We start from the raw sequence: 72,089 nt of genomic DNA on the forward strand, positions 1-72,089 counted from the left end.
AGTAAAAGGTGTGGCGACACCACCTCCATGCTGCCCACAGCAGTAGCACAGGGCGCTCCTAGGGGTGGAGAATCCCATCCCCGGCTGCCACCCAGCAGCTGCAGGCTGCTGTCTCTGCTGGAAATGGTGTCAGATGAAGACAGATTGGGGAGTATCATCTCTTACCCACCCACCCGCCAGTGGTATAAGCACAAACAGAGCAGGGAGCCCCTTCTTCTGTGTCTTCGGCAAAGACAGCAGGGGGGCCTGCCCACCAGCTGCACCAGCAAATCTAGCATTTTCTATCCAGCTGTAGAAGATGACCCAGACTCAGCCACATCAGTCCTGGTGTCTCTTTGTCTTTTACTCATGGGCTAAAGATGACCTAGCCTCGGGGTCTTCTAAATCCCCACTCCAGTGGCAGAAAGCAACATAAATGCTTTCATCCCCTGGTGGCACCAACAGAGATCCAGCAGGAGCTTTCAGCATCAGGAGAACCAGAGAGCAGGCCCAAGGAAGCTATCTATCCCGTGGGCTTGGCCCCACCAACATCCACCTAGAAGCGCGGGGAGGCCCAGAGAATACCTTCTATTCCTGTCGGCAGCACCTTTAGGGTTTGAGGAGAATTCCCACCAGCACTGAGCAGCTGGACCCAAAATGTCACACACCGTATGATTTCATTCATGTGACATCATCAGAGTAAGTAAATCCAGAGACGGAACACAGATAGGTGGTGACCAGAGGCTGGGAGGTGGGGAGAAAATAAAGAGGAACTCTTTGATGGGTAAAGGCTTTACTGTTGGGCCCATGGACATTTTTCGGGCCTAGATACAGCTGATGGGTGCACAGAATTGTGAATGCACTAAATACCCCTGAGCTGTTTTTACATTATGTGAGTTTCACCTCAATAAGGAAAATAAAACACTTCACATTAGAAAAATCACAAAAAGGGGCGCCTGGGTGGCGCAGTCGGTTAAGCGTCCGACTTCAGCCAGGTCACGATCTCGCGGTCCGTGAGTTCGAGCCCCGCATCGGGCTCTGGGCTGTTGGCTCGGAGCCTGGAGCCTGTTTCCGATTCTGTGTCTCCCTCTCTCTCTGCCCCTCCCCCGTTCATGCTCTGTCTCTCTCTGTCCCAAAAATAAATTAAAAAAAAACGTTGAAAAAAGAAAAAAAAAAGAAAAATCACAAAAAAACCTCAAACAGCCCAGTTTAGAAAGGGGAAAAATATGAGCAAAACTTTTAACAAAGAGGATCTGTAGATCGCAAGTAAACAAACACATGAAGAGATGCTCAACATTGTTAGCCATTAGGGAGATGTGAATTACAACCAAAGTGATATATCGGTGCACACCCATCAGAATGGCTAAAATGGAAATAGTGATAGTAAAAAATGCTGATGAGGACGAGCTTCATACATTGCTGTGGGAATGTGGAAAAGAGTATATAGCCTCTTTGGAAAAGAGCTAAGCAGTTTCTTATAAAAAAACTACACGTACACTTATCATACAACTCAGTAATGGCACCCGTGGGCATCTGTCCCAGACAAATGAAAACCTGTCCACATAAAAACCGATATGCAATGGTTTATAGCAGCTTTACTCATAGCAGCCTTTGGAGAGGAGCTGCCTAAGAGAGCTGCCTGGCCCGAATCAGTCTGTGATATAAGATAAATATTTATTTGTGCTTCACGGCTGGGCCTCCCCCCTCACTTCTCCCTTGGTGTTCCCTTCGCAGTGGACAAATCCATGGCTGCTCCCTTGTTCATGTCTCACTTTCTGTCTGGTTTGCTTTTCCTTGACAAGGAGAGAAGACTCAAACTATCCCACGCCTGCCTGTCTTGGAATAGGGTCTTCTGTATGCTTCTCTGTGTTTTCCTATTTTTTTCCGGTATTAATACACCTTACTATTTATTTTTAATGCCTGCATGACAAATATTTATAATAGAAATACCCATGGTGGGAAGGAAGATGAAAATAGCAGAGAAGGAAAGTGTTGTCTTCTAAATGTCAGCTTATAGCTCTCTCCTTGTGCTAGACTATTACTTCAATAATGGCAATGAACCATCAGGTGAAGCTCCCCTCCACACTGTCGTAGACTGGGCCTGTGGCTGCTCTGTCCGATAGAATACTAGTTCTCTAGAGGTGGCACTTATTTGGTCTGGTAGCTTCTGCTCCCTCTTCTTGGAACACTTTCCTTGGAATCCAGCCTCCGTGCCATGAGACAGCTCAAGCAGCCACTCTGAGAACCAAGGAACCAAGGAACTGAGCTGATGGCCCCTGACGAGCAACTGGCCGAGGTGTTCCAGTGCCTCAGCTGACAGCTGATGCCACCCGGAAGAGAAAGGCCAACCCATTCAATGGGAAGAGATAAACAAATGGTCTTTTAAGCCGCTAAGTTGATTTGTGACCCAATAATACATAACTGGACACACTCTTCCCTAAAGCCTTCCCTGGTCTTTACCACTGGCAGTAATCCCTTCCTCCTGTGACCGTCATCGCACATTACTGTAACCGCTGGTCCATTTCTCACGTACCGCTGTGTTACAGTTATCTGTTTATATGCCCACTTAAGTCACAAAATAGGAGCTGCCTGGAGCAGGACCTGTGTCAGATTAGATACCGGAGGCATTACAGGACAGTGGCTAAGAGTTTAGGCTTTGAGGATGAGCTAGGTCAAACTTGGATTCTACCATTTACCAGCTGTGCAACCTTGGGCAAATCTTTTCACTTCTCTGTACATCCGATTCTTCTTCTGTAAAAGAGTTATTGCAAGGATGAAGTGAGTCGGTGTATGGGAAGCACTTAGGTCAGTGCCTGGCGTATAATAAACACTCAGTATATATTAGTGTCATCATAATTTTCCCTATCATCCGGCTCGGCATCTGATCTATTGTAAGGACTCAATAAATCCTGAATGAATAAATAAATAATGGGTGGGAAGGTGGGTGCGGCAGATTCAGGATGCCCGAAAATTCTCTAACGCTCCTCCTTCTGAGAGGGAGCTTTCTGCCCTAGCCTTTGAATTTGTGCTAGCCCATGACCGCTTTGACCAACTGAATATAGTGTAAGTGACACACACCAGCCCTGGGAGCCCTAATCCACCGTGTGAGGAATCCATTTACACCGTGGGAGAGGGAGAGGGTCCCCGCTGGACTCACCCTTCCATCTGACGCCTCCAAGGCACCAGACATGTGAGTAAAGACGTTTGAGGCTTTTCAGACAGCCCAGCCATCAGTCGGTGACGACCAGGGGAATCCGGTCCATCCACACCATGTGAGGTAACATTGTCAGCTAAGCTCTGACCAAATTCTGACTTACGACATCGTGTAATGTTACAAAGTGGTTGTTAATCTTAAGCCCAAGTTTTGGGAAAGCTTGTTATGGAACAGTGGGTCTTGTTGGGTTACTTGCTTCCTTCTTCAGTACCCTCAAGGAGCCTGCTGTGAGGAAGTCCCATCAGGGCAAGGAGCAGAGCGATGAGGGTGTGCTCATGTCTTCCTCCAGGGGACACCAGCAATGTTAGATGATGACCATCACATCGTTCCACAGCTCAGGGACTACTGATAAAAAGCAAGTCACTAGAAAGGGACAGTAGAGCCTGTGACCAGTCCATCCACGGGCGCTACGGAAATCCCTTGCCCCTGGTGTCCAGGCCACTTTCTCTCCAGACAAGCCTGCAGGGCACCCCCACCACAGCCATCATGACCTGTAGGACATGAAGCCAACAGTCCTCAGGCCTGGCTGTGTCTGTAGCCCCTGACCTGCTCTCTCTGTCTTCCCTGGAGCTGGTCACCCCACGAATCACGCTTCCTAGGCTGTGGACTCCGAAGGACCCTCTTCCCAGAGGTCAGGTGTGTTCTCACTCCATCACTGTGCTTCCTGGAGGACTGGACTTGGGGAAGGGGACAGAGGGGGATGAGGACACTGGCTAACGGAGACTGACCAGGGCGCTTAAATCGGTCACAGTTCCCGCGGAGCCACCTCTGATGGCCGAGTCTCTTGCTTCACTCAGACAGGCTCTCGGATCTTATTTTATAGAATCCTGTGGTCTGAAATACTCAATAAATCTCCACAGGGCTTTCAGAGTCCTGCTCTGTGTTTCATTCGCACGTCCTGACAGTTCCCGTTCAAGTGAGGAGCTCTGTGTAGAGGCTGGCTGCGGCCTGGCCAGTCCCCCTGAGCTCCAAGGGATAAATCTGTCAGTAGCCTGGCAGGACAGTGCCCCTTTCCCAAGCTTTGAGATGTGTGCACAGGGCTACGGCCTGGGAGGCTCGAAAGTCTGGGAATGTTTAACGACACCAACGTTTTCCAAAAGCATGAGAAGAGAAGCCTGCTCCAGGCTTCTCCCTTGCATCTTTAAGATAAACACTGGTTGCGGTGATCATGGTAGGGCCAATCTACATTTTCTTGGCTCTCATTCAAAGTCTGGTCTTCTATACCAGCAGGCCCAAGACAAAAGGCCTCACTTGAGACATCATTAGACTGGACCTTGGAGCTGGCATCGAGCTGGGGCCCAGGATGCAGGTGTAGGATGAGAAGGGAAGAGGCCACCACTGATGAAACTCCTACTATGTGCTGCCTTCCCTGGTGACACACCTACTCACTGGTTCATCATACTTGGCGGCTGAGTCCCGTTGAAGTGCCTGAGGCACAACACGTGCCGACTTTCTCCTTGGGCACGGGGGTCCCAAGATGAGAAGATGCTGTACCCCTGCACCTGTATGTGTAGGGTTTGGGAGGATGGGCCCAGTGGAGGAGAGCTAGATGCACACAGACAGGCTAGAGGTGGGAAGCACTCCTCACCAGAGTCCCTAGTACCCTAGAGCATCTGGAAGTTGTTCTGAGACAGACAGTGCATTTATCTTCTCTACTGCCTCTCCTGATGACCAGGACAAGCCACATGGAACCCCTGGTGAGCTTTAAATAAAGCATGCTCTGACTTGCTCTTTGTCTTTCCTCCCAACCCCTGCCCTCAGCTAGAAATCATGAACACATTGATGTGAAGGACTAATCTGTGCCAGCACAGGAATGACTAATACTCTCCCTTGGATGATCTTAAATAATATAAAATGATATTCAGAGATCCAGTCACTTGTTATCAAATAAATCTACTTCTAAAGGTAGAACGTCAGACACTGTAGCAGACGGGCCATATGAAGATACGCCGAAATGCCAATGGTTTGAACAGGTAGCTTCCCATTCGAAGTTTAAATTGGCCCCCTTCTCCCTCCCTTACACAAGCTCACGCATATTCTCTACGTCCTTATTTTCCTGGGTGCCAGATTCCTCCAGTTAGGCTCTATTGCAGATTCTCCCATGGACATATCGACCTTACATCTGCTTTTGACCTTGTCTTCTCAGTGCCTGCTCTCTCTTCTCAGCTACAGCATGATGCCAGAGCCGTCAGCCTGGGTTCCACTTCCCAGCTGTGTGACCCGGGACACCTTGTGTAAACTCTCTGTTCCTCAGGTTCCCCATTTGTAAAATGAGTTTGATGATGGCTTGCCTCTTAGGTTTCTCGTAAAGGTAGAATGAGATACTGGTAAAGCATGTTGAGTGACGCCTGCCACATGGGATGGGGAAGCATGCGGCTGATGTTGGCTGTTGCTGACCTGAGGTCCAGCAATGTACGGATTAGGTGATCTTGAAGATGTGTTTTCATCTGGAGCCACAGTCATGGGCTCAGAAAGACGCAGATGATCATCCAGTGGTGCTTCCAGCTGCTGGAGCAGCGTCCCCCAAACTACCCTGTGGAATATCCCTGAACCCTGGAACGTTTGTCTTCCAGCATGTTGTACAACATGTGGGCATACCTGCCTTGAAAGGTGTTAGGTTAACAAGCCAATGTAGGAGAGAGTGCATTCTAACTTCTTCTCGAGAAAAGTCGGCAGGCAAGACACATGCTTCACTTGGTTTAGGCTAGTATTTCTAACATTTAATTTCCCTAGAATGTTCTCCGAGAAGCAACTGGTACTATCATATAGAACATCAGTTGTGTTAAAAGCAGAGATTGACAAACACAACGTTGGGGCGCCCAGATGGCTCAGGCAGTTAAGCGTCCAACTCTTGATTTGGGCTCAGGTCATGATCTCATGGTTTGTGAGCTCGAGCCCCACATTGGGCTATGCACTGAGCCTGCTTGGGATTCTCTCTCTCTCTCTTTCTCTCTGCTCCTCTCCCTCTCTCTGTCTCTGTCTCTCTCTCGCTCTCTCAAAATAAATAAATAAGTAAACTTTTTAAAAAAGAGAAAAAGTAAAACAATGTTAGGACCTTTCTTTCACATGGCTATCCAACTTACACTTGAAGATTTTCAGGGCCGTGGGACCCCCAGGATGCCATCCACAGAAGGACAATTCTTCATGTTAAGCTGCAGTCTCCTCCCCCTGGTGATGCTAAATCTTCACAAAGATCCCCACCAAAGATGCTCTCTCTCCCTTCTACCGTCATGTAGTTGTCACACCCTGACCCGAAACAAGACTATAAATAGACTTTCAGCATCTTGCCCTTGGATCTCCAATTGCAGGCGTGGTTTATTAGTTGGTTGGTGCAGTTTGTTGATTTGTCACTCAGAACTCACTGGACATGATTTTTAGCCTCCTTTACCTTTCCGGTCACTCTCCTCACAGCACGTTCCAATTTATCTAGGTCCCCCAAGTGTGAGATTTGAACTATCGTCTTCTCTGTCCTAAACACCATAATTTTGTTAATCCAATTTTGAGAACACAGCTGCCCCTGAAACACCAGTGCCACAGCTGGTAGAACACATAATATGGTCAAACTGAGCTCTCTACGGTCACATAAACCCCAAGTGACAGGGAAGGTTGCTACGCTGGCCCTTCCCCAACTCTTGGTTTTTGTATAAATGGGCATGCCACCAGTCCATGGCTTTGGGTTAAGTTCCACTTTCATCTCCAATGTGTAGTGTAACTAACTGACCAAATCAGAAAAATGAAACCAAAGAATTGCATAAATCTGCTCCCACTTGTGGATAAAATAGAGACGTAAATATACACACATACACATATGCATTGCCATCTTTGTATGTGCACATACATAAAAATTTTTGGAAGGATACACACGAAACTATTAATAATTGCTGCCTCAAGCAAAATGATTAGAGGATCTGGAACGAGATGTCGAATGCCTTTAATATTGTTTGAGTATTACCATGCATAGCTATTTCTTCTTTGGTAAAAAAGGAACTAACTGGGTAGAAATACTCCGTTTCCCCAGAGTCAACCCATCAATCTTGCCTATAAACTGCTTCTTTCCCACAAACAAACTTGATGAACTTGACTTCTCAACCTTCATCCGACATATTTTTTATGTTTAAAATGGAAGACATGGGTGCCTGGGTGGCTCAGTCAGTTGAGTGTCTGGCTCTTGATTTTAGCTCAAGTCATGATCTCAGAGTCATGGGATCAAGCCCCATGCCAGGTTCTGTGCTGAGCTCACAACCTGCTTAAGATTCTCTTTGTCTCTCTCTGTCTCTCTCTCTCTCTCTCTCCCTTTACAGGACCTGCGTTAGAATATCCTTCTAGCTTGGTTTCTCCTAAGAGCTCTTTCATACAGACTACACTCTGTGTCTTTCTCTTGATAAAGACTCCTCTCTTCAAGACTGAAAACTGCAGCAAGAATTCAGGATGGAAGTGAGAGTGTGAATGTCACGTACATGCAGATGGCTGGGGGAGGTCTCAAGCGTGCACCGCAGAGAAACATGCCTTCTCCATATGTCCTGTGCTGACTGCACACAGAACCTCACGGAGACGGTGATGTACTGAGCAGACTACTTTATTTTCTGAGGTCACTCGGGATCTGTTCAGTCCGGGAAAGCTTAAAGAACGACTCCAACCAGAGGTCCCTTGGGTTGGAAAACGTCCTCTGTTACTTGCCCAAGCAGAGCCGACGGACGCTATGGTCACGAGGGAGGAGCATTCGAGAAGGGGTCCTAATGATGTTTCCCACAGACCCTGCGGTGGGGATGCTGGGGTGCAGCTCTCAGGGGTACGTGAGATGGCTGAGCAAGGCCAGGGCAGAGTGGAGCTTACAACGTCAAGCTTTCCTCTCCACCTTGTCCACACGTTCCCACACTGCCCCGGATCCTGTAATATATTCATCCTCCTATGCTCAGCGAGTGGCATTGAGCCCAATGGCCCCATGTCCATGAGCACTGAGGGAATCAGTGTGTGTTCTCTTCTGTGGATCACTCTATATTCTCTCTGCCTTGGAGATGATCCACAACTAGCTCCCAAATCCAGCCCCATTAGGCTCATCCATTCCACAGCTTCGATGTAATAATCTCCAAGGGAACTCCCCGGAGATAGGCTTGCTATGCATTCACTCCTAATTACCCTCCGCATCACAGGACATATTATCCAGGGTAACATGAAATCCTGCACTGGAAACACTCATCACTTGGACAAAATTTACACAAAATATTGCTCTCACTGTGGTGTTATTTGAAAGTGGAGGGCGACTTGCTAGAATTTAGTGAGAGGAAAGCTATATATAACTCGTTTGGATGGAGTTAACCTCTGTATGGACTTCCTTGGGGACCCGCTGCGTTTATCACACACCGAAACTATTAATGCCACGGCAGATTGCTGTAATATAACGCACACGTGCTGTCATCATCTTGCAATAAGGCAAAACCAAGACATTCACTTGGGCCCTTCATTTTGACAGTTCCAGCTCAGTGCCCCTGAACTTGCCGTGCAAATCCACATATTATTTCTTGACTTTGATTCACATTTGCAGCTACATGAGTCCAAACATCCATGAGAAAACTGAAAAGCTCCATTAAAAATCTTGCCTTTTAAATATCCAGATGTTTAACTTTGCCTAGCAAAGACATCTAGAATATTTCCTGCCTCGTTTCTCAGTGTTTAACCTGTGTTTGGAAGTCCATAGACCTTTTTAAGACATCTGGCCAAAACTCAGGCCTGAGGCTTAAACTTGAAAATGGCCGATAAACAACTCCAAGGCATGTGGAGTTGCTCCTTCCTTTCCCAGGCCACTCAGAGCATTTGCCACGAGCCCAGTAACAAACGGGACACAGCTGTCTGGACGGGTGGAGCCATCCAGGGACATGGAGGTCAGGCTCACCGTGAGGTCTCGGCAACAACCTGTCTGCCGCGTATTGAGTATTGTGTGGCAAAGTCTTGCTCTCGGATGGTTTTTAATGTCAATCCTGTGTCTCACAAAGAGAAGGACATGTCAGAAGATTCCAGGAGGTCAGAGCTGGCCAGCTGGTCAGTCTAACACCAACAATAAAAATGCAAGTGCTGCTTTCAAATTCTGTTTCTGTGATGGGAACTCCTTCCCCAGGAAGTCCCCAAGGGAGTCCCCTAGGAATCCCTTTCCTACAAGGTCTTATCCATCCAAGCCTTAGTCGCCCCATCTGTAAAATGGGGAGACATTTTCCTAGGATTTTTTAGGAATTCTGTATGACCACTTACGTAAGGGGCTCAGCCTTGCACATGGTAAGCCCTCAATAAATACACCATCGACATTCTGTATGGGCCCACACAGACCAAAGATTTCAAAGTCAGACTGGGTCTCTGGCTCGAGCAAGTTAGGAGCTCACCACATAGGACAGTTAGATCAAATGAGTTAGTCACGTAAAGCACCTTGAGTAATGCTCGGCACCTAGAAAATGATTGATAAATGTTAGCCATCGGACTTGTTGTCCTCTCCAGGGAAGCCCCGCTCTCTCTCCTTTGCCATGGCCCCCCAAAAAAGATGTTAGTCTCACATACTGAGCACTTCGGAGATGACATCATTTGGCTGTTTCTCGTTTCTTGGGTGTGGTTTTTCACTTTGGGGAAACCTTACCCTTTGTCTTTCCAGTAAGTGCCCCCATATATGTGAAGGACTGTTTGAGTGGTGATGGACTATTACCTGGGGCCATACATCCTTTGAGACCCCCCCCTCCCCTGCCCCACACGCCCTCAGGGCTGAAGTGGACTCCCACTGTGAACAACCAGCCCAGACCAGGAGGATTTACAGCCCCCACCCCCCACCACCGGGGCCACTGGGGGAAGCCAGGGAGCTCAAGGCAGCTGCAGGAGGGTAAGGGGAAAGCAGGTTCGGGGCAGGTTCTGGGTTTGTTGCCCCCTCTCTCCTCTCTGGCCTGATGCCCAGGGCAAACCTGCTTCACTGTGGAGGGACCGTTCTGAGGCTCTGTTCTCACTGCCCAGAAGGGCTGACGGGTGAGAAGTTGCCCTCAGAGTGCCTGTAAACTGTGAACGCACCTGATCTGTCCCCCAGCCTTTTGATTCCTGTCTCTCCGTTTTGGGGGTAGTAAGTGATTTACTGGTTAAGATAGAAACAATTTCCGGGGCGCCTGGGTGGCTCAGTCGGTTGAACATCCGACTTCGGCTCAGGTCACGATCTCACGGTTTGTGGGTTCGAGCCCCGTATGGGACTCTGTGCTGACAGCTCAGAGCCTGGAGCCCGCTTCAGATTCTGCATCTCCCTCTCTCTCTGCCCTTCCACCTCTCACGCTCTCTCTCTCCAAAACAAATAAACATTAAAAAAAATATTAAAAAAAAAAAGAAGAAACGATTTCCTGAGTTAGGGAAAACAGCCTTAATGGCTTTCACTAATTGACATATGATTACATATCCACGTGGCATCCGGGTCACCTTGCCTTGCTCTGCAACTGGTCAGGACTCAGGGAACAGAGGCCCATGAGGAGCCAGCCAACTACCAGCTCAGAGGAGGCCGTGTGCCCACAGGAGCAGAAGACGCTGGTGGGTCACTGGGGCGATGCCCTAATTTCACTCGACAAATCCCTCTTCCTTCCCCTTCAAGAGGGGGAAGGAGAGCCCATGCCTCCTGCTCCCTCCAATAGGGACCACTTCTTACCTTGCCTCAGGGAGGCCCTGCGGGTTCCTGGGACATCTGCACCTTCAAGGAACCGCCTCAGCCAGACTCCGAGCTTCCTGGGTGGATCCTAGACATCCATCACTTTCTAATCGCTGGCTTTCTCCTGCATAACCCCGATCTTTTAGATCGAAAAGAAGAAATTAAAAAGATAAGCAACTCTAGAAGCTCTGAAGGGCTCATTTCAGTGGAGGGCCAGCGGGACAGAGTTGCCAGGAGGCAGCTAAGAAGGCACGGAGTCCCTGGGGTGGGGGTGGGGTGGCTGTGTGGCCCCAGCTGGGTGATGCCCAGGGCCCTCCATCATCCCCAGCGGCCGCGGAGGCGGGAGGGTCCAGCCAATATCGACCGTACCACCTCCCCCCCCCCCCCGCTCTCTTTCCCTCTCTCCCCTGATCCCAGTTTTGCATCAGTGTCTAACCACCCCCACCCCACCCCACGTCCCAGGGGCAGCATTTCTCTCTCACTTCCAGCGCCTACTACCCAGACCAGACCTCATCACCTCCTCCGCATCGGTGACAGCGGCCTTTGGTTACCTCTCTGCGTGTTCTCAGCGGGTCCTCCCTAATTAAGGCCAAACACCTGAGTTGACTGAGCCCCAAGATCCCACTGGGTGGCGGTGTCTCTGTCCATCCCCACACGCAGCCTCATCACCTGCTACCCTGACCACCAGCCCCACGCTTCCTGCTTCACTCATGCTGCCTCCATTCTCACGTCACCACCCACAGAATCCCTTCCCTCCCCTGGGCCTGCCCATATGCCACCTCCTCCGTGAAGCCTACCTCACCTCCCCGCCGAGTGTGTGTCCTCCCTCCGTTAGCCTATCAGGCTCACTCTGTGGCTCACAGATCCGGTTCTAGTCTGTCTAGTGATGATTTTGGACACCTATCCACTCTGCCACACAGCACGCTTTCTAGGGCGGCTGACTGAAAGGCACCCGTGGGTGGAACGTGAAACGTTAGTTCTCCCGTGGGATTTGGGATACTGAGGAGAGATCACGATAGAAACAACCACAGCCGGCGGCACTACCAGGTGTCAGGCCCAAGTCAGCCACTTGGCCGTGACCGTGGCCTGAGATCCTGTACGGGCATCTCCGTGGACACACACGTGTATACACACGGTCACCAATTGACTCAAGTGGGCCAAGAAGGCAACCGAGTCCCCGGAGGAGACCCATGCCACGTGGAAGAATGGCTACCCCTGGGGCCGGGGAGCCAGGTCCACAAACTATTGGTGGACTTGGGCCAGCAGACCCTGTGGTTCTACCAACAGCCCCAGGCTTGCCTCAACTGGGCCCTGTGCTCGGCTGTATGGGGGCTCTGAGGGCCACGTGGCCTTAGCCTGGGATGCTGTCTGGCCACTGTCTGTCAGTCTGTTATGTGTCTTTACTGGGGATGCGCAGCCTTATTCATTAGAAAGCTATTTGGAGTTATATTGGGGAGGGGGGTGCAGAAGAAAACCAAAAAGAACCATATTTCCATAGGATGCCACTTCTCATCAAGTAGCTTACCCCAAAAGTCCTGCCCAAATCTTTGCTAATGCAAAAGCCTACAGCTCATCAAGGTCATGGAAACCCTGAACTTCCTCTTGGTCCCGGACAACAGCAGGGGATGGTAAGCGTCTTGTCCAGCTATGGTTTCCCCTACACCTAGGCCATGGATGTCACGATTTTTGGTTAAATGAGCCTAGAGCTGGTGACAGCTTCCAGACATCTTGTGACAGATAACTCTGAAGAAAGCGAGTCCTTCGCCCAGGTTTCTGTGGTCCTTACACCGACCCTGTCTTTCTTTCTGATGGACAATATCCTCTGCTCTTCTCTTGCTTACATCCAGATCAGAGAGATAAATCTCCAGTCTTGTTTCGCTGGTCCTGGTCTGGTCAGCGCTGACCTTACAGGAAGTTCACGTGGAGGGCTGACCCTCCTCAAGGAGAGGAAGCAAAGAGGGCCAGAGCGAGAAGCCAGAGGGCATGTCTGATGGACAAGCCTGGGAGGAGAATCTGGGGGAGGTGGGATGGAGCCTTGGAGATCTCCAGAAAATAACTAGAAAACAGTCTGTGGCATCCCATCCTCCTCTTCCTCTTATTCCCTTTTTGCTTTTCCTGGAAAGAGCACTTAGCTGTCAGTTCCCTCTCGTTCTCCTCACTGCCTCCCTGACTTCTTCAAGAGTCATCCCCAGGCGCGCCTTCTCCAGACAGCCTTCTCTGAGTTTGCCTTATCTGTATCAGGGCTTCTCCGCCATGGAGTGTCGGTGATGCTGTTCAGTGGTTATCAGCTCCCAGTTCCCTTGCCCAGGGGACTGTGAGCCCGCCGATGCCGGTCATCTCTGTGTCTTCAGTGCCCAGAGCTCTGCCTGGCTCAAGTGAGCCTCTGCAAAAGGCTAACCATAGTACATCCCGCTCCAGCTGTCTGTCTCCAATTCCCTTTCACCCCTCTAGCACCATTGCCCTAGCTCACACTCATATCATCTCCTGTCCAGGCAGCTCCCGTGGTCATCCACTCCCCCCAACTCTTCTCTCCTCCTCCAGCCAGCCAGTTCATGCTCACCTGTCATCAAAGGGGCATCTCAAAAGAAGCAGAAAGACCTGGATTCAAATCCCAGCCCTACCACTCTCTAGCCGTGTGACCTCGATTAAGTATTTGAATATTTCTAAAACTCACGTCCCCTGTGTCCATAGTGATGCTAAGACATTTTCGATGACAAAAGCAGGACCATGTGTTAGAAGACACCAGGTATTGAGTCCTCCTCTCCATCACATGGAAAGTTAAATAAGACAGTAAGACCCGCTCTCCTGTCTCAGAAAGAAGCAGAACAGAGCAACCCAGAGCCGCATGCACCTGGTTTCTCCTCTGCTAGATGGCAGGTGTTTCAGGGACAGAAACACTACAACTTTCCTTTCCCAGAGACCCACCACAGTCCATGGCTTATAGGAGTCATGGGGTTGGCATTTATAGATTAACCACAGGGGGTCTCTTTTGTGTTTTGGATCAACCCGCATCATGCCTCTTCTTTGTGTGGCTTTCCCTTCTGATTACCACCTTCAGTACACCCTCCAGCCCCTACTCCTGGCACAGAGACACTGCCTCATGGGGATCAGAGATCAGGGAGAGGTGCCCCAGCAGCCAGCCCTCTGCTAGCACACAGCAGGAGCTCACTGAGGGCTGTGGAGACGCTTTCACATGCATCCTTAACTGAGCAGCTGCTGTGATGAGGGAGGTTCTCTAAGAGGTTAACTGTTAGGGGGGACCCATGAGCATGTGGGGCAAAGGTGGAAGACTAGAAGGAGAAGTGCAAAGAAGCAGAAAATTGGGTGAGGAAACGCCATGGTGAAGGAAACACAATGGGGGGCAACCCTGGGGGAGTGTAAAAGAAGGACAAGTTAGAAGATTCTCGAGGGTTAGGAACGGTCTCCCATCTGAGCCCCGGAAGCTGAGGGGAAGAAGAAAGAGATGGGAGCACGTGGCCCATGCAGAACTAAACCAAGCTAAGGCTCAGCCTCTAAGCAGGACTTCCTGCTCTGCTGGGCTTTGTCCTCGGCCTCTCTCCCAGGTCCCAGGGAAAGACTCCTCCATTGCTTCCCCTCTAAGCTAGCTGTGGACTCAGAGGCCAGACACTGGTAAGTAATTACCTAACCCTAAGCTTACCTTGGTCCCTGCTATATGGGAGACATTGTCCTAAGTCCTTTACAAGGCCTTTGAGGCAGAGCCGATCAGTGTCCCCATCTCACAGGTGAGGTCACACTGTGAGTGAAAGTCCCAATATCCATCTGAGGTGGGCGGATTCCAGAATTATGAGTTTATCTCTGCACTATACTGACCTCCCCAAGTCTGGAAGCCTCCCCTGTGTCCTGGTCCCCATTCTCACCCTTGACCCATTGATTTGTCTGGGACTTCAGTTTGCCACTTCCAGAGCAGAACTGACTCAGACCCACTAATAAAATCCTTCCCAAAAGGGACAGGAGATCAGGTCACATCTAACCCCCACCTCTGCCTCTCATGGGCTGTGTGGCCACCCAACACTCAGGGTTTGGACTCCAGGATCCCAAAGAGTACAGGTGGGTAATCATGCTCTCTTTCCAAGTTCTTTGGAGGGAAGGGATGCTCAGGAACATCATTCTGCTTCATTGAAAATCTAGGCCTGACTCCTAAAGCCAGAGGAATATCAACCTTGGGGGTAGCTCGCCTAAAACTGGGCACCCTAAGAAAGCAAGATGGAAGGTGGAATGGAAATCGGCGACTGAATTTTCCCCAAGTTTGGCCCCATTTCTAGGCAGCAACTTTATCCCCCAGCTTTGCAGGGGATCCCTGGGCCCTAAAACCCCCATGGTCAAATGACAGTTGCTAGGTGTGGGGGTGCCTCTCTGGACAGTATGGGGCCCACGGGGGACCCATGCAGAGGCACATGGGACTGAGTTCAGAGTAAATGGAAGTAGGAAGCATGACCTACAACCTTCTTTTTTTTCCTGGAATAATACATTTGAAATATATTTTATTTTGTCCTTTTCATCAAAACCTCTTGACTTCCTCATCTTTCTAATTATTACTCTCTGGATTATTCCCCTACCATTTCCACCTTTCCTTGGTCTTGGTTGTTGTTGTTGTTGTTTTTAATATAAAATTTTACTGAGGTAGCTATATGTTCACAGGCAGTCGTAAGAAATAATACAGAGAGATCCCACATAGTGTTAATATGATTTCCCCCGGTGGTGGCATAAACTATAAACTATATAATATATATTATATAATATATATATTATATATAATATATATAAACTATAAACTATAGCATAATATCATAAACATGATATTGACATTGATCCAATCCCCTAATCTCATTCATATCTCACTAGCTTTTACTTTTACTCATTTGTGTGTGTGTAGTTTCACACAATTTCATCACATGTATACGTTTGTGTATTCACGACCAGAGTCAAAATACAGAACAGTTCCATCTGTTCTGGATCCAGTGTAGCCCTTTTATGACCACATCTACCTCCCTCCTCCATCCCCTGTCTCTAACTCCAGGTGACCACCAATCTATTCTCCACCCCTATAATCTCATCTTTGTGAGCATGTTATAGAAATGTGATCATACAGTATGCAGTTTTTGAGGATTGGCTGTTTTCATTCAGCATAATTCTCTTGAGACCCATCCAAGCCATTGCATGTGTCAATAGTTGTTTCCTTCTTGTTGCTGAGTAATATATTCACGGTATGGATAAACCATGGTTTGTTTAACCATTCATCCATTGAAGGGTATCTGGGCTCCTTCCAGTTTTTGACTATTATGAATAAAGCTGCTTTGCACATTTGGATATGGGTTTTTACATGCACATAAGTTTCCATTTCTCTGGAATAAATGCCCAAGAATGCAATTGCTGGGTTGTACGTTAGTTGTATGGTTAATTGGATATGAAACTGCCAAAGTGCCTATAACATTTTACATTTCTTTTTTTTTTTTTTTTAATTTTTTTTTCAACGTTTTTTATTTATTTTTGGGACAGAGAGAGACAGAGCATGAACGGGGGAGGGGCAGAGAGAGAGGGAGACACAGACTCGGAAACAGGCTCCAGGCTCCGAGCCATCAGCCCAGAGCCCGACGCGGGGCTCGAACTCACGGACCGCGAAGTCGGACACTTAAGTGAAGTCGGACACTTAACCGACTGCGCCACCCAGGCGCCCCAACATTTTACATTTCTACAAGTAATGTAAGAGTGATGCAATTTCCCCACAGCCTCTCCAGCATGTGGTGTTATCACCATCACTATTTTTAATTTTCACCATTCTGATAAATATGTAATGATTATCTCACCGTGGGTTTTAATTTCTATTTCCCTAATAACCAATAATGTTGAACATATTTTTATGTGTTAATCTGTCACCCGTATATACTCTTCAGTGAAATGTCTCTTCATATCCTTTGCCCATTTTCTAATTAGATTGTGGGGTTTTTACTGGTAGGTTTTGAGAGCTTTCTACATTCTAGATATTAGCTCTTTATAAGATATGTGGTTTGCAAACATTTTTTTCTCCAATATGTAGCTTGTCTTTTCATCTACACAGAGAAAAAGATTTTGTTTTGGATGTGGTTCAGCGTGTAGTTTTCTTCTATTATGAGTCATGCATCTGGTGTCAAATGTAAGAACTATTCCTCTATTCTTAGATCCTGAAGATTTTCTCCTCTGTTTCATTTTGTTTCAAAAGTTTTTTGTTTTTTTTTTTAATTTTTTTTTTTCAACGTTTTTTATTTATTTTTGGGACAGAGAGAGACAGAGCATGAACGGGGGAGGGGCAGAGAGAGAGGGAGACATAGAATCGGAAACAGGCTCCAGGCTCCGAGCCATCAGCCCAGAGCCTGATGCGGGGCTCGAACTCACGGACCGCGAGATCGTGACCTGGCTGAAGTCGGATGCTTAACCGACTGCGCCACCCAGGCGCCCCTGTTTCAAAAGTTTTATATAAGTTTTCATTTAACTGAGATTCATTTCGAGCTAATTTTTGTATAAAATGTGAGGGTTAGCTCCAGGTTCGTCTTGCGGTTTTGTTCATTTGGATTTATCTATTTCTCCTTTCAGCTTTATCAGTTTTGCTTTATGTATTTTGAGGCTCCGTTGTTTGGTATGTACATATTTAGTTTTGTTATGTCTTTCTGGTAGATTGCTATTTTTATTGCCTTGTAACCTTCCTATTTATCTCTAATACTTTTCTTGGTGCTGAAGTCTACTTTACCAGATATTAATATACTCATTCTTTTTTATTAATATTTGCATGGCATATTTTCCTATCATTTTACTCTCATTCTACCTAAGGCAGTCATTGCAATTTAAGTCCATTTCTGGAAACAGCATTTACTTGGGTTATTATTTTATTCACTCTCCCAATCTCTCTCATGGATTGATGTGTTGATACCATTGATATTCAAAGTAAGTATTGACAAATTAGCACTTAAGTCCTCCATCATTTTATTATTTATTTTCTTTTTGTTTCTTATGGTCTGGATGTTTCTGTTAGAATGAGACTTACAGGGGAGCCTGGGAGGCTCAGTCAGTTGAGCCTCTGACTTCGGCTCAGGTCATGATCTCAGCTCAAGTCATGATCTCACAGTTTGTGAGTTTGAGCCCAGCATTGGTCAGCTCAGAGCCTGGAGCCTGCTTCAGATTCTGTGTCTCCCTCTCTCTCTGCACCTCCCTCACGTGTGTTCTCTCTCTCAAATAAACATTAAAAAAATAGAGTAAGACTTACATTTAAATTAGTGGTCTTTGAGTAAGACAATTGCCCTCCATAATGTGGGTTGGCCTAATCCAGTCAGGTGAAGGCCTTAATAGAACAAAAATCTGACCTCTCCAAGCAAGAGGGAAGTCTGCAGAAGGCCTTCAGACTTGAACTGCAACTTTGGCTCTTCGGTATCTCCAGCCTGCCAGCTTACCCTGCAGATTTTGAACTTGAATAGATGTATTGCCTCTGTTTATCATCCATCACTTGATACTTGTTTAAACTGTATTTTTTTTTTCTAATTTATCATGCGATTCCTTTTTGACCTATTGATTATTTAAGAATATGTTGGTTGGGGCGCCTGGGTGGCTCAGTCGGTTGAGCGTCCAACTTCAGCTCAGGTCACGATCTCATGGTTCGTGAGTTCGAGCCCCGCGTCAGGCTCTGGGCTGATGGCTCAGAGCCTGGAGCCTGCTTCCGATTCTGTGTCTCCCTCTCTCTCTGCCCCTCCCCCATTCGTGCTCTGTCTCTCTCTGTCTCAAAAATAAATAAACATTAAAAAAAATAAAATAAAAAAATGTTGGTTAATTTAGACAAACTTGGGGATTTCTCTATTTTTGTTCTGTTATTGATTTCTAATTTCATTCCTTTGAGGTGGAGAAAATAATATGTATAATTGCAAGTCTTTTAAGTTTATAGACTTATTTTGTGGGCTGGCATATGGAAAATAGTTCATGTGCATTTATATGTTGTATAGTAATTTTTTTCAAGGTGCATTTATTTGGTTTATGGTATTATTCAAGTGTTGTATTTTGTTGTTGAACTTCTGCCCAGCTGTTCTATTCTTTACTGATGTTGGGGTATTGAAGTCTCCAACTATTATTGTTGAATTATCTATTTCTGTCTTCAGTTCTGTCAGATTTTGCCTCACATATTTTGAGTCTTAGCTGTTACATGCATATATGTTTATAATCATTATTTTTCCAGATGGATTAGCTCTGATATGATTATAAAGTCTTTCTTTGTATCTAGTAATGATTTTTTTCTTAAATTTCTCTTTTGTATGCTCTTTGCATGGTATATCTTTTTCTATTCTTTATTTGTGTCTTTGAATATGTAATGTGTCTCTTTTAGACAGCACATAGTTGGATAGTTTTTAATACATTCTTCCAATCTCTTTTGATTGGAGTATTTAATTCATTTATAAATAATATAGTTACTTATAAGGTGGGATTTATGTTTGCTATTTTGCCATTTGTTGTATATGTGTCCCATGTCTTTAGATGTTGTTTCTCTGTTGCTTGATTTCTCCCTCTTTGTGGTGTTAAATAGACAGTTTCTACTGCAGCATTTTAATTCCTTTGTTGTTTCTTTTACTGGAACTTTTGCAAGTTATTTTCTCATTGCCCTGGGGATTGCAAGTAGCATTTTAACGGTGTATCAAAACTTGGCTCCACTATTACTTCATTCCCTTTCTTATCCTTGATACTATTATTTTCATAAAAATTATATTTTGTATGTTTATATGATATAAGTTTATACATATGTTTTATATGTTTAAATATGAAATTATATTTTATATGTGTATGGTATAGTTTAATAGTTATTTTAATGCAATATTTTAAGAGAGACAAATACAAAAAGATTTACAAACAAAAATGTTTATATTGTCTTTCATAATGCATAATTATTTTTATTGCTGCTTGTGTGTGTGTGTGTGTGTGTGTGTGTGTGTATTTGAATGACTGTCTAGTGTCCTTTCATTTTAACCTGAAGAACTCTGGTTAGTATTTTTTTTTTTCAGCAAGTCTACTAGCAACCAATTGTCTTGGTTTTTGGAAATATCTGGAAATGCCTTAACTTCTCTTTCATTCTTGAAAGAGAGTTTAGCTGGATAAAGAATTTTTGATTGATAGGCTTTTTCTTTCAACACTTTGAAGATGTCATCCCATGATTTTCTGACCTCTTGTTTCTAATGAGAAGCCAGATGTTAATATTATTGACTTTTCCTTGTACTGGATGAGCTGCTTCTCTTTTACCGTTTTCAATATTTTCTCTTTATCTTTGAATTTCATTAATTTGACTATGATATGTCTATGGTGGATATTTTTGAGTTTGTTCTATTTGTAGATTCATCTATGTGTAGATTCATGTTTTTAATCAAATTTGAGAAGTTTTCAGATATTTTATTAAGTACTTTTTCTGTCTCTTTCTTTTCGCATCTCTGTTTGGCACTCGCATTACGCATACATTGGTATGTTTACTGGTGTCCCACGGACCTCTGACGTTCTATTCATTTTTCTTCATTATTTATTTTTTCTGCTCCTCAGACTGGGTAATCTTTATTGACCAACTTAATTTTATTGATTCTTTGTTCTTTATTGATTCAGATAGGTTCTTGGGTTCCTCAGGTGACTTTTCACTTCAACTCCAAAATTTCTATGTAGATCTTTTTTGACAGTCTCTTTATTGACAGTCTTTATTTAGTGAGGCATAATTGCCATGCTTTTATTTTAATTCTTTATACATGTCTTCTTTTAGTTATTTGAACATATTTATAATAACTGATATAAATTCTTTGCATAGTAAGTATAAAACCTATGCCCTCTCAAGGACATTTTCCATTGCCAGCTTTTTCTCTTCTTTTCTGTGTATGTAGCATACTTTCTTGCTTCTTGGTATGTCTCATATTTTTTTTTGTTGTAACACGGACTGGTGACTTCTCCTTTCCTCAGCTTTTCCTGTGCATGCATGCAGGCTTTTAGATCTCCAGGAAGATGTCAGAGCTTTTCAAAATTCCCTATGGTAGCCTAGTTCTCCGGGATTTCTTTTTAAATTCCCTATCAGGGTCTAGTTTTCCTTAAATGAAATCACAGCCTCAAGTAGCTGAGAAGTTGCCAGCAGTTTGGTATTGGTTCAATACTGTCCTGGGAGTAGGTTTCCTTTTTGTCTTCCCCATATCTCACCCCCAGTTGAGCTTAGATGAGCTCTGAATCAAATCAAATAGCCACCACATTCTGTAAATAGAGATTTACCAGGGAGCTAAAAGTTCTGACAAAATATTGACTGTTCACTGGAAGACTACTCCTTCTCTGTCTCTCTTGAGGACTTTTCCTCCCCAGCCCATCTGCTAGCAGTAGGTGTGCCTTTCGTCCTGTCCTAAAATAACTTTTCATCTCACTGGGCCTAGTCTCTCTGAATGCACTCATCCATTCATGGATCATGTATGATCCATGACTCTGAAATATAAATCTCCCTCCCAAGACCCTGAGGGTTTAAGCTCTCTCAGTTGAAAAGTTTCTCTTAAACATTCCTCCAGCAACAACAAAAAAATATTTTAAGAACTGAACATGAGTTTTATGAGCAAGAGTTTTATGAACTCTTCCTTGCCCTGATTCCTGAAATGGCTCATCCTCCTATTTCTTACATCAGTGACAGGAATCTCTTTACAAGGCCATCCAAACAGAATCTCCCTGTGTTTTGTCCTCCCACATCTCTGCCATTTCACATCCACATAGTTAAGGTTCCAAGCAATGCTGTCCCTACATTCTGTCCCATGCTTCCTTCCCCTCTATCCACACTCTCATTCTCCCAGACTAGGCCATTTGCCTCAATTTCCCAGGCTGGGATAGAGACACCCCTGTCTCATACTCCTGTGGTACTCTGTAATTAACCCATCCAGAGCTCTCACCACTCTGAATTCTGGTTATCCTTTGCTGATCTATCTTCCACCCCAGCACATAATCTCCAGGAAAAGATGAGGTGTCCTTTGTCCTTTCTCCCTTGGATATGGAGCTTGGTAGACACTCAAAACTATATGTTGAATAAGTGAATATTTGTATCAGTGACTGAAACTAATGACACTCAGTCAAATTGTAAGTTTGGGTTATGGGGGGTGGGGGGCAAGGGGAGGAATGGATGCTAGTTAACAAAAACAATGAGTGATACTGAAAATACTTCTGATATTAATCAGATGTTCACTCCTGAGGTGTTTCACCAAATGCTTGTGAAAGAAAAGGCTATGAGAACACCATGAAAAACTTGGCAATCATTCTCCACTCTGCAGAGTAACTTTGTGGTTCAGATGTAATTTTAAAAAAGATGTGACTAGACAGCTCAGGACCGCCGTCTTTTTGGATTCCGAATCCTTGTTAGTTGGCTAGAAAACCCGCAGAGACTTGACTTCAGTTTTCTTGAGAGTAGAAATGTGTCTCTTCCAGTTAATGGTAGGCCAAAGTATTTCTTTGCAAGATTTGAGGAAACTCTGCCCTAACAGTACTCAGAAAAACAGATAACCTTGACCACTGGGAACTTTAAATTTGAATTTGAAATGAAGTCATTGGAAGAGTAAAACAGTCAAAATGCAAAAACACCTTTAAAACGCATCTGTCTGCACAATCTGGAATATGCAGATAGATAGACTCTCCCACAACTTGCATCCTAGACTTGCTTTCTAGTGAGGCCTGAGAATAATGTACCTATTTATCCCACCATACTGAATTGGATAGTGTCCTACAAAAATTCACATCTAGCTTGAAAAATAGAACATCATCTTTACTTTTGAAGACCCCAAGCATCCCTCCTCTACAACCAGAAGACCAACTTCAAAGGAAGAAATCTTCACAGAAATGCTACCTGTGGACAGAAATCCTCCCCACCACCCCCTAAGGAATCCAAAAGACCGGCTATTCCTTCCCACTTTTCTATCACCTAGAGTTCAGGTAGATAGCCTGCATTTGGCCAATCTGTTCCCTCCATTTAATACATTGGATCTTGAGAGAATGATACACTCAGGGACACTTGAGAACATATTCAGAACAGCCAAAGGCCCACGGGTATCATCTGAAAAATTGGCTCCCATGGTTGATTCATTTTCTGCTTTTTAGCCTCCTTTGGTTCTAGTCAGTTCTCCAAAATCTGCTCACCAGCCTTCTTATGAATTCTGGGAGTGTCTCCATATACATCCAACAAATTCTTCTGCTGCTTATGCTAGCCAGAATCAGTATCTGTTGCTTGTAGCTAAACTTCTGCTCCCATGCTCTCTCATAGTGGAAAATCCATTGCAACATGGCAGCTCCTATTTGACAAATCTCTGAGCTCCAGCTCCCAGCCCAGCCCTGGACCAACCCCAGAATCACCACCAGGAAATAGCTGTTGGCTAAGTGAGGCCTTAGGGTTAAAAGAAAAAAAAAAATCTTGGGACTTAGACTGAAGGAATTTGAGAGGAAACTTCCCAGCTCCAGGAACTCTGCCTGTCACAAGAGACGCCATTGTGTCTATTGATTCGGATTCTCTGGCTCGGAACAAGGAGCACGAGTCACTCGTCTTTCTCTTCAGTAATACTGAACAGCTGCTCTGAAGTGAACACCAGATGAAGTACTTATAACCCCCTTCTTCAAATAAATGTAATAAAGATGACTTTCCCTTTCATAAACCATGTTTAGGAAACACGCCAAAAGATCATTGTCTTCTCCCTGCTCTGGCAGCTCTGGCATCCTAGACAGGAAAGCAAGGGCACATGTTCCTTGGGAAGCACCAGTCCCACTCCAGACAGCTGCCATTTCTCTACCCCTAGGACTGCGAGGTCAGGTGCTGTCAGGTTTGACGCCCTCTGCCCCTCTGCAGAGGCAGGCCAGTCCCATCCTGCCAATTAATCCTTCCAAGGAGAGTTTACTGACGGCTGAGGTCAGGCTGGGGATCTGCAGTCTAATTAGTGCAACAGACACAAGAACCCATTTTCCCAGCAGACGGCCAAGGCTTTTGTTTGATGCTCGCTCACACCAAGTGCAAGGGGAAAAGAAAAGTACAGTGGAGGTGCCGGAAGGGGTCAGAGAAGACCCACTGAACAGGTGTCCCTGGAACTGGGTCTTGATGTCAGATCAGGGTTTACCAATGGGAAACGCAGGGTGGATATTTCAGATTGAAACATGACTTGAGCAGACACAATGGCCTGAAGGTGCAGGAAAGAGTCAAGATGAAAAGGCAGAACTGCACATTGTCTGAGATTGCAGCAAGGCTCTCTCAACGGGCCGGGAGTGGGCCTTCTTTTCTGGGAGGTCTGGGGGACCAAGCCTGAGTCAGTCTCCACTTGGAAACACTGGAGTGGAAGGACCTTTTGCCCAGGAGAGAATCTTCGATGTGGGAGCCATGACTCCAGCCAGTACCTGATGCTTTCCCACAAGGCTGGACACAGGCCTTTCTTCCTTTGCAGGACTGGGCTGGGACAAGTGAAATGCCCAATAAAGAGACTCATCAGGCGCTGTGGCCCTCAGCCTGGCCACAGAGCTTTATCAGTTCATTCACTCAATATTTATTGAGCACCTATGGCGTACTGTGCCAAGGGTAGGTGGTCCAAAAGTAACTGATACACATTCTTTACAGAAATGTCACTAAATATATGCTATCACTAGAAGTGATATGGAAAGAGCATTTAATGATTTAGAGAAGGAATATATTCTATAGGAGAAGGCAAGTTACAGATATGTTATATACAGAATAATGGTATTTTCTTTAAGAGAAAAGCTTCCCGGGCATCTGGCTGACTTAGCCAGTTGAGTGTCTGACTCTTGGTTTCGGCTCAAGTCATGACCTCATGGTTCATGGGTTCGAACCCATCGATTCTCTCTTCCTCTCTCGCTGCTCCTCCCCTGCTTGGTCCCTATCTTTCTCTCTCTCAAAAATAAATAAATAAACATTAATTTTTTTTAAATAGAAACTCTTCCTTTCGGCATATAAAGACACGGAGATTGGAAGGATATATAGATAATATCAATACACACACACACACACACACACGCTACATGCATTTCCTCTGAGTGGTAGTATTACAAGTGATTTATAATTTCTTCATTATTTCCATCATCCAGATTTTCTACAATGCACATGTATAATTTTGAATCTGGAAAAAAAAAAGAAAAGAAAAACTTTAAGAACAACAAAAAGCACAGCTCTGTTGCCAGAAATGCTCACTGGCACCGTCGGACTCAATCACACCCACATAGAAGTGGGTTGATGGTGGATGTAGGAGACTCTAGGACCTATTTAAATATTTTATTGACCAGGCAGTTATCCCATTTAGTTTTAGCACACGGCTACTAGCCTATTTGTGGGCTGTGGTTCCAATGATAGTTTAAGTGTCAGGGCTTTTGTTGTGTCATTTTGGTCTGCTTGTTTATCTGGTGCTTCTGGGGCCCCCACTGGGTCTTGGCTGGTGGAGGAGACAGGTGTGTCTTCAGATGGGGCACCGATGTCTCCTGGCAGGTAGGGGAGTTCACACTCAAGAGGACAAGAGTTTTCTGCGGCCAGATGCTCATTGTGAGAAGATTCCCTTATTGTGGAGGTGACTGAGTTTCTAGTGGTAGAACAGGGTCTTAGCCGTCTGGGGACAAATAAGGTAGCTGTGGGGGTCCCTCTTGCCTAAGCCCCCAGATCTAGAAAGCCTACCATTGGAGGAGCTACCTCTCAAGGCTGGGGTAGAGAGCTCTGCCCTTGGCTGTTTATTGAGAATGGGGTTCCTGCTTGATCCCTCCAGGCATGTGGTGTTCCAGGAACTCTCCTTGCATACAGGAAGGGAAGAGCCTACTAGGTGCCTCCTGTGATAGATGGGGAATGGGAAACACTGGATCTAGGTCTCCTTCTTCGGCTGGAGGGGGTGGGGACTTAAGACACTGTGCCACTGTGTTCTTCCTCAGTCCTGGGGCCTCAAACCACTTCTCCTTCTTCTCACCTGCCAGGGAGCTGGGTGACTGCCTGACTTACCTGTCAGGGTGCTGGGTGACTGCCTGCTGCGTCAGTTCCGGGGCCCAAAGCCGCGCTCAGCAGAGAGGAGCAGGGAGAGCTGGATCTTTGCCCTCTCCTCCGAAACACAAGCCCCTCCTCAGTCTCCTTCACTTCCTCTTTTTTCCTCCATCTATTCCTTCACGTTCTCCGTTCAGGTACAATTCACCTACTGTAAAGGTCACCCATCTAACATGAACAGTTCAGTGATTTTTAGTACAGTCACCCGCTTGTGCAGCCAGCACCTCTGGGCAGTTCCAGAGCATTTTCAGCAGCCCAGAGGGAACCCGGTATCCGTTAGCAGTCCCTGGCCCTCATGCCCACCTCCCCCCCACCCCCAGCCCATGGCAACCACTAATCCACCTTCTGTCTATCGGGATTTGTCTTTTCTGGACATTTCACATAAATGGAATCATAGAACAAGTGGTGTTTTATGATGGGGCTTCTTTTGCTTTTGAATAATGTCTTTAAGGTTCGCTCATGTCATAGCACAGAGTACCTCATTCTTTTTATTTGCAAATAATAGTCCATTAAATAGACTCCATTTTGTGTATCCATTCGTCACTTGACTATTCAAGTTGCTTCTACTTTGGGGCTATTATGAATAATGCTGCTATGGACGTGCGCGCACAAAGTTTTGGTGTGGATGTATATTCTTATTTTTCTTGGTTTTATGCCTAGGAACAGAATTGCTAGCACATATGGAGGCAGTAATGACATATGCCCCAACAGGGATGAACCTTAAAAGCATTATACTAATTGCCAGAAGCCCAGTCACATACTGCATGATTCCATTTATATAAATGTCCTGATAATGGTGTCACGGCTGGGGAAGAGGGCTGACTTCTAATGTGTATGGGATTTGGGGGGAAGTGACGAAACCATTCTAAAGTTGACTGTCATGATGGTTGCACATTTCTGTGAATATACTAAAAAACACTTTATATAGGTGACCCGTATGGAATGTGAGCTATATCTCAATAAGGCTATTTTTCAAAAGGACAGAAGGGAGAGAGGGAAGGAGGGAGGGAGGTAGAGAATCAGTGTGGGGAGACCAAGCTAGTCCCCTCCCCCACCCCCCGGCCCCGTGTCCCCAGGGCGAGTTGTCAGTGTTTCTGAAAGTCACAAAGCTCCGGCCTCAGTGCCTCATCTGAAGCAGGGCAGCTGTAAATCACCGGCTCCGAGGAATGGGTCTGTAAACACGCTCCAGCAGCCTCAGCTATGTGGTCATTACCGCTTTATTGATCCTCAGATACCTTCTGGGGATTGAGTTGCTTGGAACTTCTTTACTTGCCTTGTAAGTCCCCCTGCGCAAGCCGGTGCCCCGTTTCCCAGCCCAGGATTCCCGGCGAGCCCAATCTTCCTGCTGTAAATGTCAGAGATGATAAAGTGGGGCCAAATCTCCTGTAGGAAATGGTGGACACATTACCTCTGAAACGCAGGAAACGGGACCGGGCAGCATTCTGGGGAATTCCTCAGAGCCGCTCTCCCGCAGGTGCCCAGGGGTCAGGGGGACGGACGGACGGAAGAACGGGTGGACAGAGATTAGACTTGGGAGCTTTTGCTCTTCTAGAACACTTCTGTCCAGGTGGCTTGCACCCATCACATGCCAGGCACAGCAGAGGAAAGTGACAGATTTTATTAGAAGTTCAGTGTTCAGGATACATACAAAGTAAGTAAGGGGCATGCGCTTCTTCATAGACAGGACGTTGGTGGCATCGAGCTAATGCAACAGCCGACACCAGGGTGAGGGCCAGCGTGGGGCTCCGGATCCCCCAGAGCATCAGGGAGTCACGAAACCTGCAGGTTTGGGAGCCCGCCCATGCCACAGCAACCCTCTGGTAGACTACGTTAGCAATGCACTCTTTATTCATTAGCTTAAACAAAGCAATTAAAATATATATATATTTTTTATATGATGATGGTTCTCAGTTCAAAGGGAAATGGCTTGGAACCACCCAGTCCCTTGAATTCAGGAGACTGCCACTGCTATCACTATTACGATATTGGGAAAAGATGAAAAGGAGAAACATTTTGGAAACTACAGAGCACTAGACAAACACCAACACGCTACCTTCTCCCTCAGGGTTTCTTACTCAGGGACCTACATGAGGACAGGGCAGGGGAAGCCCAAGAGCCCTTGCTGGCCCTCGTCCTCCAGAGAGCGGCAGACCAACCCCGCAGGCTGCTCCCCACCCCTGCGGCCCTGACTTCACACCAGCCCCGCATTCACACCCCTGCTCTCCTAGGAATTACTCTTCTTTGGGAGAATGTAGCAGTTTTCAAAATCCCCACGTGCCTACCCTCATTTGGTGACACGACAGATGGGTGGGACTGGGGGGGGGGGCAGGGAGGAGCATCTCCGGGTTTGGAGAGGGAGACTGGGGCTCAGAGGGGTTGGGATCCCGAGTGCTTCATCCCCACGATCCGGTGTCACGGGAAGGGTCACTCTTCATGGCTTGTCAGAGAGGCTGCACTCCCACCAGCCCAAATGCTGACGCCATTACCCAAACAGCCCTGGGGCTCTCAGCCCCTTTCGCCTCATGACCGTGAAAGTCTGGCTGTACCTGAGCCAGGGGCTCGGTGGTCCAGAAGCTCCCATGCCAGGACCCTAACTGGCCACCAAGGGGGCCTTGGTCTCCCGTCACACAGGCATTGGAGCTGATGAACCATAGAGCCCAGACACTCAGTGCTACAGGGGGCTGGCGGGGCACTGAACTGGCGGAAGGAAACCCAGCAGCCAGAACGTGCACCAAGGCACGTGGGGGTACTTCTTGCGACAAAGAAGAGACGCAAAATATTTTTTTAAGCTTGTGCCCCTTTTAATTTACCACTTCAAAACAAAATTTTTTTTAAGTTTATTTAAAGTGGGGGGAGGGGCAGAGAGGGAGGGAGAGAGAGAGAGAGAGAGAGAGAGAGAGAGAGAGAGACTCTTAAACAGGTTCCACGCTGTCAGCGCAGAGTCCGATGCAGGGCTCGAACCCACCGACTGGGAGGTCGTGACCTGAGCTGAAATCAAGAGTCCGATTCTTAACCAACTGAGCCACCCAGGTGCCCCTCATTTCCCACTTCTGATAGAAACAAGGATACAGAGGACTATGTCTCTAGTATAAGGGGAAACAATGCAAATATGATGTTATGCGAGCACTGACCCTCTGCTCCTCCACTGGGGACATGAAAGGGAGCCGTGGGCCAAAGGGGACGGAAGTGGGGGCTGCGGCTCACCTCTGCATCGCTGTCCCCATACTGGAAACTGTGGCCAATTTCGTAAGATGTTCTGAGTTTTCAAGGGTAACTGGAAATGTGCACTTTTAGGTGTCACCTCCCCGTTTTCTTTTTTTTTTTTTTCCTTTCTATAATTTATTTACTTTTTGTAACTTACATCCAAGTCAGTTAGCACGTGGTGCAACAAGGATTTCAGGAGTAGATTCCTTAGTGCCCCTTACCCATTGAGCCTATCCCCCCTCCCACACGCCCTCCAGTAACCCTCTGTTTGTTCTCCATATTTATGAGTCTCTTCTGTTTGTCCCCCTCCTTGTTTTTATATTATTTTTGTTTCCCTTCCCTTATGTTCATCTGTTTTGTCTCTTAAAGTCCTCATATGAGTGAAGTCGTATGATATTTGTCTTTCTCTGACTAATTTCGCTTAGCATAATACCCTCCAGTTCCATCCACGTAGCTGCAAATGGCAAGATTTCATTCTTTTTGGTTGCCGAGTAATACTTCATTGTATATATATACCACATCTTCTTCATCCATTCATCCATGATGGACATGTGGGCTCTTTCCATACTTTGGCTATTGTTGATAGTGCTGCTATAAACATTGCCTTCCCATGTTCCTATAGGGCACAAATCTCATTTTCCTCCCAAACTCCAGGAAGACCAGCCATGCAAAATCCATCAGGGGCCAATTTTTTTTTCTTTTTTTTAATATAGCACTTCACGGATTTGTACGTCATCCTTATGCAGGGACCATGCAAATCTTCTCCGTATCATTTCAATTTTCATATAAGGGCTGTCAAAGCAAGCACCTCAGCATCCAAATCTGACTTTCAAGCTTGGGCATCTTGCTCAGGTTTTACGTGACATTGACCGGAAATATTTCTGCCTCAGAAGATCACAGCGATTTGCAGACAGTTAACGGATTCTGCAAGCATGTCCCAAAGACCTGGGAGGGAGCACGGAGAGGTTCCCAAGATTCGTCTTCCCCGAGAGCACTCAGGGAACACCCCGCCCTCTCCTCCTCTGAGGACCAGCCACACAAGCACGTCTTGGGCCTGACTGGTTTTATTCTTAGGAAGTAAAAATGGGTTCATGGACCACACTGTTCTATATTTTTGATTTTGTGATAAGAAGGAAAATCGACTCCTCGTCCCAACAGACTGAAGAATGATTTAGTAGATTTTGTTCCAAAGCCTTGCCCTGTTGAGTTGAGGATGTGGCTTTCTTGACAAACATCAATACAAGTTAGCAAAACATTTAGACTTGGCCCCTGAGAATCCCAGATTCAAGGGCTTATATCTGAATATAAACAGGCTGTGAACTTTCGACTAAAACAGGTAAAGTAATGACAAACAAACCACGATGAGATGAAAACTAATCAGAGGAGAATAATTTTCTGAATTTTTTTGAGAAGTCCTGCTAATCCTGGAGGATGTGATCTCACGTTGCAGCCACGCAGCCTCTGTCTGCACAGGACAGCTGTAGACGCACTGACGTCCCGGGTTGCGAGTGCACCTTTGCTCTGAGCCCCAGCCACGTGGTGGGAAGGCTTGGCGAACATCTTCCTCCTTCACGACTACCATCTCATTTTCTCTTTTTCTCTCCTGACCAAGGAGCCCCATGCTTCAGGCGCTCCTTGGTATGCTCCTGCACATCTATACTTTTCCTTCTCGTTCACATCATCACAGAATTAAAAAAAAAAAAAAAAAAAGCCTTTGAGGAAATTAGAACTGGCAAAAATGAAGCTGAGAAAATTCGCTGCCTCTTTCCTTCAGTATATTCCCTGCACAGCAGCCAGTGACCCAGTTAAAATTCAAAGATTCTATCACACCTCTGCTCAGAGCCTGCGGTGGTTCCCTACTTCTCTGATGAAAGCTGTGGTCTTTCAAACGACTTTCCAGTGTCTCTGTGATTTGTCCCTGACTTTCCCCCGACTCACACCTGTGGTTTTATCTCCTTCGGCTCTCTCTCTCCCCCATGCATTCCGTGAGCTACACTGAGTCCTCAAGCACACCAGGCCTACCCCACCACAGGGCCTTTGCACCTGCTTCTCCTTCAGCCTGGGACCTCTTCCTCAGGTAGGCACATGCCTCAGCTACATGTCTCACTCTCTCATTTCCTTTAGATCTTTACTCAAATGTCACTTCAATGTGGTTTTCTTTTTTAAGTTTATTTATTTATTTTGAGAGAGACAAAGAAAGGATGAGTGGGGGTGGGGCAGAGAGAGAGAGAGAGGGAGAGAATTCCAAGCAGGATCCTCACTGCCAGCGCTGAGCCCGATGCAGGACTTGAATTCACAAAACCATGAGATCATGCCCTGAGCCGAAATCAAGAGTCCAATGTTTGACTGACCGAGTCACCCCAGTGCCCCTCATGGTGGTTTTGATTTGCCTTTCCCTGATGATTAGTGATGTTGAGCATTTTTTTCAGGCACTTCTAGGCCATTTGTATGTCTTCTTCAGAAAAATGTCCATTCGGGTTCTTTGCCTATTTTTAATAGGGTGATTTGCGGGTTTTGCTAGTGAGTTTTCATAGAAACAGAAAATAGAATGGTGGTTGGGAGGGGCTGAGAGCAGGGGGAAACAGAGGGCTGCAGATCAAAGAACATAAACTTCTAGTTATAAAAAGAATCAGTCCTCAAGATCTAATGTATAACAGGGTGACTATAGTTAATGATACGGTGCGTATATCTGAAAGTTGCTGAACGTAGATCTTGAGAGTTCTTACCAACCTAAAACAAAACAAAACACAAAGACAAAAACAAAACCAAAAAAAAGGAATTAACTGTTTAAGGTGATGAAGGTGCTAATTATCGGGATCTCGGTAATCATTCCACCATGTATATGGATATCATATCCTCACGGTGTACATTTCAAATATACACAAGGCGGGTGCTTGGATGGCTCAGTCGGGTAAGCCTCCAACTCTTGATTTTGGCTCAGGTCATGATCTCACGGTTCACGAACTCAACCCCCCCCCACCAACCACCGCCCCATTGGGCTCTGTGCTGGCAGCATGGAGCCTGCTTGGGATTCTCTCTCTCTCTCTCTCTCTCTCTCTCTCTGCCCCTCCCTGCTTGTGCTTTCTCTATCTCAAAATAAATAAATAAATAAATACATACATAAATAAATAAATGTATTTTTGTCAATCATTCCTCAGTAAAGTTGCGGGAAACAGTCACGTCCCTGAGGTTGTCCCTGGCCACAGTATCTAGCTCCTCAGTTCAGTGTCCCCAGCTCCACAGCCCCTTCCAGTCCTTCTCCTCCTGTTCTGTTAGCCCTCCTCACTCATTACCTGAGGGGCAGCCTGCTTTACGTATTACCTTGTTTGGGAACTACCTCCCTCCCTGACCGTTACCTCCTTGAAAGCAAGGATTTTGTTCTCTTTGCTTGATTCACAGTTGATTCTCAATAAATGTTGAAATTTTTATTCCTTTTTTTTTCAAGAAAAAAAAAAAGCACTGTTCCCCTGTTCTTTGCTCTGGGGGGACCCCCTTGTCGTCTCTGAGCCTCAGTCGCCTGTGTAAAATGGGCCCAATTGCACCTGCCTGTGTTAACGTCCAGGAGGTTTGTGAGATGCTAGTGAAAGACCAGGGCCAAAAGTCCCTCCAAATACTGCCCGATGTCTCTGGCGCGGGGCACTTATGAGAATGAACTAGAAACTCGGCCGGCTCCAGGAAGCCCCGAGACCTCTTCCGTCCTGCCTGTCACAGCAGAGGTCCTTTCCTTCATCTGGAGCACAGTAAAATTGTTTTCAGAGTTTATATCTCAATTCAGGGCCTCGAATGAGATCCCCAAAGTACTGGGGAATCCGTGCAAAGTTCCAAAAGAGGTCTGCTAGTGAGTCATAGGGCAGGAAACACTTCCCTTCTTCACGAGCCACCACAACCATGCCCTTTGAGAAATGCTCCAGGCATTGGAGGACACAATTACAAACAGGCTAATGGCTGGTGGAATGTATTTAATGAAATCTAAGTGGCTCTTTTGGGAAGCCTGGCTTCAAAGGGGGGCACTTCTGAGGGAGGGCTCATGGGTAACAACCGTCCCAAATTTAACACCGATGCGCCCATATGTACAAAGAAAACGTTGCTTTTTTTGTTTACTTTTTCCTGTAGCTGTTTAAAAAAAATTTTTTTTTATTGTTTGTTTATTTTTGAGAGAGAGAGACACAGGCAGAGGGTGAGCCAGGGAGGGGCAGGGAGAGAGGGAGCCACAGAAACTGAAGCGGGCTTCAAGCTCCGAGCTGTCAGCGCAGAGCCTGATGGGGGGCTCAAACCCATGAACCGCGAGATCATGACCTGAACGGAAGTCGAACACTTAACCGACTGAGCCACCCAGGCGCCTCGCCTGTGGCCGTTTTAATCTTCTACCTGAATCCCCACCCACAGTGAGTGGAGATCCGGAGCAATCGAAGGCAACTGGGGCTTTCCGGTAAACAGCATCTCATTGTGTTTCTGGTTTAAATAGTCTCTTTTAATAAATAGTCAACTCCCGAGTGCAGCTGTTCACTCCGGTGGTCGCTCCCTCCCTCCTTCTCCGAATGGTGATCCGGGTGTGAGCGCAAGGCCTGGGACAAGGGAAGCAGCAGCTCACTGAGGGGCAAGGAGCTGGGGCCCTGCCAGTGGCCGCCATGGGATGTAGCTGGGTGGGGGGATGAAGCTAGGTGGGGTCTGGTCTGCCTGCAGCCAGCACACCGCCCCAAGGGCTGCTCTCACAGCAGGGAGGGCACCCCTGCGGCGACTGCCACTGGCCCAGCCTGAGCCCCTGGCCTCTGTCATCCTCAGTGCCTCTCTCCTCCCAATACTAGACTGTTGCTGGTTCACACTGAACTTCACACGCTCTTATTTTGGCAAACGGGAGCTCCGGGACCCCACGCGTGCCTGGCCTAGATCGCAGGGACTCAGGAAGACCGCTCGGGCCTGACCATCTAGATACCTGCCACTCATCCCAGCCTGAACTGTATCTGCTATCGAGCCAAGGTGGGGCTTCTGTCAAGAGCCTGGACCCTCATTCGTTTATTCCCTCAACTGATACCTATCGAGTGATCCCTTCTGTGCCACGAATTGTTGCAGGTGCCGGAGACTGAGCAGCAAACAAAACCAAAGCCCCAGTCCAGAGGGAAGAAAAAGACAGTGAGCAAGCAAATGAAATACACCGTGTGTCAGAGGGTGAGACATGCTGTTGAGAGACATGTATCCAGCAAGGCTGACGACAAGAGGGAGCTGTCTAAAATAGGGTGATCAGGGAAGCCTTCTCCGTTATGGTGGTGTTTGAAAAGATTTGAACTGGGACCTGGAATTGGTGAGGGGCGAGTTATGAGACTCTCTGCTGGAGGAATATTTCAGGGAAAGAGAACAAACAGCAAGTGCAAAGGTCCTGAGGCAAGAGCACGCTTAGTGGGTTTGCAAAACCACATGAAGTCTGTGGTCGGCCAGTCAGAGAAGGCTTTAGAAACACCCACGTAGATGTGGGAGTGCCTCAGAACACTGAGCAGCTGGCTTCCTTTTTGCCAGTAGCTTCCTACCTGGTTTCTCTGTCCTGACTGTTCTCTGACTCAAGAACCAGCCTTGCCGTGATGGTGAGCTATGGAGCCTGAGGTCTGGTGTCTTTGTTTTCCCTTTGTCTTGTTCCTTCCTCCCAACTTCTGAGCCAGGAGAGGCGGTGTCTTTCTGTCACGTTGGAGAGCTCCCCCTCTATATCCTGAGCGCTCTCTATTCAAGGCACTGGCTGCCTCTGTCCCAGCATCTCTTCAAGAATATTCATGTAGAGAACAGGAGGAGCCTGAGGAGAGGAGCAAGACACAACGGGTTGATATCCAATGAAGGCAGTGGGCATCCGGAAGCCAGGGTTTGTGATTTTCCTCTACTTACAAAATAACACAGTGGCCGGCCACAGGTTCAAGGATGATGGCAAAAGATATAACACTCCTGAGTCAGAGACAAAGGGCCTTAGCGCTCACGACACAGGCAGAATGAGTATCAGTGTCTGCATCAGATCCCCTTGCCCCCACCTTCCATGTCGACGAGGCCGAGAGGTTCGTGTGGCTACGGCACGTGCAGGGAGTTCGCGTCATAGCTGAGAAATCATGCACTTGGGGAATCTTTTATAATATGCCATTAGCGCCCCTGACTCCTGCCCCTGACAAAGACATTATCTTTGCCACCCCGGACAATTCAGCAAGCCTGCCCTTTGCTCTGGAGGGGACAGACACTACCTCTGTCTTCCCAGGCTGTTCTCGACATGAACATTCTTGGAGAGATTCCGGGGCAAAGGCAGCCGATGCCTCTGCTCACAAGAAATGGGAAAAGCACACGGCCTGTTGGCTCCCAGCATGGCAGGTGGGAGCTCAGCCTGTGGAGGTTCAGGAATAGGCCACTGTCACCCCAGAGCTTCTGATCTTGGTGAGAACGGATAAAAAATAGAAAGCTGAAGACTGTGTCCCTATCACTCGAGGATCAGCTTGGCCTTTTTGTCTCTGGTGCCGCCTCAAGAGTAAACAAAAATGGGTCCAGACGCAAAACACAGGCAAGACTGAGGAGTTCGGCAACTTGAACATTCCTCCCCACCAGGCACGTTTTCTGTCGGAAGTCATTGGCCCCGGGCTGGCTGGGCCCACAAACACCTCAATCCATCACTGACAGGCCGTTCTGGCAGCAGCCTCTGGAGCCACATCTCTGGGCCGAGACCAGCAATTAAGTGTTTAGATTCAAATCAACGTTTATAACAGCCTTGGGGACCTTTCCAGAGCTCTGGAGACCGAGTAAGCTACTATTAATACAATCGTATGAAGTAAAATTACACAGAGAAAAGTTTTACACAATACGCTGCATATGGAGTTATTTTGACAAGAAATTTAGTTTGCTTTTCTTAAGTCTTCTCTGCTTGTGTAAGAGTATTAATTACTCACTAATCTACTTAATTTGATTAAACGTCTTTATTTTTGTGAAGAAAACTCTTTTTTTTCCTTTTTAAAATGTTTATTTATTTTTGAAAGAGAGGGAGCATGAGTAGGAGAGGTACAGAAAGTGGTGGTGGGGGGGAGGGGGGGACAGAGGATCCAAAGCGGGCTTTGTGGTGACAGCAGAGAGCCCGAGGCGGGACTCGAACTCACAAACCGTGAGATCGTGACCTGAGCCAAAGTCAGACTTTCAACCAACGGAGCCACCCAGGCGCCCCTGGAAGAAAACGGTTGAGCATTTACTATAAGTTGGTCTTGACTGAGCGTGAGGATACACAGATAATCAGGTATGTGGCTGCCTATTCTCCCAAGAAGCTCACAGCCATCTCAGTGATAGGGTCCTCTGAGAGGCAGAAAGTGCCAGAGACTTGGGCAAAGCCAGCGTCTGACTCAGACATGGGGCACTGACTCTCTTAATCCTATCATCGGCGTGGGGACGATCCCCGTCACCCCTGCTCCTCATCCTTTACTGTCTCCTCCTTCTCAGATCCTTATTGGCTGTGCCTTGCAAATGCCCACTTGGGTTGCAGAAAACTTTTAGGGCAAACTGGTCAAGAAAGTGAAAATCCAGGATTACTTAGCATACTCAGTGCACGAAGCAAAGGTAGGGCCAGCTGGGCAAACAAACGTCTGTTTATGATAGGTGAAGGGATTGCGAGAATGAATGGATGGCTGGCTGGATGAATGATACAAAAGCGTGAATTCTGGTAACAGGAAAAATGGAAAAAAGGAAAAACGAAATTAACACCCCTAGGATGGCCGCTATCAAAAAAAAAAGGAACGGAAGAAGCGTTAGTGAGGACGCAGAGAAATTGGAAGCTTTGTGCATCGTGGTGAGAATATAAAACGGCTATTGAAGACCGTATGGCAATTCCTCAAAAAATAAATATAATTTTTTGTGAGGCAGCAACTCCATTTCTGGGTAGTGTACCCAAAAGAAGTGAGACCGAGGACCTGAACGGACATTTGTACATCAATGTCAAAGCAGCACTGTTCACGATACCTGAAACAGGACCAAAAAATGGTGTGTGTATACATTATATATGTATACACACACACACATATATATATAATGTATATATATGTGTATATATATATTATATATATTACACACACGCACACACACACACATACATATGTATAATATTCCATTGTGTGTATATAGACACACATACATACAATGGAATATTATTTAGCCGCCAAAAGGAAGAAATTGTGATACAAGCTACAACCTGGATGAACCTTCAGGACATCACATTAAGTGAAATAAGCCAGACACACACAAAAACAAATATTGCACGATTTCACTGACGTGAGGAAACTAAAGCAGTCAAAATGATAGAGACAGAAAGCACGTGGTTGCCTTGGGCTAGAGAGAGGGAGGAATGGGGAGTGACTGTTGAACGGGAACAGAGTTGCATCTTGAAAAAGTTCCAGAGGTGGATGGTGGCGATGGCTGGGCAGCAATGTGAATGCCCTTAATGCTACTGAACTGCACACTTCAACGTGGTTAAATGGCAAATTGCATGTGATGTGTATCTTACCACAGTAAAAAAAAAAAAAAAAAAGTAAACTATTCAGTGAGTTATCAGTTGAGAAATTGATGGCAGTTTTCACTTTTTAGCCAGATGTTTTGGCGTCATCTGGACATGGCCAAAATGAAATGATGAAGGATTTGGGAATTGAAGCCAGGACTCTGGAGTCTCAAGTGACTGTGATAATTACTGCATTTCATTTCCTGTATGTAAGGCAGATTGAGTTCAAGACCAAAAGCAATATTCCAATGGGCTGTGATTAATTGCCCCTCCTGTGTTTAAATGGACCTCCTCATGGCTTTTGCTATTGTTCTGCATAAATAATTAGGGCAGTTTCCACTGCAGAGTTTGTGCTCATGCATGTCCTCGTAGAGAACAACAACAACAACAACAACAACAACAACAACAACCAAAAGGCAATTTCTGTTCAGTGCTTAATGAGATTTCAGACTTGGAATATGTTAATCCACAGTTAGGTGGTGAACACAAGGCTTTAGCTGGGAAAGGGAAGCACCAGGCTTCCCGCCCTACACCAGCCTGTCGTTTGCTTATACCATCTTGCTTAATTTTCTTAGGGATGCTATGATGTATACATTATCTCTTCTTTATTTATAAATGAATCTCAGAGAGGTTAAGTAACTTACCCTGAGTCACACAGATGGCAAATGGAAGGGTGGAAAGTTGTACTTTGCTCTGATTCCAATCATATCATGCTCTTGAAACGGCAATAGAATCCTTGACTTTCCCTGAATAACTACAGTGTTATTCATCTGGTTATTTATTCGCTCGGCCACGTAATAGTGTTTTATACTTAAAAATATAAAACAAATAATCGTTCTTCACTTCCTGTATTCCAGTGATAGGCTCTGAGGATAGAGACGTAAGATACTCTGGAGCTATCTCATGGATCAACGTTAGTGACAGGGAGACTCAGGTAAAAGACTGTGATTTTGTGCTATTGCAGAGATATGCACCGGTAGGAGACAGCACACAGGAGGTAATGTAGCCCAGGCCACTTTGCAGCTGAGATAAGGATAAGAAGGGTCAACAGACAGAAAAAATGAGAAGCAGGCATTTCAATCAGAGAAGAACACCAAACTCCCCGTAGTACACTTGGAGAACAGATTAGAAATGAGGGTGGGGCTAAGGGCTTCGGATTTTATGTTGAGGTAGACAGTGAACAGGGAGCCACTGACATTCTTAAATGAGAAAATGACAAAAGCATTAAGTTTGTGATTTAGAACGCTCACTCTGATACACGGAGGATGGAGATAGGGGGTGGCGGGCCAACACAGAGACAAGGAGACTATATTAACTTCCTAAGTCCATTGTAACAAATTACTGCAAAGAGGGGGAGCTCAAAACAACAGAAATTTATTCTAGCATAGCTATGGAGGCTAGAAGTCCAACATCAAGGTGCTGACAGGGCCAAACTCCCTGTGATGACTCTAGGGAGTGCCCTGCCTTTCTCTCAGCTTCTGGTGTTGCGGGCAGTGGCAATCATGGTTGTTCTTTGGCTTGTAGGCACATCACCCATGGCACTCTCCCCGTGCACTGTCTCCTCTTCCTGCAAGGACACCGGCCATATTGACTCAGGGTCCACCCTGCTCCCACATGCCCATATCTTGATTATGTCTGCAAAGACTGTTTCCAAATAAGATCACATTCACAGGTATTAGGGGTTAGGACTTAAATATACACATATACATACATATATATATATGTGTGTGTGTGTATATATATGTGTGTGTGTATGTGTGTGTGTGTGTATATATATATATGTATGTATATGTGTATATGTATGTATGTATATGTGTATATATATATGTATACATACATATATATATATATTAAAGGGGCACAGTTCAACCCACGCCAGAGACCAGTTAGAGGACTCTTGTAATTGCCCAGCTGAGAAATAACAAGGTACTGAGCAGCAGCAGAGACCCAGAGAAAAGGAAGGAATGGGAAGGAGAGCTGGTCAAGCCTGAAAGCGGTGTGGGCTATGGGCCACTGGGAGGCAAAGGAAGAAGATTCCTGGAAAGACAAAAGGGGGAAATGTGGGACACACAATGACTTAGTCATGCACATAAGAGGGCTGGCGGTGATGGTGTTGATCTTTCACTCTTTCAGACAGTAGAACCCTCCATTGTCTCTGAGATAAAATGTCAACAATTGACCTGGGCAACATTTGAATCATCCAAGTCTGGCCCACACCTCTCTCTCCAGCCTCGTCACTCACACCCCTGCCTTTCCCCCAGTGTGCACACATGAGCAGGAGTGGGCGTGCACACAAACACATGTGCACACACACACACACACACACACACACACACACACCAGGCAGTCATTCTCTCCTTTTGTTCACCTTGCTCCTAAAGCACATACAGATAGGTGGTATCTTGTGCCTGGCTGTGTCTGCCTGGCGTGCCGTGAGGGAGAGCATAGTCTTGCCCCTGCCCGGGGTTCACTCCTACCTGTTGAGCTCCATTCCTCTGCCCATCTATCACCCTTGGGGAAAGGATTAATCCTGCCTGTCCCTCACCTTCCACGGTATGCTGAGTCTAATCTGTACCCACAGGTGTTGTGCTCATCCGGGGTCATTGTGTCTGTCTGACCCCCCCCCCCAGATTAAGTACAGATGGAGAGATCAATATTTTACTCATCTTTGTACCCCCAAGGCCTCACAGGACCCATCCCAGAGTAGAAGCTCAAGAAATATTTGCTGAGAAGAGCGAACTGGATTGGCTCTTCGAGGAATGTTGCTGGAGTCTACTACAGTTCAAGGGCATGGACTTTGAGGTCAGACACACCTGCATTTGAATCCTGGTTCTGATACTCAGCAGCCCTGTTCATTAGGGGCATTTTGAAAACTTCCCAAGCTTCATTTCCTTGCTTGAGAATGGGGATCCCGACAGTGGGGCTCCAAGACGAGCCAGTGAGATCACAGGTGTAAAGCATCCGACACACTACCTGACAGATCACTACCAGTTCAGAACACGCTGGTTACCATGGTTACTGTTCTGAGGCCTTCTGGCCCTTGAGATATCCTGCCCTGCCCAATAGACTGATGGGATTTGTGAGTCCCCGCAGCCCTAGCCCCTCCTACCACTCTCTTGCCCCAAGGTACCCATAACATTATGATGTAATTGAGAAATACATGCATGATTCTTCCTCAGTCTTTACGGTTTGGGTATTGAGCAGTCATGAGACGTTGGGATGTCATCAAGAACAGCTGTTTGGGGAGGAAAGTTCCAGGAGGAACATAAAACCCGGAAATGTGCCAAGAGTATGTATAGGAGTTAAACAATGTTCTTTACAGTTTGCGGATAGGATGGGAGCTCGACGCAGGGACAAGAGCCCGAGCTGGCGTCTCCCCGTCCAGTCCTGGCTCCGTCTCTCATGGGCTCTCAGACCTGCATTGTCTCGGCCTTTTCATGGGGCTGTTGTGACACCTGGAAATAATGTGTACAAACTGACCAACCCAATGAACAACAGTAACTACTCAATAAAAGGTGCCCCCGTTTTCTGTCATTAAGATGATGGTGAGGGTGGAGGGAGAAATCAGAGACCCTCTGTAGGGAGTCCTCATGGTAATTCAACCCCAGGGGACACTTAGCACTGTCTCCCTGGTGCCAGAGGGGAGCTCTGGAGTCCAAGAGAGTGTGTGTGGACTGTTTGGAAAGCAGTATACCCTGAGAGACCAGAGGTGACTGTCCTGAACCCCAACAGAACCCCACTCCTTTGTCCTGCCTGGTTTGTCAGGCAGGTGCCCAGGCTCCATCTAGGTAACAGTCAAGCCCACGCTGGTAGCTCCATGGGGTAGGCATCTCGAAAGAAGTGAAAGAGAGAGAGGCGGCTGGAAGCAAGCACACAAAAGGATCCAGTGAGTGGGATGGGGGAGCATGAAGTTTTGAAGTAAAGAGGGTTTGGGGAAGGAAGAGAAAGCAAGGCACCCAAGCAGAGTTGCTAACTCTGAAGCTTTTATTTGGATATCTTTGGAAACGTCTGCGGAAGGCCCACAAAGCACAATAAACTGCCCAGTGTCTTTGAGAACTGGGAGGTCCTTATTTTAATTCCAGTGGGAATTTTTATTGGCCTCGGGAGGGCTTTAAGCCTGATGTCATGAACCAGATGCTGAAGGACGTGCCTCTAGTCCTGCCCTGGCATTCTGTAACTGACTGATCTCCATCAGCCCCTCCACCTTAGGGGTTCCAGCCCCTTCTCTGTGAGGGGTAGGTTGGAGAATTGGGTCTCTTGGCTTCCTTGTGACATTTTGTAACATTTAATTTCAGATTCCCAATCTCCCGTTCCGATTTTTTTTTTTTAGTTGGAAACTACAACTTAGAAAAGAATATTCTAACCTTCACTTTCTATATCATTTCCTAGATACCAGGCTCTGCATCACAAAATTGCCCAGGAAGCCGATTAAAAACATTCTCCAGTGGGAGGGGACCCAGGAACATCTGTCAATTTAACAAGTTCCATAGGTGATTTTTTATGATCACACAACATTAGCCTATACCGTCTGAAAATATAACCTCATAAGGCAGCTGCTGAAAATTGAACGTGATTCAATCCCCAAAAGGTATATCATTAAGCTGTGCTAAATGGCAAGGTCTGTGCTAGCAAAGTGAAGTCAAAACTTGAAAGACAGGACCTGGGTGGCTCAGTCGTTTCAGCATCCAACTCTTGGTTTCGGTTCAGGTCATGATCTCCAGATTCATGGGCAGAGCCCCGCCTCGGGCTCTAGGCTGACAGTGCGGAGAATGCTTGGGATTCTCTCTCTCTTCCTCTCTGTCTGCCCCTCCCTTGCTCGTGCTCTCTCTCTCCCTCTCTCTCTCTCTCTCTCTCTGTTTCTCAAAAATAAATAAATAAACATAAAAAAATAAAAAAAAAAAACAAAAAAACCCACAAAACTTGAGAGACAAATACCAGCCTTCACCAGTGGGGCCTGAAGATGTCTGTGAACCACTGAGGCTGAGCAGTGTGTCTGGGCCACAAGGGTGCAGCTTGTCAAAATGGCCTCGGGACTTGGACAAATTCTCCTCTCATTGTGTACCTGAAGTGGCCGTCCACGCTATAGGCCACACGGCCTTTGGTTTGGGCTCGACACATAGGGCACATATGTTGAGTTGCTTTAGAAGAACAGGAAAGAATTTGTGCAGCTACCACCATTTCATAGCCCTCGTGGGAAGGCGCGTGGTCGTGGGATCTGGGTGCCCTCTGTGGCCATGGTTACAGCAACACCAAGGTGCTCACCATAGATCTGACCTTCAACCATGCTGCCCAAGAATAAGCTCTAGTTTGACTGGTTCCCGGGAGGCCACAGGCTAGACAGAGGGCAGAAGCTCAGACCCCGGTGGCCCCCTTTGAAGAAGTGGACGCAGGAAGTACAGGTCCTTTCATCTACTGGGGCTGCTACAGGGGTCCTGACATTTGGCTCAGATTGCACAGGAGGCAGCAGTGGCCCCTTGGCAGGTTTGGTTGACCTCTTTTACTTCTGGGGACTTACAGGCTCACCCACCCCATCCTCCGCCAGGATAGGGTCCTTCCCCAACAGCACCAGGACGACAGGCAGATGTTGCCAGTTGAAAACATATGCTGGCTTGTGCGTCTTTAGTTGAGAAATTTTCCATTGAAAGAAAAGGCAGTTGAATACGATTTACATTTTAAAGAGCAGTGGCATTAAGTAGCATACAATTCCTTTTGCCTTTACTCTTACAGTCCACGTTCATTTCTGACGTTGCTGAGGTCAGCACCACTTTTCCCTATCCTGTTCAGTGAATTTAACTAATACATTTTTATTTACTTTTTTTAATTTTTTAACGTTTATTTATTTTTGAGACAGAGAGAGACAGAGCATGAACGGGGGAGGGTCAGAGAGAGAGGGAGACACAGAATCCAAAACAGGCTCCAGGCTCTGAGCGGTCAGCACAGAGCCCGATGCGGGGCTTGAACTCACAGACCTCGAGATCATGACCTGAGCCGAAGTCGGACGCTTAACCGACTGAGCCACCCAGGCGCCCCAACTAATACATTTTTAATACAGTTACGTTAGTTACATTTTTATTTGCCATAATGTACAGTCCATCCTGACATCCACTGACCTCCTAGTTGATTTCTTACAATTTACATACATTAAAGTCCACTTTTAATTCTGTAAAGTTCTATGGGTTTTGATAAATGCATCGTGTTGTATACCCCTCAATCATTATGGTATCGTAAAGAGTAGTTTCACTACCCTACAAATTCCCCTATGTTCCGTCTATTCAATCCTCCTGCCTCCCCAAACTCTGGCACTTAACTGATCTTTGTCTCCACTCTTATCATCTTTCCTGTCCCAGAATGTCATAAAAATGGAAATGAAACATTGCAGACAACAATAGAGAGAAACTGTGGCCAAACATGGGTTATACCCAGAGCCTTACCCATGCCTGATTTAGATGAGAAGGTTGGAGAATGTTGATTTGATGAGACTTGAGTGAAGTTTTGTACTTGAGGGCTGTAATGGATTGAGACTGTGGGGACTTGGCATGGGGCGTCTGTATTTTGCATGTGGGATGGAGATGATTTGGAGCCAGAGAGTAGACTGATAGGCAAAAATAGTATCTCCTGAAGACCCTGGAATCTGTAAATATGTTACCTGGCATGGAATTAGGGACTTTGTGGGTGTGGTTGGGTGAAGGACCTTGCGATGGGGAGATTATTACGGATTATCAGGCTATCAGGGTGGGCCTACTGTAATCTCAATGGTTCTTATAAGTGAAAGAAGGAAGCAGGAGAATCAGATCAGAGTGATGCGATACAAGGATAACTATTGCTGGCCTTGAAGACAGAAGAGGGCCATGAGCCAAAGAATTAGGGCAATCCAGAAAGCTGGAAACGGAAAAAATAAAATTCTCCCCCAGAGCCTCTAGAAAGGAATGAAGCTCTGCCAGCACCTTGATTTTATCCCAAGAAGTCTCCTTTTGGGTTTCTAACATCCAGAACCGTAAGGTCATAAATTTGCGTGTGTTAAGTTTGTGGTAATTTGCTACAGCAGCGATAAAAAGTAATACAAGATCTCCGATCCGTTTGAGTTCGTTCTTATTCAAGGCATAAGGTGTGCATCTAGGTTCATTCTTCACATACAGACATTTGATTGTATCAAATGTCAGGATCGGTTGTTAAAAAGACTACCCTTTTCCACTGAACTGCCTTCATCGAAGATCTGTTGACTATATTTGTCGGATCTGTTTCTGGGCTCTTTACCATGTTCCTCTATGTGTGCCTTGTTTTGCCAATATTGAATTGTCTTGATTGCTATAGCTTTAGAATAAGGCTTGAAATAAGGTAGCACGAGCCCCAAGTTTGCTCTTCTGTAATACTGTATGGGCTCTCTTGAATCTTCTGTCTTTCTACGTTTTAGAATTAGTTTGTTGACATCTACAAAATAGATGGCTGGAATTTGCGTGCAGATTATGCTGAATCTAGACACCCAGTCGGGAAGAATTGACAATCTTCACAATATCAAGTCTCCCAAATCATGAACTTGGACTATTCCTCACTTACGTACATCTTCTTTTATTTCTTTCGTAAAAGTTTTATGGTTTTCCACATACAGATTCTGGGCATCTTTGCTAGAATACTTCACATTTTATGTTATTGTAAAGAGTACTTTTATTTCAAGTTCCAGTTGTTCATTGCTGGTATATAGGAAAGAAATTGACTTTTGTATATTGGCCTCATATTCTGCTTCCCTCTTACGCTTACTTTTTCATTCCAAGGCCTTTTTCATTTTGTTTTTGGAGATTCTTTGGTGATGTCTACCTAGACAAACTCACCATGTATGAAGAGAGCTTGTTTTATTTCTACTTTTCAAACCTGTGTACAATGTACTTATTTTCCTTGTCTTACTGCACTAGCTGGAATTTCTAGTATGATAATTGAATAGGAATGTTGAGACATTTTGCCTTGTTTCCAATCTTGGGGGAAAACATCAGGTTCTCAGCAATAAGTATGGTATTAGATATAGGTTTTTCTTGCTTTTTTAATGTGTATTTGTTTATTTATTTATTTATTCATTTATTTATTTTTGAGAGAGAGAGAGAGAGAGAGAGCATGCATGAGCACATGAGAAGGGGGAGGGACAGAGAGAGAGGGAGACAGAGAATCTGAAGCGGGCTCCGTGCTGTCAGCACAGAGCCCAAGGCCGGGCTTGAACTCACAGACTGTGAGCTCATGACCTGACCCAAAGTTGAACGCTTAACTGACTGAGCCACCCAGGTGCCCCTAGATGTATATTTTTCATATATACCCTCTAAGTTTATTCTATTCCTAGTTTTCTGAGAGTATTTTTTTTTAATCATGAATGGCTATTGAATTTTGTCATATGATTTTTTTTGCTTTGTTTTTCTAGAGAGAGAGAGAGAGAGAAAGAGAGAGTGAGAGTGGGGGAAGGGCAGAGGGAGAGGGAGAGAGAGAATCTGAAGCTGAATCTGAAGCTGAATCCGTGCTGGGCACGGAGCCCACCATGGGGTTCAGTCTCACAACTGTGAGATCATAACGTGAGCCAAAATCAGGAGTCGGATACTTAACCAATTGAGCCACCCAGGCACCCATGTCACATGGATTTCTGCATCAGTCGATATGCTTACATGTTTCTCTTATTCAGTCTGTTAATATCATTAACTCCACTGATGGATTGATTGATTGATGAATATCAGACCAGCCTTGCATCTACTAAGTGGCTCACACTGTGGCCGCCACTTGAAAAGCTTTGGCACTCAAGGCATTTGTGGATTGGGGGAGAAGAAAATGTAATGTTTCATATCATCATAAAACAGTGGACGGATGCCCCTAAAATATGTACTGGGAAGTGACTAATATTTCCCCTAATGGACTAAAATAGTCGTGATACTAGGGAAGCTGTTGCTTATTAGCTGTGTGGCTTGCGATGCTATGGAATATTCTGATACCTTATTCATTTAGTTAGTTATTTTACAAGGTTATTTTGTACTCAGTCAAGGAGGCACTGAGGTATTGAGATTGTGGTCTTGGGAGAAAAGCAGACAGTGATGAGAGGGGGCGGGAGGAATGGGGAGAAGGCGGCAAGGTTCCACACAGCCCCTCAGCTGCTGCACAGGCCCCCACGTAAGGGCAGGCAGGGGTACTTGATAGTGTGCTGGGGCTCGTGAGCAACTGGGCTGAGACCTGCCTGGCATCTGAGACTGTCCTATGTCCTGTCTGTGGGTCCTCGAGGGCCCCCTCCACCCCACACATCCAGCATCCAAGAGGTACAGACTGCCTGCTGTCTCCCAGGCATCGCTGGACAGCCCCCCAGGCTGGTTCAAGGTGCCAGGTACAGCCCTTGGATGGATCTTCCATGCAGGGCTGGGATTCCTGCCTCATGGGTGGTCTAATAAATTGTGATAAGTTGTCCCCCGGCTGCTGTTTGAGCCAACTGCACCTACTTCCATCTGATGTTTCTGGCAGAGGAATTCTTGAGACCTCTGGACGTCATTAGCTCTCAGAACGGGAAGCGCTAGGCCCAAATATGGGTTATTACTTGGATCCATGAGATGGCTGCTGAGGCCCTGGGACCCCCACCCAGGTGGCCCAGATGCAGGGAGCTTGGAAAGCTCCAGGCCTGGCAGGAGGTTGGAGCTGGGACTCTCTGCTCCTCCCCTGATTGGAAGGGATATGATAGCAATTATTTCAAGCCTGCTGCACGAGGAGAGGCACGGCGTCAGATTCTGGAGGTAGGCAGGCTGGCTGCAGGTCTCATCTTTTCCAAAAGTCTGTGGCCTTGGCAAGACCTCCCCGAGCCTCAGTCTCCTTGATCACGTGAGGATAGAGCCTAAGTCAACGGAAAGGCCCGAGGACTCACTGAGCACCATGCCAGACAAAACTGAATCCTCGGTAAATCAGAGCTCATATGAGGGGTTACTGTGGAATCAGAGGCATAGAAAACAGGACAGACGCATTCGTGAATTTGAGTTTAACAAACTAAAAACGCACAGACAGCGACAACAACAAATAGCCCCTGTTTTGCCAACCAGACCGTATTTTTCCTATTGTAAACCATGTGTCATAGGCCCCTCACTGAGACATTTACTGCCCCGGAGGGGTGGGTTGTTTTATTTACTGAGCATTTGCTATGTGCCGGGCACTGTGCTGAGTACTCCTTCAATGTCCTGGGGTTCTGGCAATCTTGGTCCCTATCAATTATATGACCCAGGGAGCGAATTCAACTTCTCTAAGCCTCAGTTTCGTCTTCTGTCAAAGAGATGTCATGATTGGCTGTGTCAGAGCTGCTGCGAGAATTCAAATAATATTGCACGTGCAGTGCACTTTGCACAGTGCCTGGCACGGGCTGGGCCTCAAGGGACAGGACAGAAGAGTTGAGAATATCCTGTTATGAGCCCCCCGCACTGCACACAAACCAGTAGGGTGTTATAGGAATGTGGACTCGGGTTATTTAAAGACGTGTATCGTAACCTCCGGGGCAGTCATAAGAAGAAATTTCTAAAAGTAGCATTGATGATATGGTAAGAAAAGATTTTAAGGGGACTCATAGGAAATGCACAGTTAAGAACAATGGAGCAAGGAGACACCTTGATAATACTAACCAGAAGACAGATGGAGTCGCTGAGTCGATTTCCGATGAAACTAAACTCAAAACAAGGAAGTTTATAGGAATAAAGAGGGAATTTAAATAATTATACAGGGGCCAGTTATCCAAGAAGACATAAAAGTCCTGAATGTGCATGCACCTAAAAAGAGCCTGCCTGAGATTCTTTCTGTCCCTCTCTCTCTCTTGCCCTCCCCAACTCACACACGCACTCTCTCTCTCTAAAAAAGAAAAAAGGCTGGTCCGTTGAAAGTATCAAGAAGATTGATAAGCCTCTAGCCAAGCTAACCAAGAAATAAATAGAGAAGGTGCAAATTATAAATATCAGAAATTAAAGAAAGGCCATCACTCTCCCTGGGATCCCCTTGTCTTGACTCAGAAAGATAGAAATGAAAGGAGGTGTAGGCCCAAGTGCTTTGCCCACTCAAGGCCAAGGCAGGAGGGCCTCCCCCATGGGCTCTGGAGAGTCCCAACCACCCACCCATCACACTCCTGCCAAGACCAGCCGCACCCACAAGACAACTCTGACATTGGGGTGCCCCCCAGGGCCACTCTGACTGCCTTCCCCTACTATTCCCAACACCCCAGTCTGGGAGGCAGCTGGGTGTCCCTGGGACAGGGGGCAGGGCCAGCCTGGGGGTGGGGGCTCTCAGAGGAGGTCCACATGGTCTAGCAAAGACACACAAATCAGACACCCAAGAGGATGGACGATGTGAGCACAGGAAGAAGGGGCTGGCTAGAGGTGAATGCCAGGAAGGGAGGTTGGCATTTATCTGCACATCCTGTGTGCCAGAACTGTGCTGGGCGGCACGTTTAACCCCTGCGTCCTCTTCAGGGTGGGCAACGCCCCCGCCCTGTTCCTGCAGGAGTTTGAATGCCTTGCCCAAGAGCATTCATCTGATAAGAAGCCGTGGCTCACCAACCCCTGCCCTCACCCAGGCACACAGCCACAAGGCCTCCGGCCACCTTCCTCTCCCCCCACCTCACATGCCTGATGAGGGGCCCTGCCCTTTGTGGCCTTACTGGGTGGAGTGATCCCCCTTTTCACATCCCTGGGAAACCCTCTGTGTGCTGTCGTGTTCAGTCTGGGGGGGGGGGCCCTCCCCTGGGACACTGTCTCGGGGGACGGAGGGGGCCACATAAACCTCTCTCGTGGTGTCCTTTTCGAGCCCTGTGAAAGGAGAGTTCAGGTCTCCAACCAGGTTCTTTTGTGTCTACAGTGTCTCTTTTATCAAGTTGCAGCATCTAGGGTGAAGAAGTAATAACAGACTTGGGCCTGTGGCCTGTTCCTGGACAAAAGCCATATTTGTCGCTGGGCTTTTGGCCAAAGTAATAATCTTTTTTTTTTTTTTTTTTTTTTTTTTTTTTTTTTTTTTTTAACTGACCCTGATGGAGGGGAGCGGCCGAGGGCCACCAAGGCAGTGGTGGGCGTGCTGAAGAATTCCTCCTCGGCCGATCCGTCAGCACCAAAGCCTGACGGATTCTCCATTCCTGACACGGACACCCAGGCGCTGTGTGCAGCCGACGCCCAGCCTTGTTTTCTTAATAAGCAGTGAGGTCACAATAATGGGTCCCGGGTAAACATTAGGGTCAGATGTCTCAGGGGTCTTTATTGTCAAAATATGAAAAGAAAATTGTCTGGGGAACACAACCAACACAGAGAACTCTTCACCAGCCCTGTAGAAGCCGCACTTTATTTAATCATGCCTTCGATGGCGGGCTTTCAAGAGAAGAGAATTTTGAAGACTAAATGAGTTCCCAAAGCAAAGATTCTTCCTCTGTCTCTGTCGCTTGCAATATGCACGTTGAGTGTCCCCCATATCCTGGTCATTTGGGGGCACATGCAGGGGGCGGCTGGGCTGGTCAAGGGTGGGAAAAGGACATGTAGAGATTTGGGAAGCCCACCTCTCCCCCCCCAGCTCATGGCAGGAGGCAAGAACCAAAGGTGGAAATTTCTAAATCAGCAGCAAAAAAAAAAAAACACCTAAGGATGAGACAAAATCCAGGAGCCAGGAGGACCAGGCCAAGTGCAGATAAGCAAGAAGGTGTTCTTGTGGCGAGGGGCAGGTCGTCAGGTGAGCCTGAGACAGAAGACCACCTTCCACCAGATGTATTTCCGGAAGGGTGGTGGCATGGGCCGTGGGCGCTGTGGCAGCCTGCTCAGTCCCACCTGACGCCCGCAGCCAGGGCAGTGCGGACCATCCTCCAGGTCTCTCACCAAGTAGGGAGCAAGTCCCTGTCTCCCACCACCTCGTGGGGCCCCAGGTCGGCTTCTTCCCCAGGCCTTTGTTCAGCTGCCACCCCCCAGTGCCCTGCCCCCAGTCTCTTTCTTAGGCAAAACCCAGGCGTCTCACACTGGAGGCCTCCAAACAAGCTCCCAGCCCCCTCCCCATGCTCCCTGAGACCTGTGCTTCCCGCCTGGGTACCTTTATCCCAACATGGGGCGGTTGTCTGTCCAGCGGACTTCTGACCATTCCGCTGCGAGCGCCTCTCGTGGACAGGCATTAATTCATATTAATTTATAGATGCGTAGTACTGGGTTCAGGGTAAGTAAGCTCTCAGTCACGCTTGTGGAATCATCCCCAGAGTCTGATTCACAACCTCGGAATTAAAGGAAAACAAAGACTTCCAGGTTCCACGTAAACTCTGTCCTGAACTGGCTTAATACACGCATCAGAGGGAAAACAGGCTCAGTGTCTCCCACATGGAAGGGCAGAGAGAGAAGACAAGCGACAGGAAACATGAACGTGCCCTTGGATGGGACTTGCACACTGGCGAGTGGAAGATGAGCCCGTCCTCAGCCGGCCCCGCTGCCTTCGCTGGCTGCTAACATAAATCCTGCAGCAGCCCCTCTGCGGCTCAAGAGGGGAGGATACAGGAGTCCTTGGAAGATTACTCATTAGGGGGGAAAAACCCCTTTATTTAAACTTGGTAATGGCTTAGGTTTTAAAACTCAGACAAAAGCTACTGAACTTGAGAAGGTGAACTTACAACAGACTGTTTGGAGACACGTGATGGGCTTTGCCGTGGGCGTGAACCATGCACAGGGACTTGACGGAAGCATTGGCCTGAGCCCAAGGTCGCCCCACCTCTGGGGGCTCCCCCCCTGCCCCCCGACATGGCAGCCTTTTCAGAACCAGGGCAACCCCCTAAGGGGCTGGACTCTGAAAGCCAAGTGCATTTTACTCCTCACACACCAGGGAAGCACCCGATTATTATCTCTCAAATGTGTAAACCTCTCAGCTGCCTGTTTCCACTCTCCTGTGTGTGTTTGCTAGCCTGATGATTTTATTCACTGGGTTACGGCTTTCTGGATTGTCTCTTCCTTTGTAAGGCACTGAGACAGTGACTTATAAACATGCATATCTTTGTGAGTGTGTCTCCCAGCCAGGAGCAGTGAGAGGGGCAGAATCATATTCCCAAAAGGTCCGGAAGAAGGCCGGCAGAAGGGCAAGCACATTTGGCTGATGGGCTCTTCAGGGAATCCTCAACAAACATGACCGAGGGGACCTAGAGCACCTGGGGTTTTGGCTGATTGGCATCTAGAAGGGAAGGGCTTATTCGAACATGAGTGCCTTGATCTATAGGGCAGGTCTTCAAGCAGAAGATCCCAAGGAGCTGTCCAGGTTACTGTCAAAGGTGGGCAGTTATGGGATGTTTTCAGAGGGAAAAGCTGTGTCCTGTGTCCTCAAGGGAGAATGTTCTGAGAGAAACTCAGATAAACAAAGGAAATGCAAAGAGACACCGCCAAGCCTGGAGCACAGAAGTTATTGTGGTCAGGGAGCCAAGCCTGGGCTCTGCAGGGTATCCTGAGGTGTGGACCCTGAGGCCAGTCTACCAACTGGGACTGGCTCTTTAGTTGCACTGGGCTTGCCTGAGGGCAGGTGACTGGTGAGGCACTGATAGTTTAGGCTCCAGCTCTGTTATGAAATCCGAAACTGCCTGATATTTTAACTAAACCCAGGTTGGCCCAGGCAGAAGTATTTCTCTTTTCTGACTGTCTTACATGATCAGCTGTCCCAAAGACTGGAAAACCAGTGGTAGCTTCTTGTCAAACAGCACACATCTATTTTTCTTTATCTTTATCATATCAAGCCAAATCTAACCACATAGACAACATGTATATACATAAGACATATTCATACATTTTTGTTTTAACATTTTTTAATGTTTATTTATTTTTGAGAGAGAGAGAGAGAGAGAGAGAGCATGAGCAGGGGAGGGGCACAGAGAGAGGGAGACGCAGAATCGGAAGCAGGCTCCAGGCTCTGAGCTGTCAGCACAGAGCCCGACGTGGGGCTTGAAGCCACAAACTGCGACATCAGGACCTGAGCCCAAGCGGGACACTCAAGTGACTGAGCCACCCAGGCGCCCCGACATATTAATACATTTTCAAAAGGTAGCTATACTGCAGCAACAGTGGTCTCACCAGTGCAACCAATCAGATAAACTAATCCGTGGAAAGTCAATGTGGAGTTCACATGCCTCCCACTTGGGGATGGCCAATGACTGAGGCACACAAAACACACCTGTGTCTCCTAAGAGACAGAGGTGCTCATGGGGGGGGTTGGGTGACCAGCTGTGTGATTCTAAGAAGGTGCTGGTGTTTTTCTGGATGGAGGTGGGTGGCGGGCAGCTTCTCGCGGCCACGGAGACCATAGACCAGAAGGGCAGAGGAGATGTGCGGCATCTATAACACAGGGCTTCAAAGCCTCCTGTATCCCAGCACGTGTGTCCTCACCGCGTGTACGGGCACAAATGGAACACTTAACTGTGCGCTTAGGTAATCGGATCCCCGAATCCCTTCTCCCCAGCTCTGCAGGGGGCCAGGCACGGCAGTCATCTGGTTTTGAAACACGGTAGCGCTCTGCACTCTCAAGTCCGTGATTAATAATCTCTTCCCTTGAAGTTGAGATGGCAGGGGCGTTTCTCGGTGTGCACCCCCACCAGCCCTCAGCAACAGCCCTGTGTGGTACCGAGAGAGAGCTCCATGGTTATCAGGGCTGGTGGGGAGAGCAGATCCAGCCTGGGCACAAGCCCTAGTTCTGCCAATCACTTAGTAGCTGTGTGATGCCGGGTAACTTGCTTAGCCTCTCTGAGCCTCCGTTTCCTCATCTATAGCATGGGGATAACGCTAGCGCCTATAGTAAAGGGTTACTCCGAGAATTAAGACGATGCACCTAAACGTCACACAGGGTCCACCAAATGGTAGTTTTCGTTAAATGGTAGCCACGCTGACATGCTGACCACACGACACAGGTTGACAGGGAACAGTTGGTTTAACAAGTCTGAAAAGACATTCTGGAGAAAACGGAGGCTTCCAGAAAAGCCCCAGTGAGTAAGAGGCATGGGAACTGATCGCACCGAAATGGAGTACTGTGTACCTCGGACCCACCTCCCAGATGCAGGCACGCTCCGGGGAACACGGCAGTGGATGCAGTTTTCATTAACCCCCACCCTGTGAGAGCTATTTCATGTACTGTCGCAAGATGGAACGTGGTCACGAACACCAACGCTCCATCTCCTTGAGAATGTCCGACCGACAGAATAGAGACGCCTCCTGCGCAGTTAGAACGATTGACCGCCAGGTAGAAGGTGCTACGTAATACAGATAGGAAACATTAAATATTTAGGCCTCAGAGTAACTCAACCTCGGGCTGCTCACTTCACCTGAAATCATTTGTCCTTTTCCTCAACAGAAGCATGAGCTTCTCTGTGACACCCCTGGCTGTCCCCACAACCCCCACTGTGCCCCTCCCCCCCCAGCCTACTCCACTCTGTTGCACGGGGCAGTGAGACACAGACAGGAGCTCCCACTCTGCTGTCTTGGTGAAGCCTAATCTTGCTGGTTCTTCAGATGTATGGGCTGTGGCTTCCTCTCTGCCAGCCTTCCAGAAGCTTCCAACCAAGCCCCACTATCGTTGCCCTTCAACACAAGCCAAGGAGGCAGGGAGTGGCAGGGACCCTCCCCACCTTAGCTGGTGGCCTCTCTCTCAACCACCTCAGCTCTGCTTTTCTAGAACAGAGAGACAGGGGCCTCGGTCACCTCTCCTGTCCCACGTGCACCTGCCCAGACTCTCTCTTCATCTACAGAGGAGGTGTTCCCCTGGGCTACCCGGCCACCAGTGCCTAGAGCCCCATAACCCCAAAGCAAATTAGCCAGATGTACCTGCCCCATAAGGCAGCCTAAGCAAAACCAGCCTTCTCCAAACCCATGGAAAATTCCTTCCATACCAAACCAACAGTATGCAGCCCAGTCTGAACACGGTGATGCACATCTATCCATGAGGCCACTGGCTTAACTGGCCGGTGACCTACAGACGGGTCCCAGAGGCCTGGTGCTGCTCCCAGAAGCACACAGTGAGACAGGACACAAGGGCCTGTGTCACAGCCCGTGCTCATGGCCCACAGCTCACGGGCTCACCCCTGGAGAGCAAGGCTGCGCCAGCATCGAAGGGCAAGGAAGGGGGCCGGAGAACATCTCCTGGCCCGAAGCGGGGTGGGGCACAGGAAAGGGAAGTTGGCACTTAGACAAGAAGAGGACAAGCATGCTTTGCCCATCCTGTGCTATGTGGCCCCTTCCCCTGGGACCGAGGAGCTGATGTTTGCCTTATTTGGAAATAGGGTCTTTGTGGATGTAATTAGTTAAGGGAACATGAAGAGTAAGATAGGCCCTAATCCAGGGTGTCCAGTGTTCTTATAAAAAGGGGAATTTGGGGGCACCTGGGTGGCTCAGTCGGTTGAGCGTCTGACTCAGCTCATGATCTCACAGTCCGTGAGTTCGAGCCCCTCGTCGGGCTCTGTGCTGACAGCTCGGAGCCCGGAGCCTGCTTCGGATTCTGTGTCTCCCTCTCTCTGCCCCTCCCCTGCTCATGCTCTATCTCTCTCTGCCTCAAAAATAAATTAAAAAAAAAAAAAAAACCATTAAAAAATGTTTTAAAAAAAGGGGAATTTGGATACAAATTCAAGGTGATATGAGGACACGGGGAGAAGACAGCCATCTTGAAGCCAGAGAGAGACCTAGAACAGAACTTTCCCTCACAGCCCTGTGAAGGATGACATCTCAATTTCAAACTTATATCCTCCAGAACTACGAGGCAATAAGTTCCTGTTGTCTAAACCACCTAGACTGTACTTTGTCACTGCAGCCTTAGCAAATTAATACAAGGATGTATAAGATGATATCCAAATTGGTCTCCTAGGACCACCCCCCCCCCCCACCCCATCCCATTCCCCTAGATCTAATGGGAAGGGTACTTTCTATCACACCCTTGGGTAGGGTACTTGGCCAACAGTCTCAGATCCCTTCCTGAGCCGCCTTGTTTAACTCTTTAGCAACTGGACATTTTCACTTCCCTCAGGTGAGATTAAATTCCTTGGCTGGACAGCATCCTAATATCCCCACACTGTTCCTTAAATAATATTTGTTCTACCATTCCCTACAAACAACTTGGCTGAGGGAGTTTACAACACGTCTTAAAAGAGGAAGCTTTTACTTCCTCCCTCAAGCCGCTCCGACAAGACCTTCTTCAGGGAGCTTTGAGCCCTTGCCCCAGGGCACTTACAAGTCCCTCTAGGGCTTACCCTGACAGTCCCAAAGGTAAAGCTCAGTTTGGGCCTTGACCGCATTCCATCCATAACGATTCTTCCAGCAGGCACCTCTCACATCAGGATCCATAAGCCCTGGTTAGAGCACAACTCAATCTTCACTCTTACTTTCCAAAGCTTTTTCCAAAAATGGGAAAACTATAGTACTCAGGAGACTGGCTGAACAACTTGAGGTTTCTGGCGAACACAAATATGCACAGATGTGTTTTTCAAAACAAGAGGAGGGCCTCACACGCCAGTTCACATGGGTCTCCTCTCCAGGAAAAAGAGGGAATCAGTAGTTCTGGCACACATATCTGAGGGAGTGCTGCTTTCTACATGTTTAGATCTGAGAAAAGGTCCTCCAGTTCCAGCTCAAGAGACAGGGAGAGCCGAAAAAATATCATCCTCACAACAAGAAAAAAAGCTGGACAAATGGCAAATTAATGGCATCTTTTGAACGGATAAATTGCAAATTAATGATATTTCTTGAACGGAGACCATTAAAGAGTGGCGATTACAGATCAACCAACTAGCCCAACATCTGGGGAGAGACAGATGCCTGCAAGGAGACCCGGGATTGGAGCGCTGGCTTGTCTGGGGCAGACACTATCAGGTGTCATGTCAGCTGGTCAGCAGATTCAACTAAAACTTTTTAGTGAATTGGTAAATGCCACACGTGGTCTAGCATGACAAGCTGAAACCCTGGGACGGGGGAAGTGAGTGGTGATCCAGGGGCGTTGGCAGCCTCTTGTGGACTTTTTCTCCACCAGCCCCATGAGAGACTCAAAGGGAAGATTAAGAGAATTGGGGTAGTCACACTCATTGTACCGGAGAGGGAAAGGGGACAACAGACCTAATCTTCAGAACAAGAGGAACCAACAAGTGTTGCCCGGGAGCATTAGTGGAAACCCACTGCAGCCGGGAGAAGCGAACAGCAAGAGTGCATCTGTGTCCCTGGAGAAGGGCAGGAAAATGTGCCGGACCCAACGTGACAGCTGAAGGAGGTAAAGGAGCGCTTACTAATGCCAGGCCCCCAGTAGCACTTTCACTCCGCCTGCCTGAGACTGAGCCTTTCCCCTTTCCCTAACGCCGGGCTGATAAACACCAAGTGAAAGTAACATTGGACCGTCGCTGGGACAGTTACAGCAGACGGATTCTCTCTGGAGAACGACACAAAGATCTTGCAACAACCAGCTAGATCCCAAGTCAAGCAGAGTGCGGACAGTGGGGAAAACCCTGGGAAAATTAGCCCACACCCTAAACACAAGGCATTACCAGGGGAATCTGAAGTCTCTGGTATACTGAGGTAACCAGAGCAACAACAAACTTCAATGAAACCCAACTCTTGACTATATTAATACAAACCGCCCCCACACACACGCACATGCTACAGGCTTAGCAGAAGGAAAGGCATGCTCATGGCCAAGCACAAAATATATATCTCAATATCTACCACCCTGCATAACATGTCCAACCTCAAAAGCAATAACAAAAATAGGAGGCGTATGAAAATGTAAGAAAAACACACTGCAGGAGACAAAGCAAGCATTAGAACCAGAGTCAGACACGACAGGGAAGCTGGAAGCATCAGACAAGAAATTTACAGTAACTATGATCAATATTTTAAAGGTTCTACTGGGAAAAACACAACATGTAACAACAGATGGGTAATTTCAGCAAAGAGAGAAATTCTAAGAAAGATGGGGCGGGGCACCTGGGTGACTCAGTAGGTTGAAGGTCCGACTTCAGCTCAGGTCATGATTTCATGGTTCGTGAGTTCGAGCCCCACATTGGGCTCACGGCTGTCATCACAGAGCCCATTTCGGATCTTCTGGCCCTCCCCAGCTCATGCTCTCTCTCTCAAAGAAAATAAAACAAACTTAAAAAAAAAAAAAAGAAATTCTAAGAAAGAATCCAGTAGAAATGATAGAAATGAAAAACACAGTAACATAGGCGAAAAATGCCTGCAAAATAGGTATGCAATCAATAGGTATGACACAGATGAAGAAAGAATTAATGAATTTGAAGATGGGTTGGTAGAAGTTAGCTAAACTGAAATGCAAAGTGAAATAGGGGTGAGCATAGTGTAATGTATAGAATTGTTGAATCACTATATTGTACTAATATAACACTGTAGGTCAATTATACTTCAATTTTTAAAAACTACAGCTAAAAAATAACTAAAAACTTATAAAAAGAAACTACGAAACTTTCTAAAAAAAAAAGTACATCCAACAGCTGTGGGACAATATCAAATATTGTAAGACTCACATGGATAATTTTCCCAGGGTTTTTCCCACCGACTGCACTCTGCTTGACTTGGGATCTAGCTGGTTGCTGCAAGGTCTTTGTGTCGTTCTCCAGAGAGAATCCGTCTGCTGTAACTGTCCCAGCGACGGTCCAATGTTACTTTCACTTGGTGTTTATCAGCCAGGCGTTAGGGAAAGGGGAAAGGCTCAGTCTCAGGCAGGCGGAGTGAAAGTGCTACTGGGGGCGTGGCATTAGTAAGCGCTCCTTTACCTCCTTCAGCTGTCACGCTGGGTGGGTCTGGCACATGGTTGGGATTCCAGAAAAGAGAAACAATCGAGTAGAAGAAATATTTGAGGAAATAGCATCCAAGAACAAAATTTGTCCAAATTCATGACAGATACTAAACTACAGATCCAAGAATCTCACAGAACACCAAGCAAAATAAATAGCAAACATACATACACACACACACACACACACACACCCCAAACAAAAAATATACAACATATATTTAAATCATTGAAAGCCCAAAGAGAAAATCTTTAAGGCAATCAGGGAAAAAAGGCACATTACCTACAGAAGAACATGGATAAGAATTACAATAGACTTCACATCAGAAACTATTAACAAAGGAAGGATATTTTCTAAATACTGAAAGAAAGAAAAACAAAAACTGTCAGTACAAAATTCTTTAGCCAGTGAAAATAATCCTTCACAAATGAAGAAAAAAATAAAGGCTTTCTTAGATAGAAACTGAGATAAACTGAGGTAATTCACCATACCAGACCTCCTCCATAAGCAATGTTAAAGGAATTTCTTTAGGGAGAAGGAATCTGATATAAGTTAGAAAAATGGATCTACACAAAGAAATTAAGACGTCGAGAATGAAATTAATTCAGGTAAAATAAAATTTAGTTTTTCTTATTTTTAAGTACTCTGAAGATAATGGACTATTTAAAACAGTAATAGTAACAATGTACTGTGCATTTATAGTTTATGTAAAAGTAAAATATGTGACAATAGCAGCATAAAAGATGAAAGAAAAAATTGGAAATAAAGATTTTTATCCAACATGTGAAGTGGCACAATATTATTTGAAAGTGAAGTTGGAAAATTTTAAAATGTGTATTGTAAACCCTAATGCAACCACTAAAATATTTTTAAAGCACACACACACAGATACACAGACACACACACACACACACACACACACACACATTTTATTTATTTATTTATTTTTCAATATATGAAATTTATTGTCAAATTGGTTTCCATACATCACCCAGTGCTCATCCCAAAAGGTGCCCTCCTCTATACCCATCACCCACCCTCCCCTCCCTCCCACCTCCCATCATCCCTCAGTTTGTTCTCAGTTTTTAAGAGTCTCTTATGCTTTGGCTCTCTTCCACTCTAACCTCTTTTTTTTTTTCCTTCCCCTCCCCCATGGGTTTCTGTTCAGTTTCTCAGGATCCACATAAGAGTGAAACCATATGGTATCTGTCTTTCTCTGTATGGCTTATTTCACTTAGCATCACACTCTCCAGTTCCATCCATGTTGCTACAAAGGGCCATATTTCGTTCTTTCTCATTGCCATGTAGTACTCCATTGTGTATATAAACCACAATTGCTTTATCCATTCATCAGTTGATGGACATTTAGGCTCTTTCCATAATTTGGCTATTGTTGAGAGTGCTGCTATAAACATTGGGGTACAAGTGCCCCTATGCATCAGTACTCCTGTATCCCTTGGGTCAATTCCTAGCAGTGCTATTGCTGGGTCCTGGGGTAGGTCTATTTTAAATTTTTTGAGGAACCTCCACACTGCTTTCCAGAGCAGCTGCACCAATTTGCATTCCCACCAACAGTGCAAGAGGGTTCCCGTTTCCCCACATCCTCACCAGCATCTATAGTCTCCTGATTTGTTCATTTTGACCACTCTGACTGGCGTGAGGTGATATCTGAGTGCACACACACACATTTTAATAGGAGAGATAAAATAGAAAAATAGACGAGGTGAAGGTTTCTTTCAACTCAGTCTCAAAAGGCATGGGAGGAACCAGAAGTAGGAGGGAACCACTTGGTTAAATGCAAGTGTGTCCCTTAAAGATCAGTGTCCACAACCGCCTTTTTCCCTTAGCTTATATAAAAATCAGTACTTACTTCTGTTACTACAGAAGTCATCTACTGATAGAATACTTTCTCTGAACAATTTCCATGATCTTTCTGTTCTGTAGCTGGTCCTTCAAGTCTATCATGGCCAAGTGCTTATAAAATGCCTGATGTACTAGGTAAAACTCTGTTGACCAAAACAAAGCCTATATGCTGTAGGAGGTTTATTAACAATAAATTAAATCATTCTTAACATTATATGTTAGTTGGTGGCATTTATATTTTTAATCCATCTTTTGCTTCTCATAAATGAAAAACGATAAAACAGGGAAATAGACGTGGACAAAATTATCTTCCTACTGATGCAACATTAAATCCTGTAAATTCATGAACTCATTGATGGTTCACGACCACAGAAAGAGAGAGAAGAAAAAGAAAGTTCTTTCTTTGGCAGCGTTTTTCAGGATTATTGAAACAGAATTTAAAAGTCGTCTCTCAAACGGAGACCATCAATTTATTTTAGAAAAAAATGGATATCCATTTTCAGGAGATTAAATACCATCAAAAGGATGGGCCGTTTACATGCAGCCAAGACGTTGACTCTATCATAATGAGAATCTGGAACTCTGGTCACCATGCAAGCCATACTGAAATTTCAATACCTTCACCAAAAGAAGGAAAGTTCTCATGAGAAACCAAACTGGAAGCGCTAAAATACAATCATGCAACTGTAAATTTTCACATGGAAACCACTTCTCCAGATGGTTGAGGCTCTTGAGGACAGCATTATGGCTCCAGAGGCTAATTTACTGTCTATATGAACTTGAAAACGGTTTTTCTTCAGTGAAAGTTAAACTTTCCATTCTGAACATCGGCCATTAATTACTTCTCCCAAGGAATTCCTGGACTTTTTCATAATAAAATCAAGATCACAAGAAAACACACCCTAAATGTTTTTAAATGTTCGTTTTAAAGAAGAAAAACTTTCCTTTTTTTGGAAAAAAAAAAAAAGGCTTTCTTTTTATAGTGAGGCGTTTTTAAATTTTTTATTAGTTTTAAATAAAAATGATATGTATTTAAGGTGTACAACATGATGTTTTAATATACATATACATAATGAAATGATATAGTCACAATAATTAAACACATCCAACTTCTTCGCAGTTACCACTTATTGGATATGTGTGCTAGGAACATCTGAGACCCACGCTCAGTAAATTTCAGGTATACAAGACTGCGATATTGTCACCATGTTGTACATTACATCTCTAAAACTCATTCGTCCTACATAACTTGAACGCTGTACCCTTTGACCTAGTTTCCCATTGCCCCCACCTCCCCTGTTCCTGGCAACCACCATTCTACTCTTGCCTTCTACGAATTCAACTATTTAAAAAGATTCCACATATAAGTGAGATCATGCCTGTGTCTCTCTGTGTCTGGCTTATTTCATTTAACATAACGTCCTCCAGGTTCTTTTCCCCAAACAGTACTATTGGCTACAATAAAGATGAAAGTTAAACAAAGGATCAGAGGGTCCAAATGGGGCATTTATAACAAAGAAAGTGCATGTGGACTGGCAGGTAACAAGTATGACGGGGATTCAGAACCTGACCGTCAGTTGTCTGTGCTACAGATCAGAGGCTTCCATTTATGAGTCCACCCTGCACCCCGGTGAGGTTTGTACCCCACAAACACTCCTGGCTCCCTTCCTGCCTTGACGGGCACTAGGGCAGGTGCTAGAGCCCCAGACATGAAAAAGACACTCCTCTTGCTTCAAAGAGTCCCATCTTGGAGAGGAAGACAGATTCAGAGGTAATTAAAGATGGCATTTTAAGGAAATTTTGCCAAGCCTCTGGCACCATATTTTTCAAATGAACCAAAGAACACGATCTAGAAAAAAAGGGGAAATAATCGTCCACACAGGACTAGGCAAGTCTCATCTCATTCCACAGTCTCTGCAGACTAGCCCTCAGATACAGCACGGTTGGGACTGAGCTCAGGGACAGAGGGCATCACAAAACAAGCCACCCCAGGATAGCGCTTGTCTGCACAAGGGAAAAGCACTCTCAACGTTCTTAGTGCTGGAGGCCACAAGGACCGACAGCTGGTGCTCCTTTGAGACTGGAGGGTCAACCCCATTTTGGCTCCTCTTATCTAATGCCAATCTGCGTGGGCAGAGAGGGGCTAAAGACAAACTTGTTACCAAGGAGGGTTTTTATTTTCTGTCAACAGATTTCACAGGAGGGGTGAGGTCAGGAGACACCTAAATTTATAACAATAGATCACAGTTGACTTGCTGGAGGAAAAAAAAATGCTGAAGTCAAATCATAGAAAGTTCTTGAGTCACAAGGCATTTTTCTAATTTGACTTCACATTGTTTTGAATCTTATATCATGATAATATATCTACTTTATTATTTTAAATTATACCATAAGACTAAAAACTAACTATATCCCTTCCTAATTCCTGGCGTTGGTTTTGAGGTGGAAGAACACAGACCATTGTTCAAAAGATAGAGGAAAAATTAAAAACACCCAGGAAACATTTAAACTGACCACCAAAGTTTTGTCTTACAGCAATAAATAAAATGTATAGACCTAACTCATAAAATAAAAGCTATCAGCACAGAGCCCAGTTCAAATCCTGTCTTCCTCTCTCTGCCCCTCCCCTACTTGTTCTCAATCTCTCTCTCTCTCAAAACAAATAAATAAAAACTTGAAAAAAGAAAAAGAAAAAGAAAAAGAAAAAGAAAAAGAAAAGGAAAAGGAAAGAAAAGAAAAGGAAAGAAAAGAAAAGAAAAGAAAAGCTATAAGTCAGGGCCAAAACAAAGTAATTCAAAATCACATGCATTCTACAAAAATATATAATTAAAATAAAAGAACTTAGAAAGATTGAAAGTAAAAAGAAGAGCAAAAATATTCCAGTTCAATGTACATAAACAGAAATCTGAGTGTTAGCATCATACATAGTTACACTTAGAGGATTATGTCATAGAAATATTGAATTGTATTCAATAAAAAAATGCTGTACTCAACATAAGTATTCAACATAAAAATATAAATATTTTATAATGATTGGTTGTCCATTTGATTTACAGTTAAAAATAGAGCTGTCAAAAACTTACATTTATTAAATATTTAATATTAATAGAAATTAAAATTAAATTGAAATTTAAAATTAAATTAAAAGAAAAAAAAGAATTAAAAGAAATTAAAAGAAAAAGCCAGAACAAACAAAAGAATAAATTTGGCAAAACACAAAATCATTAGAAGACTTTACTGTTGCTCTTACTTAATTCTGTATGTCAAGAAACTAAGGATGAGTAAAATATAGAGAATCCAAATAATGTAATTTATTTAATTGATTATGTGTAACACACATATGTTTACATAAACACATGTACTTAATTTATATATGACCGTGTCTCCATACCTTGTAAACAAAAAGTTTACCGCCTTTTCTATGGCCCATTTTTCTTATATTATTTCACAAAGAAAATCTCAAATAAAAAATGAAAACTAGCAAAAGCCACCTGCCATAACATCAATAGAGTTGAATTAGAAACACCTATAACGAACATTTAGTCATTACCTGTAACAAGGAACAATTTTGTAATTTTAAAAGCCCTTCCCTAAAATAATACTGTGCTCAAAATAGAACTTAAGATAGATCAAGAAACTTCCTAAAACTAGCACTCCTTGTTAAAATATTTGGGATACAGTTAAAACTGTATCATAGAAAAACCTGTAGCCATTAACATGTGTAGTAATAAATATGACGATAGAAACAAGTGAATTAAGAATTCTATTTAAAAAATCCCAAAAAAATTAAAGTCGCTAAAAAGAACATTAAACATAGCATCATAAGCAACTTAAGAAATTAAAACATAAAAGCAGCATACAATTGATCCTGGTACAAAAGGTGGATCTTTGGGAGGAAGGAGAATAGAAATAGAATAGAATAGGATAGAGTAGAGTAGAATAGGATAGAATAGAATAGAATAGAATAGAATAGAATAGAATAGAATAGAATATTGACTAACCCTGTTAAGAAAAACAAAAACTAATTAAAGAAAAAGGAAGAAGGAGGCAAGGGAGGAAAAAGGGAAAGAAACAGTAAGACAAAGCACAAATAACCAACTTTGGGAGTAAAAATGCACTGCTGTTTCATGCACTGAAGGTATCCCACCTATGGGAAAAGATGGTGGTAAATGAAAAAAAATGGTTATTTCGTAGACTTGCTGCCATGTCTGTATGAGTGCAGGCAACACAGAATTATACAAACATATTCATGACTTGAAAACCTGGATAAAGGGGCGCCTGCGTGGTTCAGTCGGTTAAGCAAACGACTTCAGCTCAGGTCACGATCTCGCGGTCCGCGAGTTCGAGCCCCGCGTCGGGGTCTGGGCTGATGGCTCAGAGCCTGGAGCCTGCTTCCGATTCTGTGTCTCCCTCTTTCTCTGCCCCTCCCCCGTTCATGCTCTGTCTCTCTCTGTCTCAAAAATAAATAAACGTTAAAAAAATTAAAAAAAAAAACCTGGATAAAATATCCTCTTTCCTAGAAAAATACAAATGATCAACATGAACTCCAGAAGAGATAAGAAAAGCCTAAAGAGCAAACCAGAACAATTGTCAAAGAACCGCACCCTGTAGAGTACCTGGTCCAAACATTTTTCTGGATGCACTGAATTTAAACTGATCCAGAGTTTAGACAGAGGGAGGAAAAAGTCTCTCAATTATTTTTTGGAAAGCTAACATAATTCTGATATCAAAACCTAAAGGAGACAGCCCCGAGAAAGAAAACTGCAGAAAATCCCCACAATATTAACGCATAAGCCCTAAATGAAGTATTCATTTAAGTAAGAATGTGTACATGAGAAACGGAACAACACGCTAATGCCCAGCCAATTTTGTGAGCATCTTGCTTGGTCATTGGGTCCAAGTCTGTTTCTGATGCTGAGGGCAGGATCTCATCTGAAGGGACTGGGAGGTCCCGCTCACAATCATGAAGCAAGAGTGAGTATTCAAGAGAAGCCCAGGACCGAGGGCCTTCGGGGACAAAACGACAAAGTGTGGCCAAGCTTGGCATGCTTGCAGAGGGTGGGCTGGGAGCAAGAGTTAGGTGCCTAGGCAGGGTCTCTAGGCTAGCGTGGGTCTGAGAGTTTGGATGCCCCTGTGGAATGGTTTTGGGACTCTGCAGTAAGGCAGAGGTAAGGGCTGAGGCCCCGTCTCAGGTGCAGCGGGGACTGAGGAACGGAGGTACAGGAGGGTGTTGGGGACCACAGTGGCCTGGGGTAGACAGAACCCTCCTCCAAGCAGGAAGAGCCAGGGGGCTGGCTCACAGCTCCTGAGCATGCAGATTTATCTTAGACAGCTGCAGGGCACTTGGGAGGAAAAAAAAAAGTATAAAAGGTGAAAACATCAAAGTAGCCTCAAAGGACAAAAAGAACTGTGCCATGTTTCACGGGTTGCCAAGTCTCTTTGCAGCTTTCAGCCTGTTTCTTATCAAGGTTTGGACAATGACCACCCTCAGGGACAGGCCTCAGGGAGGCTGGGAAGTTACTGGAGTACACATCTCCCCTTCTCTGCTTCCTGGCCTTCTCCCCCCTAACCTCCACTATGCCCCCCACGCTATGACGGGTCACAAAATAAGCCACATGCCAGACCCCAGCCTCCCCTCCAGGCCAAGCTGTCCCTGCTGTTGGGGCTTCCCACCCCAAAGTCCAGCCCAGCCTGAGCACATCCAGCTCAGGAACACCCCAGGGTCCCCCAAACCTATCAAAGCTGTGGTATTGCCTCTCCTCTTTGTCCCTCTGCTTTTTGCCACATTTAACTCCATGGATTCCGCATCCTCCTCAAGGCCCTGGAGAAAGTGATTTGTGTGAATGAAGAGGTAAACCAAGAAGGTTATATGGCAGAGCATGATTGATTCCCTGGGGCTTTATTGTAATAACTTTAATCTTCTGGAACTCATCTGGTATGAATTTAGGAACCGTGCGGCATTTCGCTAAAATTCCCCCTTAATGCAGCCCTCGCTCTGCGAGCCTTGGTGGTTACAGTTTGCCATGTTTATGATTTGGCCCCAGGCCCCCTTATTAATGGGCCTTGAAAAGAGGGTGTGGAATGTGTAGGCGTCTTTAGTTGTGCTTTTCTTGGGGAGGAAACAAACAGAAATATCTACCTTGAAGCACTTCTGGGCTCTGCCTTCCTTGAAAGAGAAGTAAATCAACTTGTGTTTCCCAGGCGCCATTGGGTAGAAAAGTGTCTGGCACCTGAAAGGTCTCTGAGCTCCTGGTGTTTGCAGAAAAGAAGAGGGGGCGAGATTTCTGAAGTCTTTATGGCAAGAAACTCAGGTACTTCCACAGGTTGGTTAAAAAAAAAAAAAAAGGCCATAGGTTTTGGGGACCGGTTGCCTCTACTTTATGTATTTCTCGTGGTCAAATCTGACCCATAAAGGACATCAGGAGATCTGGGTCAGATCCTGTCCCCCAGCAAATCTGTCACCCCATCTCTCTCCCTACATCCATCCCTAAGTCAATTCAACAATGGCCTTACAGAAGGGTCCCCTGTGCAGTGTATCCACTGGGTATTGGGGTATCAAGATCGGGAAAGCAGAGCTGTACCCCGGTAATTGCAAGGTAACTTCTGAGCTTCACATTCAACGCCCCCTCTCCAAAACCGCCTGCCTGCGAATGACAATAGGCGCTGCATTCGTGGGATGAGGGGTCCATGACTTGTTACCCTCTCCAGCCAGAGGGCATTTGTAAATAAGTAGAAAACAAGCAAACGGAGACCTGCCCTTGTAACCTTGATGAAGCTGTGTGGTGGCCAGCCAAGATGGTAAGAATCGTGACAGATCAAGGCGCAGCGTGCACACCATTTCACAGTTTACAGGACACTTTCACATCTACCTACCTATTCCTTGCAGGGAACAGCTTCGGTCAGCTCTGTTTGTGAGGACATCGGCTCAGCACTGTGCAGTGACCTTCCCCGGCACACAGGAGGAGCTGCTGCCTCATAGAGGCAGGGAGTGGGACCCTCACAGGCTTCAGTCAGACAGCCCAGATTTTAATCCCGGCCACTCACCAGCTCTAGGGTCGGGCAAGTTACTAACGTCTCCTAAGCCCATTTCTTTCCGGGGTTAACAAGTGGCCATAAAATTGCCTGCTTTGTGGAGCTCATGTGTCAATTAAAGTAGATAATGTATGCCTATTTCCCAGGAGGGTGCCCGCCCGCATGTAATAGATGCTCAATAAACCTACAATCAACTCCTCACTTCTTCCCACTGCTGTCTCATGCACTGAAGGTATCCCACCTATGGGAAAAGACAGTGGTGACCGGAAGAAAATGGTTATTTCATAGACTTGCTGGCCGTGTCGGTATGAGTGCCGGCAACACTCAGAGCTGGCTCTTGGGGCGCCTGGTGGCTGGTGTCATCCGTGCCCTCCTTGTCTGGCACTGTCTCCTGTGTGCTCAGAATTAAGTGGCCCTTTGGAAACTGGAGCTTCCAAACTCCGCAAAGCATGCAGGTGAGCTTCTCCCCAACACACTCTACTCACCCTGGGTCTTGCCAGGCCATTTGGCCCAGAGGAAGGGCATTATTGTCTCTGACCAGACGTGCTGAGTATCCTGTTAGGTTTTGAAGAAATCTAGCAGTGAGGCAACGGGATGGGGGAAAACCAGCGGGGAAAGCCTAAGTCAGATTCTGATCCTGGCCGGCTCCCTGCTTCTGCTTTTGCTGGTGCCTTCTCAGGGCCTGGGTCTCATCTGCATTGCAGCAGCCGGGGCAGGAAGGGAGTGGGAGGGAGCTAAGAGGCAAGGACCCTCCAGCAGGATCAGGACAGCAGCCACACAACCCAGATCTGTTGCTCCCTGGCTGAACCGCTGTCACCGAGATCCCCGGGATTCCCAGGGGCCTGGACCTCCTCGAGCAGCTGGGGTGGGACCTCAGCGGCTCTCTAGGGGCAACAGAGGCCAGTGAGCACTCCCAGCCCGTTCTCCTTGCTGCTACTTACCTCTCCCTGCCCAGACTGTGCTCCAAGACCAGACCCAGGGGCAAAACATGGGAGGGGGACCAAATCCCCTTCTACTGAGTTACTGCTTCTCTCGCACTTCAAATATGGGAAAGGGGAGAGAAAGGGAGAGAGGAACATCTAGTCTTCCCTGGGGCAAGTCCACCCCTCCCTTCCTTGGTCTATTCACAAGAACCAGTAAATTCCCCCACCTTGGCCTGAGTTAATTCATTTGGGTTTTAGTCACTTGTGACTCTAAAAATGACTAATACAAAAACCCTTGCAGAAGGTTTGACATTCTGCTCTAACGAGCTGGTGGAATTTTTACATCCCTGCTGTTTTCTTTTCTTTTCTTTCTTTCTTTCTTTCTTTCTTTCTTTCTTTCTTTCTTTTTCTTTTCTTTTCTTTTTCTTAAAGTAGGCTTCATGCCCAGCGCAGAGCCCAGCGCAGGGCTTGAACTCAGGACCCTGAGATCAAGACCTGAGCTGAGATCAAGAGTCAGATGCTTAACCCACTGAGCCACCAAATTCCCCCCACCCTGCTGTTTTCATTATAAAAGTTTCAACTTACATTTCATCGTAAACCCCACCAAACCAATAACCTGAAAGGTGTCCCATAAAATTCCACTGGTACCCTGAGGTTTCACCGAGGACCTATCTCCCTGGATGGTCCTAGGTGGCTGCCACCCCCAGGAGCCACGTGTGGGCCTGGATGGATTCCTCCCCCAGCCCCCATCCAGTGACTTAACTGGCTAGGTTCCTCTTCTAACACAAAACTCTTCCTAGATGTGGCTTCGCGAGGATAAGGGACGGACTATAATAAATGCCGTGATGGGACAGCAGGTCCCCCTTTGGACCTGAAGGACTTGTTTCTCTCAAGTGCTGGGAGTGCCACTGGCTGATGGCCACCTGTCAGCCACCCCATCAGAAGCTGCCCTCTGCTGGAGAAAAGCAGCCTTGCCCAGGGTTCTGCCTCTTCCCATAAGGGGCACTCGCTGCAATGCTGAGTGCCTCTCATCCCCCCTTGGCCGTGATCTGAGCTGAATCTACCATCTGTTAAGTAGTTCCCTTGGTCCTGCAGTGGTCCTCGTAGTGCCAGGCCAGACCGGAGACGTGGAGGGGACCAGCACGGGAGGTCGAGGTTCTTTCCTGGGGCACACTCCGTGTTGCTACCCACGGGTGGCGCTCTCCTCTGCGGAGCCCGGGATGGAGAGCAGGCAGGGGGAGGTGTGACTGGTGGACCGCCATCGACTCCAGTTCCTTCTTTTTGCTTATCTGCAAACTAAACACATCTACAATCTGTCAACCTGGGGAGGTGGAGGTCAAACGTTGCACACATGAAGCATTTCAGCCTGAATAAACAAGTTCCTTTTGTGTGTTGGTCCCCTGTCATTCCCAGAATCAATCCGGCTGTTGACAGCCGGGGCTACCTCCTGGCCCCAGGTGTACTCGGGGGCAAGGGCAGGCACACACCTGGGCTGGGTGAGTGAGGCCTTGGAGGGAGGTCCCTGCACTTGCTGGGGGATGGAGGGCAGAACAGGTGGCCGGCCGGCCTCCCCCAGCCTGGCCCTGCCCTCACTGCTCTCCCTGGGATCCTGGGATTGGAAGGAAGATTGTCCCCGGGAGGCCAACTGATGGAGACACACACAGGCACCCTCTTCCTCCTACTGTGATGAGGTTCCCAGAAAATGCACTCCCTCCCTGGACCTCAGCGGGGGCTCCATGCCCCTAAGCTTCCTTCTGTCCCCCCTACCTCCCCTCCCCCTTCCCTAATGCTCCTGGATAGAGACAATGTACCTTCCATTTCCATCTCCCATCACATCCTAGGTGGGCAGACAGGCCAGTTCTCACTAAAACCGCGTTTGCCCAAATCCCAGGGGTTGACGCTTACGGGAAAATAAGCTCCCATTTAAAAGCCTGTTAAGGGGCCAAGCTGAGAACAGCAAAGGGTGGAAGTGAGCAGTGTGGGCTCAAAATCTGTTTTCCTTGACATCAGACCCGGGGACTGGGTGTATGCAGTCACCTGTGTAGGGGCGCCTGGGCAGCTCAGTCGGTTAAGCGTCTGACTTCGGCTCAGGTCATGATCTCCCAGTTTGTGAGTTCGAGCCCCACGTCGGGTTCTGCGCTGACAGCTCCGAGCCTGGAGCCTGCTTTGGATTCTGTGTCTCCCTCTCTCTCTGCCCCTCCCTGGCTCATGCTCTCTCTCTCTCAAAAATAAATACACATTAAAAATATTTTTTTTAAAAAGCTGCCTGTGTTAAGAGTGACGCGGTAGGCAGTGACTGTTGGGGGTGAATTGTTTTTCCAGTGTCTTGTTAAGGACAAATCTACTGGGGGACCCAGCAGGTGCACCTTCACCTTTGAATGAGCTGCTGTTCCTGACAGCACCCCTAGCCCTTTAGAGGTCATGCAGACGACAGAACAACAGGCCCCAGGACACCTGAGCAATGTCCCTTGAGTCTCCGAGTCCTGGACTCCTCCATAAAATGAGGAGGAGAGCCCCTGCCTGGCCACAGTTCAGTGGGAGAGACAAATGCACCTGAGTGCTGCTTCGTAAACCAACAAGAGCTATAAACTGGGAAAGACGTAAAATAATAATATTAGCAAAGTATTATTAGTGCGGTGCTTTTGAATTATTCTGTTCTAAGAACCTGGCATCTGGGTTCATGACCTCAGTCATGAGGATTCCAGGTCTGCTAAGGCACGGTCAAGGGAGTCCGTCTTCAGGAGCCCAGAAAGCCATGCCTGGAGCCGCCTGGGAAGGTGTTGGTAAGCATGGAACAGTGGGAGCCTTCCAGGATGCCTGGCCTATGACCCGCACTGTAGCTCCCAGCCAGCCTGAACCTCTGACGCTCTGCAGACCCCAGAGCAGACCGTGGATGTAGTTCCAAGGGACCCAGTCCTCATTCTGGTCTTCATAGTCCGCTGTTCTATAGATTGATTAAACTGCCTCTTCTTGGCTCTCCAGAGAGCCAAAGAGAGACTTTACAGACCACTATTGCACACCAGCAGATGCACCCCGCAGAGGGCCAGGGTGTCGGGAGGGAGCAGGCCCTTCTGCATCCAAAGCGAGCAAAGACCAAGCACTTCCACATCTAGATCAGGGGCAGGGGGGAAGAAGGGGAACATGCAGGCCATGTCTTGAGCTTGGGCAAGTCCCTTCACTCTCCAGTTTGGTGCTTCGTCCCTGGGAAAGGATGCCTGTTCTCCTAAATTAGAGCTCTGATTTCCCTTCAGACTTTGAGATCTTTGTCAGGGCCCATGGACTCCATCTACCGAAGTTGCATGAGACAGTCATCCAGCCAAGCCTACCATCACCGCATAGGGGTATATCAAACAGGATGGGTGTCTCGAGAGCTCTGGGACAAAATACAGCTGACAACTGCACAAACCAGTGGCATTGTTGGACCAGGTACAAACGGAGGCCATCAGTCTCTGCGGACAGTGGCCTGGGTGTGTGCAGACCCTCACCCCATCCGGCCAAGACGGTACAATGTGCTTTTCTTGGCGCGCACGGGGCAGGGGTGCCTGACTCCTCCTGAGTTATGAGCGCTCAGGGTTTGGACTTCCTGCTCAAAAGCTCAACTCCAGTCAACTGGTAGACAGAATTATACCCACACTGACCTGCTGAAGAAGCCGCAGAAGTAAATATTGCCTCGGGTCAGAGCCGCTCCTGGAATCTCAGAAGTTTGGTGAAAGCTGCGGAGGCAGGGGTAATACATCACCACCGCCCGCCTCTGTTTACAACCGGGTAATGCCTTTTATGACTGCCTCTCTCTAGCCTGAATATTTGTTTTATTGCCCCTGTAGGGAGATTTTTCCATTTGGCAAAAATCTTCAGATGGTTTTAGTCATGTTAACAACCGCTCATTAAATGCAGAGGAGTAAACAGAGAAATAAAGGTTCATTTCTTTGCTATTTTGTCTTTCTTTTCCTTTTCTTTCTTT

At 46.5% G+C, this 72,089-nt stretch overlaps 1 long non-coding RNA gene and 1 other non-coding gene across 2 annotated transcripts; both read right to left on the bottom strand.

Moving 5' to 3' along the window:
• Positions 1 to 27,187: 27,187 nt before the first annotated feature.
• On the bottom strand, positions 27,188 to 40,656 carry LOC122202392. Its single transcript, XR_006194632.1, has 3 exons — positions 40,378 to 40,656; positions 34,596 to 34,852; positions 27,188 to 27,252 (listed from the first exon to the last, which is right to left on the bottom strand). It is a non-coding gene; the product is annotated as an uncharacterized LOC122202392 (long non-coding RNA).
• LOC122202879 lies at positions 29,775 to 29,881 on the bottom strand. Its single transcript, XR_006194934.1, has one exon. It is a non-coding gene; the product is annotated as a U6 spliceosomal RNA (small nuclear RNA).
• Positions 40,657 to 72,089: the final 31,433 nt, after the last annotated feature.

Source organism: Panthera leo, chromosome D2 (genome assembly GCF_018350215.1).
Source record: "Panthera leo isolate Ple1 chromosome D2, P.leo_Ple1_pat1.1, whole genome shotgun sequence".
NCBI lineage: Eukaryota > Metazoa > Chordata > Mammalia > Carnivora > Felidae > Panthera > Panthera leo.